Consider the following 67,525-nt stretch of genomic DNA (forward strand, 5'->3'; position numbering starts at 1 on the left):
GGTCACCTTAATCCCCCCTGGCTTTCTCTGGGTAACAGAAACTCACTCTAGAGGAAGCAGAGACCCACCTCCCAGAGGGAGAGACCCTGGGTGGTGTTTAGGGGTGGCTGGTGTATGGTTGGTGCACCTGACAGCAATAACTGAAGAAACAAGAGCTGCCACGTGAAGAATGCTGAGGGAGGGTGCTACGTGAGGATACCGTGTGTGTGTGTGTGTGTGTGTGTGTGTGTGTGTGTGTGTGTGTTTGTTTTGAGACTGAGTCTTGCCCTGCCACCCAGGTTGGAGTACAATGGCGCAATCTTGGCTCACTGCAACCTCCGCCTCCCGGGTTCAAATGATTCTCCTGCCTCAGCCTCCAAAGTAGCTGGGATTACAGGCACCTGCCACCACGCCCAGCAAATTTTGTGTTTTTAGTAGAGATGGGGGTTCACCATGTTAGCCAGGCTGGTCTCGAACTCCTGACCTTGTGATCCACCCACCTTAGCCTCCCAAAATGCTGGGATTACAAGCATGAGCCATCGTGCCTGGCCGAGGATGCTATATAAACTGCCTTTATTTTTGCAAGCAGTTGTGGTTCTCCCATCCAGCTTGCCACCATGGGACCACCCTGTATGTAAGTCTCCTCAAATAAATCCTATGTCTCATTTTGTGGCTTCAGTTCTCTTCTGTAGCCTCTTGAAGCTGGTGTAATCCCAGTGGAGGTCCATTTGGGTCTGGGACAACATTAATTAGAGTTAGACTTGGTCTTAGGCAAGGTGGCATGAGGGGAAAGGTAAGGCAAGGTAGGCTTGGGTTGATTACAATGATCACTTGTGTATCTACCTGTACAGTTTGCCAAGCACTTTTCCACCTTTATCTCATCCAACGAGTCCCATGGTAAGCCTGTGAGGAGGGAATTAGCCTCCTGTGATGCAGTGGCTCAGATCCAGGCTGTTACTCACTAGCTGTGTGGCCTTGGGGCAATCACTTCACCTCTCTGAACCTCATCTGTAAAATCGGGGGAATAGCCATCTGCCCTGGCAGTTTTGTTGTGAGGCTTAAATGAAATTCTGGATCTAAAGAGCTCAGTAGTGCCTGGCACATATTCAACCTCTCCCTTGAATTCCCTATTTTACAGAAGAGGAAAATGAGGCTGGGTGAGCTCCCAAATTATAATCCTCTAAATGTAAAAAAAAAAAAATCATACAAATACACAATAAGCACATGTCTCTGTTGTTAATTTCACTAATTCATGAGGCAGATCTCAGGATGACAGAGCTGGTTCAGAGAACCCAGTGATAGGAGTCGAGGAGGCACAGGGAATGCCAGAACAAGATTGCTAGATTCCAAATTGGGAAATGCTCTATAGTGCTTGAAGTAGAACCTTTAGGGGTGATCTCTGTTGGTCAGAAGTCATTTGTATCACTGTTGGACAAAAATCATTTGTAACTTATCTGTTTTCTATACATTAGCACCATAGTTTTCAGACTTATTAAATGTTAGGGCCAGGCTGGGCACGGTGGCTCATGCCTGAAATCCCAGCACTTTGGGAGGCCGAGGTGGGTGGATCACTTGAGGTCAGGAGTTCGAGACCAGCCTGGCCAATGTGGTGAAACCCCATCTCTACTAAAAATACAAAAATTAGCCGGGCATAATGGTGGGCGCCTGTAATCTCAGCTACTTGGAGGCTGAGGCAGGAGAATTGCTTGAATCTGGGCCGAGATCGCGCCATTGCACTCCAGCCTGGGCGACAAGAACGAAACTCCGTCTAAAACAAAAACAAAATAAAACAAAAAAAGTTTGGGCCCCAATACACAGGGTGTAAAAACTCAAACAAGGCCAGGCACAGTGGGTCATGCCTATAATCCCAACACTTTGGGAGGATGAGGCTTGGGCCTAGGAGTTGGAGACCAGCCTGGGCAACAGAGAGAGAACTCGTCTCTACAAAAATAAAATAAAATAAAATTAGCCAGGTGTGGTGGTGTGGGCTGTAGTCCTGGAGTACTCCTGTACTCAGGAGATTGAGGTGGGAGGTCAAGGCTGCAGTGAGCCATGATCGCACAACTGCACACTCCAGCCTGGGCAACAGAGCGAGATCCTGTCTCCAAAAAAAAAAAAAAAAAGTTAAAGTTACTCCCCTTTAGGGACTCCTACGACACTTGAGGGCTTGTTATGCAATGCCCCAGTGGGAGGATTAAGACCACACAGGCTCCTCATTGCTTCACTTCTAAGCTTTATAAAATTTTTCTTAACAAAGTCATGTTGACAGGATGGGAAAGGGAAGGATTGACCTACCAAACTATGTCAGGATTACTTCTGAGTAAGAATTTCAGATCTTTTTGCTCTGAAAAGCCTAGTTCTGCTACCACTTTAGGTTGATGATAAGAAAACGAAAGCCCGAGGCTGGGCGCAGTGGCTCATGCCTGTAATCCCAGCACTTTGGGAGGCTGAGGCGGGCAGATCACCTGAGGTCAGGGGTTCAAGACCAGCCTGGCCAACATGACAAAACCCCATCTCTTCTAAAAATGCAAAAATTAGCCGGGCCTGGTGGTGGGTGCCTGTAATCCCAGCTACTCGGGAGGCTGAGGTGGGAGAATCATTTGAACCTGGGAGGCGGAGGTTGCAGTGAGTGGAGATCGTGCCACTGCACCCCAGCCTGGGTGACACAGCGAGACTTTGTCTTAAAAAAGAAAAGAAAAACCCAGGACCAGTTCTGGTGGCTCACATCGTAGTCCCGGTGTGTTAAGAGGCCGAGGTGAGAGGATCACTTGAGCCCAGGAGTTTGAGGCTGCCATGAGCTGTGATTGCACCTGTAAGCTCCAGCCTGGGTGACAGAGTAAGACTCTGTTTCTAAAACAAATTTTAAAATAAAAAATAAATTTAAAAAAAATGAAAAAGAAAATGAAGGCCCAGGAAAAGGGTGTGACTTGTCCAAGGTCACACAGCCATGCCTAGAAGAGGAGCAGAGGCTAGAACCTGCTTTTCCCAACCCCCATCCCCAGGTCCCCCAGATGGCTTCCCTGGCCCTGCACCCTGTGGGGTCCAGGAACTGCTCTGCATCCTGGCAGGGGTGGGGGGTCTACAGGGGCAGACTGAAGCATCTGCTGGAGTTGACTGATACTGCAGAGTCTTGGGATTCACCATGGCTTATGGTTATCTGCACTCAAGCAAGTGAGAGCTGTGACCTCAGTGCCTCTGGAAACCTCCAGCCTCCACACTTGCTAATTCTGCAGTGAGACACTCAGGCAGCCCAGAGCTGCAGGAACAAACAGCCATAGACAAGAAGCAGCAGATGGGTTTCCACGGTGATCATTTCCTGGAGTCCAAGTATCTTCTTTCTTCCTGAATGGAGGTGGAGGTGCAGCAAGAGAAACAGGGAGGGGGAAGCCCAAGTCTTGGTCCAGATCCACCCAGATGGATACCTCGGCACCCCTTGGGCAAGTCACCTCACCTTCCTAGGTCTGAGGAGGGACAGAAGGATGCCATTTGCTAGGCACCTGCTCCACACCAGGCATGGTGTGCTGAATGCTACACACTCACTACCTCATTTCTTTAATCTCCTTCCCAGCAAGCCTTCAGGGAAGGAGCTATTATTAGCATCCGCATTTTGCCGATAGGAAACAGAAGCAGAGAGGTGAAGTAACTCCACAGGAACACACGGCTTGTTAAGAGCACTTGAGCTGTGCTCTTAACCACAGCACACACAGTGCTGAGTCCCTTCCTCTGAGGACCAGAGCCATTCCTTCTGGAGATTTCAGGCCCAGCCTGAAGCAGGAGGGAGGGAAGGAAGGCCAAGGAGGGTGCAGAGAGGAAACGCTTCAGGTGAAACATGGTATTGTTAGCCCCCATTTTCTGCCTGGGCGTCCTAGCCAATATGACACCTGGTGCTTCAGGCGGGAAGCACCCCCATGTCCAGGCAGCCCCCAGGCAGCTGTGACACACGCTGCAGTGCTCAGAGCTCTGAGATGCCTCCAGAGGCATCTGTGTCCTCAAATTCACAAAAATGCCTGCTTCAACCCTGTCCTGTAAGAAACAAGTCCTCTACCTCCTCCAGGAAGCCTCTTCCATTGCACCCGAGGCCAGGCCCTCTCCTCCCCTTCAGTGCTATCCTCTCCTTCCTGCTCTGGCTTATTCCCATCGCCCAAAGTGTTCATTTCCGTCCCATTGATCAGAGCCCAGGAATAGGATGGGGGCTCCTGGTGGCTTTTTTGAGCACCGAAAAGCCTGATGGAGGCCCCTGGCAGATCCCTGACCTCAGTCCTGCCTGCCAGGATGCCCCTGCCTTCTCTTCCTCCATCCAAGCCCCAGGGCAACCATGTGAATCGCAGGTTAGACAAGCCCAGGTTCCAGCTGGCCTGAGAGCTTCCTCCACAGGGGTGAAGGTAGGAGAAGGCTTATGTATGTGCACAAATATGGGCACGGGCAGAAGCCAGCCAGGGAGCCCAGGACTGGGGTGGGGGACGCATAGAGCTATTAATAGAACGGGATTAGGTATTATTCCTCCAAACCCCAAACCAGCTGAGCTTGGCTTCCTAGCCATCTCAACTTTGTCCATCCCTCCATTCCTTCACTCATTCAACAAGTATTTGTTGGATATATATATATCTTTAAAAAAATAAAGACAGTCTTGTATGTTGCCTAGGCTGATCTCAAACTCCTGGGCTCAAGAGATCCTCCTGCTGACATTTCAACTTCAGCCTCCTGAGTAGCTGGGACTACAGGTGCATGCCACCATGCCTGGCTTTTTTATTCATTTATATCTGTTTTATACATTTAAAGATGGGGTCTTCCTCTTGTGCCCAGGCTGGAATGCAGTGGCACCCATAGTTCATTGCAGCCTGAAATTCCTGGGGTCAAGTAATCCTCCTACCTCAACCTCCCGAGTAGCTGGGATTACAGGCATGAGCCACCAGCTCCAATTAATTTTTTTTTTGTTTGTTTGTTTTGTGGAGACAAAGACTTTCTATGTTGCCCAGGCTGGTCTCAAACTCCTGGGCTCAAAAGATTGAAGGGGTGGCCCACCTGTGGGCGTTTCTCGTTAGGTGGAATGAGAGACTTGAGAAAAGAAATGAGACACAGAGACAAAGTATAGAGAAAGAAAAGTGGGCCTAGGGGACCGGAGCTCAGCATACAGAGGACCCACACCAGCACCGGTCTCTGAGTTCCCTTAGTATTTATTGATAATTATCTTTACCATCTTAAAGAAAAGGAAGTGGCAGGATAATAGGATCATTGTAGGGAGAAAGTCAGCAGTAAGACATATGAATAAAGTTCTCTGTGACATGAATAAGTTTAAGGAAAAGTGCTGTGCCTTGATATGCATATGTAAACATCTCCATAAACCTTTTTAGTGCATAAAGAGCAGCATTGCACTAGCAAGTCCCGCCTTTCTCCCTAAGGCGGTTTTCTCCTTTCTCAGTAAACAGAACATACAATCGGGTTTTATACCGAGATGTTCCATTGCCCAGGGACGGACAGGAGACGGATGCTTTTCTCTATCTCAACCGCCAACAACCGCCAAGAGGCCTTCTTTCCTCTTATACTAGTCCTCCTCAGCACAGACCCTTCACGGATGTCAGGCTGGGGGACGATCAGGTCTTTTCCCTTCCCATGAGGCCATATTTCAGACCATCACATGGGGAGAAACCTTGGACAATACGTAGCTTTCCTAGGCAGAGGTCCCTGTGACCTTTGGCAGTGTGCGTGTCCCTGGGTACTTGAGATTAAGAGAATGGTGATGACTTTTAACCAGCAAGCTGCCTTCAGGCACTTGTTTAACAAAGCACAGCCTGCACAGCCCAAAATCCTTTAAACCTTGAGTCACCACAGCACATGTCTCTTGCAAGGACAAGGTTGGGGTAGGTCACAGATTAACAGCATCTCAAATACAGAACAAAATGGAGACTCTTATGTCTGCTTATTTCTATATAGACACAGTAACAGTCTGATCTTTCTTTCCCCCACAAGGATCCTCCTGCCTAAGCCTCCCAAAATGCTAGGATCACAGGTGTGAACCACTGTGCCCAGCCTGGACATTTATTCTATTATTGCTGGGGATGAGAAGGAGGTATGAGAACAGACTCCTGAGCTTCTTCCCCAGAATTGTTCCTCTCAGTTTTCCCCACCTCAGTTAATGACAACTCTACCCTGTCTGTGGTGCAGGCCGGACCTCACATCTAATCTATCAGCAATTTGCCCTGGCTTAAAATATACCCAGAATCCAACTACTTCTCATTCATCCCACCCCGCCATCCTGGTCCCAGCCACTGCTGTGGCTCACTTGCAATACAGCCTGGCCCAGCAGGGCTCCCTGCTGCTGTCCCTGATCCTACAGCCAGCCTCTTCCCTGGAGCCTCTCCTGCCTCAGAACCTGTGGCCCGGCTGTTCCTCTTGCCTGGAGCTATTTTCCACTAGAAAATATAATTCTTCACTCACTCCTTCACCTTCTCAGAAATTTACACAAATGCCAGGTGTTTTTTTTTTTTTTTTTTTTTTTTTTTGAGGCAGACTCGCTCTGTCGCCCAGGCTGGAGTGTAGTGGCGTGATCTTGGCTCACTCCAACCTCCGCCTCCCGGGTTCAAGCAATTCTCATGTCTCAGCCTCCCAAGTAGCTGGGATTATAGGCATGCGCCACCACACCGGGCTAATTTTTGTATTTTTAGTAGAGATGGGGGTCTTGCTTTGTTGGCCAGGCTGGTCTCGAACTCCTGGCCTCAAGTGATCTGCACACTTCAGCCTCCCAAAGTGCTGAGATTACAAATGTGAGCTACTGTACCAGGCCACAAATGCCAGCTTTTTGATGAGGCCTCCCGTGTTTCTGTCTGACATTGCAACCCATCCCATCTCCCCAGCAGTTACTGTCAAATAGCATGAGATATTTATTCATTTTGTTTCTTGCCTATTTCCCCTCCCTGGAGGGTAAGTTCCAGGAGGGCAAGATTTTTTCTGCTTTGCTCACTGCCCTTAAGACCTGCCTGGCCCCACAGTAGGGGTTCATTAAATAGCTGTTGAATGAATGAGAGACTTGTGGGGTGACAGACCAGTCAAAAAGCTGTCCCTGCCTCCAATCCTGCCATTTCCTGTCTGTCCCCACACAGAGAGCCACAGCGATTTTTCTACAAACCAGATTGCTCTCTTTCAGGTCTTAGGGTAGGTATCACTTCCTTGGAAGCCTTCTCGGGCCCCCTGGGCTAGGCAGCCCCTCTGTGTACTCTCGGGGTACTCTCCCCTCATTCTGTACTTGCCTGCAATTGCCTAGTTCTGTAATTGTCTTCTCCAGGACAGTGAGCTCTGGAGGGTGGGGACGCGTCTGTCTCCCTCCCTGTTGGGAGCTGGAATGGTACAGTGGTTACAGGAGTGTACTACCTGGCTAAGTCATGGGAATTTAGGCAAATTACTTAAGCTCCTTGGGCCTCAAGCTTTCTCCACTGTAAAATGTGGATCATCACAATTTCTCCCTCCTAGGGTTGGGGCAAGGATGAAATGAGCTAATACAAACGAGAGATGCTTGGCACAGGGTAAGTGCAATGAGTGTCAGCTATGATTACTCTTACTCAGGGTCGTGCCCCCTGGCCTAGCTCAGAACCTGGCCCATATTCAACACTCATAAGTGTTTGTTAGATGAATGGATGACTGTGTATAGGGATAGAGGGATGAAGGAATGGCATGAGGACCTAGAGGGGGGCTCTAACCCAGCCTGAGGATCACTGGAGAAGCCTCCTGTGCGAAGGAAGCTTTCAGCTGACTCCTGCAGGATGAGGTGTTGACTGGGCACGGTGAGAGGGGGGCGTGCGAAGCGGGAGCAGCCAGTGGCCTGTGTGGGTGCCTCTTGGCATGGGAAAACTGAGGTGTGCAGGAGCCGCAGTTCATTGCTGAGTGGCTGAACGGTTAGTGCCAAGAGCTCAGTGTCCTTTGTGGGCCATTTTTAGGACAGTCTCAGGCTGGCTGCTCACCGAGGGCAAAAAGTCCCATGGCGGCTCCCTCGTCTGATCAGCAGCCCTCCAAGATCAAGGGGAGGCACGCAGGGGAAAGGAGGCCACCACTTGTTGAGGGACCCCAGGGGACAGGCCTGGGTCAACCTGGCAACCCATTCCTGGCTGAGATTATGCCCATCCCAGAGATAAGGTGACAGAGGCCCCACACTCCCGAGGCAGTCAGGGGAAAAGGCGGAGCCCACTCAAGCCTGCCGACTCCCTGTGCCTTCCCTCATCAGCCCAGGACTCCTCGTGGCCAGAGGGTGTCTCCACCGTCACCCCAGAGATTCCTCAGTGGCTGACATCACCCACTCCTGACTCCCCTCACAGGGCACTGACCAGGGAAATCCCTGCATGGGGTCTGGACTAATGGAGAGTCAAGTGCAGGAAGAACTTTCCATAAGGACTGGAGCAAAAGGCTGGGAATTGGAGGAGATCGGGGGTGGGGCTGCTGAAGGAAAAGAGACCAATCCTGGGGACAGTTGGGGACACCTTACCCGATTCTGTCACCCCCACCCCTTAATTCCTCACTCGTCTCATCTGTTGACCTTCTTATCTGCTGATTCGGAGATTCCTTACACTCAGGTTCTGACCTCCACTGACTCTGATGGCCCACAGCAGATGCAGGGTCTAGTTTTTGCTCCAGCCACGGAGCCCACAGCTGGGGTGGCCGCCGATCAGGAGCTCAGGATTCAAATCCCCACCCTGCCGCTTCTTAGCTGGGTCACCTTAGAAAGAGTTCACCTCCTCTCTGTGCTTTCCTTATCTGTAAGAAATGACAGGTAAATCTCTGCCTTGGAGGGTGGCTGGAGGACTGAGAGACAGAGGCTGTGATAGCTCATGGACAGCTGTGAGTTGTGGTACTTGATGGTTTGATGAGCAGTTGAGGAAACTGGTTTGAAAGGGGTTAAATGGAGACCCTGCCTCCCAGCCAGGAGCGAATCAGGGCTGGCAGGGGAGGAGCCAGGCTGCTGCTAAGGAAAGAGATCTAGATGGGCCAGATGCCGACTGGAGAGGGACGGGAAAAGACACCGTAGGGTTTGGGGGGCTTGGCACAGCGGCCCTGGCCCCTGCACTATGATAGCTCCAAGCCAGATGGTGCAGGGCAGCTGCTGGGCTGTGGGGAAGAGGGGCTGCACTTCCTGAGCTGGTGCAGTGGCAGAGTTGATGAGGACCAGGACCCTGAACCCGCCTGGCCATCCAAGGCGGGGGACACCGGCTGCACCCAGGCTGTGACCTCAGCTGACTCCGATGATCCACATGGGACACAGGGTCTAATTTTAGCTCCAGCCACAGGGGCCACAGTCCAGGAGTGTCTGCCAGCGGGCACAGGGGCAGCCAGGGCTGCTCAGGCAAGGGGAGGAGCGGGAAGACCAGCCCAGCTCCCTCCAGCCCGTCCCTGGCCAAGCCGCCCCTTGTGGGAGCTCTGACTGGTCCCCATGGCCTGGCAGATAGCCTTCCTCTCAGTTGAGGGCAAGGTCAAGGGTGCAGCCAGGAGGTCAGGGGGACACGGCCCTGCATTCTGGACAGGGGTTGTGTCAGCCAGAGCAGTGCCCAGGGGCAGGGGTCCCTGCTGGGAGGGCAAAGGCTGGCTTGGTTGTCTAAAGGCCAAGAAGGCAGAGTCCTGAGAGCAGGGGGGCCAGGCCAGCAAACTGGGTCCCACCTGGCCTCCTCCTGCCTGGCTGGTGACTCACTGTCTGACCTTAGACAGGCAGCCTGGTCTCAATGGGCCTCAGTCTTCCCATCTGTACAATGAGAGGGCAGGACTAGCAGGTGGGTCCCAGCTCTGGTCGCCCGCCCCAGGCCCTGCTCTTCCTGCTTGCTGGCAGAGGCCTCCCAGCTTCCCCAGCCCTGACTGTGGGTGGCCACATGCAGTCGTGGAGGAGAAGAAAGTCCCTCTGGCTGGCACTGTCAGCCTCCTGGCTCCTGCTTGTCCTGCTGGGAGGCTTCTCCCTTCTCCGTCTGGCATTGCCTCCCAGACCTCGGCCTGGGGCTTCCCAAGGCTGGCCGCGCTGGCTGGACGCAGAGCTCCTGCAGAGCTTCTCCCAGGCTGGAGAGCTCCCAGAAGATGCCGCTTCACCTCCTCAAGCCCCTCATGGTGGTAGCTGCAACTGGGGAGCCTGCTTTGACACCTCGAAGTGCAGGGGCGATGGCCTTAAGGTATTCGTGTACCCAGCTTCTGGACCGATCTCTGAGACTCATCACAGGATCCTGGCTTCCATTGAGGGCTCTCGCTTCCACACATTCAGCCCTGCTGGGGCCTGCCTCCTCTTCCTCCTCAGCCTGGATGCCCAGACTGGAGAGTGCAGCTCAATGCCTCTGCAATGGAACAGGGGCAGGAACCATCTGGTCCTCCGTCTCCACCCAGCTCCCTGCCCCAAGACCTTCCAGCTGGGACAGGCTATGGTAGCTGAGGCCAGCCCTACGGTGGACTCCTTCCGGCCTGGCTTTGATGTGGCCCTCCCTTTTCTCCCTGAAGCCCACCCGTTGCGAGGTGGGGCTCCTGGCCAGCTGCAGCAACACAGCCCCCAGCCCGGGATAGCTCTGCTAGCCCTGGAAGAGGAGAGGGGTGGGTGGCGCACAGCAGACACCGGCTCCTCTGCCTGCCCCTGGGATGCACACTGTGAGCAAGACCCAGGATCTAGGCAGTAAGTGAAACTTTTGCCTTGGGGGCCGGATGGGAGGGGGCTGGAATAGACGCAAGCCCAGAGACGAGGGCAGAAGACAGGACTGAGATGGGAGAACCAGGTAGTCCTGGCAGACTTAGGCCTCAGCTGCAGCAGGTGGGAGCCAAGTTAGATGGCAGAAAGCACTTCCATTAAGATGGGGACTTGACACAAGGGGTGTCTAAGGTAGGTTTTGGAATTTTCCCCTGGGGGTCTTTCAAAACATAAAACATGACTCATTCCAAACCTCCTACCCTAATATTTTTTTTCCCCACATACACTTGTATAGTGCTTTACTCTGTGCTAAGCACTTTTATAAATAATGATTATAATAAAATATGCTAGTTGTTAGCATTTAAGTGTTTGTGTACCAGACATGAAAGCTCAGACAGGTTAAGTAATTTTCCTGAGGCCACCCAGCTGGAAAGAGCCAGTATTCTGATCCAGAATTGCCTATCTCCAAAGCCTTCAGTATGAGAATTCTGAGTTTTAAGCAGAAGTTTATGATCAACCTCATCAAATGCCTCAGAGGGGCCTCACAGTCACAGCTGGAAGCTGCTCCTGTGTCTAATTTTGGGGATTAACCTCTCAAGGAAACAGCCTTTGGTTCTAGCAAATATGACGTAGGTCAGGTCTGAAGAAGAATTTCCTGCCAGTGAGAGGCCCTTGACATATAAGGGGCTGGGGGCCTGTGGGACATGGTGAGCTTGCGCGGAAACTCTTTTCCACCTGGGCTAGTTGGGGGGATGAGCCTCAGGTGATAGTTATCACCTAAGTACTCTAACCCCTCTGTGTCCCCAGCAGGCCAGCAGCCTCCAAAGGCGAGCTGGGCAGGCAAGAATGAGAGTTCTTCTGAGGCTGTCCAGGGCCCCGGTGGCAGAGGGTTCCTTCTGAATCCCGCCCCTCCCGGGGCAGACCTGAGTAGGGAACTGTCGCTCTGGTATCCTCCCTTTGCTCCTCCCTCAGGTCTCTCTCTCTGTTCTCTGCTGGAACAACATCAGCTATTCTGAGCTCCACTCCCTCCCAGGAATTCTTGCCTCTGCTTGGGGCTTCTGGGACTTCTCTCAGCCAAAGGGCTCTTGTGGGAATGGGATCCTTCCACCTCCTGAGGGTACAGGCAGCCCTCACAGCCAGGAGTAAGAATGGACTTGCCCGGTCAGCCCCAGGGTCCTTCTGCCGGGACCCATCCCTAATGGTCTCCAGGGCGGGAACCTGAAAAGTCAGGGATCTCACCCGAGCCCCTGCAGCTCAGAGCTCAGGCAGAAGCTCATTTTGGGCAACAAGGCTCTCCCTTTGCCATGCCCTCCCTCACTTTTCTGATGAGGCACTCAGGTACTCTTGCTTGCAGGAAGTTCTTTTTTCAGCTGACTTTAGTTACCGCTAAGCACAGTTCATTGTTGATGAACCTGAAAGTGATTTCAGCCTGAACTTCTTTGAGAAACTGGAAGTTAGAGAACTGCGCGCAGCAGGTAGGCACTCATTAACTGTTTACTAATGGATCTGAAGTTGGCCAGAGCTGCCCACAGTTTTCTAATTAGCATGGGTCACCCTCTGAGTAGCATTTTTGATAAGTTTTATTTCCCAGGGGTGAAGCTTGGCAGTCTTGTCCTCTGACCTTCAAGTTTTGTCTTTGGCCTCAGCCTCCCTGAAGGTGACAGGACTTGTCATCTCTGGAGTGGCTTGAGCCTCACTTTCTCCGAAGTGCCAGGCAGCTGCCTGGGCCAGACGGTGTAGGGACAGAGTGAGAGAGATAGCTTGAATAAACAAGTGCCGGCCAGAGAAAGAGGCCATTCACAGTCCCTGCCACCGCCCCACATTCACTCAGCCGGGCGAGAGTGGGGAGGGGAGGAGGCTACATTTAAGGAGTGCCTGGCTTGGGCCAGGTGCTGTGCCAGGCACTTTACCTAAGTCACTGCTGATCCTGTCATGCAGCCTTCAAGGGAGGTATTATTATCTCCATTTCAGGGAATGGAAAACAGGCCCAGAGAGTGGAGTAGCCCAGGGTGACAAGGTTCCCTGTTCTCCATGGGCCCCTCACTTTTCTAATCAGGCGCTTGGAAGCAGTGGAGTTGGGATTCAGCCCTGTACTTCTGGCTCCAAAGCCCATGTTTTTCCACCTTGGCTGAACGGTCTCTTGTTGCTTTGGAATATATCTCCACCCATTCAAATTGTTATTTATTCATTTTTATGAATAGGTAATTCATTCACATGGTACAAAATTCCAAAGGCACAAAAGGGCATAGAGTGAAAAGCCTCCCTTCTATCCCTGTCTCCCGGCCACCCAGTTTTCCTGCCTGGAGCCAAACACCGCTTCCAGTTTCTTATGTGTCTTTTCTGAGAAACTCTGCATGTGTACAAGCAATATGTATATTCTCCCCCATTTTTAAACATAAATTTGATGCATGCTTTAAAATCCCCCAGGCTGTATCCATTGGGAACAAGGGGCGCAGTCAGTACCTAGGGCTCATGATACTTTTATAGGCTCATGAAAATATTTTCATTTTTTGAAAATCAGGGCTGGGCACAGTGGCTCACGCCTGTGATCCCAGCACTTTGGGAGGCTGAGGTGTGTGGATTGCCTGAGCTTAGGCAACATGGTGAGACCCTGTCTCTACAAAAATTACAAGCATTAGCTTGGTGTGGTGATGCAAGCCTGTAGTCCCACTACTTGGGAGGCTGAGGTGAGAGGAGCGCTTGAGCCCAGGGGGTCAATGCTGCAGTGAGATAATGCCACTGCACTCCAGCCTGGGCAGCAGAGTGAGAAAGACCCCATAGAATGATGACCTTCTTCTCCTTGAAATCCATATCTTCAATAAAAAAAAAAACAAAAAAAAAAACTCAGAATTAAAAATGAAACTTTCAGGAGAAGAAAAAATTTTTTTTTTTTAGACGAAGTCTTGCTCTGTCACCCAGGCTGGAGTGCAATGGAACAATCTTGGCTCACTGCAGCCTCCACTTCCTGGGTTCAAGCAATTCTCCTGCCTCGGCCTCCTGAGTAGCTGGGATTACAGGCACACGCCACTACGTCCAGCTAATTTTTGTATTTTTAGTAGAGATAGGGTTTCACCATGTTGCTCAGGCTGGTCTCAAACTCCTGACTTCAAATGATCCGCCTGCCTCAGCCTCCCAAAGTACTGAGATTACAGGAATGAGCCACGGTGCCCAGCAGAAAATGTTTTAATATATAATATTGCTTGTTTTTATACCAACACAGTTATCAACTATATTCTTTTTTTATGGCAGGAGGGACTGTGAAGGCCGAAGTGCCTAGGGCACATGGAAGTCACAATGTGGCCTTGCCTATGGCCAGGCCCTAGTAGAGCACTGAGGCCATGGGCACAGCCACACTGACCACCCTTGGGTACTGAGGCCCTGAGTCTATGGCAGGTACCTTATGTGGTCACAGAAGCCTAAGACTTCTTCAGTGGTCACCACATAGATGCACAAGTTTCCTCTGTAACACACTCCCTGTTCCCCGCCAAAGGTGCTCATCCAGACTCTGCTTATTTACCTTTACTGATGGGGAACTCACCACCTCCAAAGACCGCCCACTGGCTGCACTCTCAGCCAACTCCATCACTAGAATTTCTGCTGAAATTGACCTCCCAGATACCTGGTCTCTTGGTCCCACATCTATTCCCTAGTGTCACACTGAGCATTCGGCAGCACCCACTGAGCTCCCATTCTCCACCACTCTGCTAAGCCCTGGGCATACTGAGATGAGGGAGGTACAGCCCCATCCTCAAAGAGCTCAGCCTTGTAGGAGAGACAGGCAAGTCAATTGTTCGACATTGTTAAGCAGAGAGAGGCTGCACCGGCTGCCTACCTGGCTCCTCTACTCAAGAGCTGTGTGACCTCTTTTGGTTTCAGTTTTCTCATCTGTAAAATGAGATAATAACAGTGCATACCTCCCCTCCTATCTCATAGAGGTGCTGTGAGAATGAACTGAGTTAATACATGTAAAGCACTTAAAACAGTGCCTGGAGCAAAGTACATACTCAGTATAGGTTAGCTTGGATCATTACTACTGCAGTCCACCGGGAGGTGGTAGCACAGAGAACCATCTCTGGAGACATCAAGGAGGGCTTCCCAGAGAAGGTGATGTTTCAGCTTACACATTAAGACAGCGTAGGAAAAGGCCAGGTGTGGTGGTTTATATCTGTAATCTCAACACTTTGGGAGACTGAGGCAGGAGGATCACTTGAGGCCAGGAGTTTGAGACAGCCTGGGCAACACAGAGAGACCCCATCCCTACACAACAAAAACAAAAACAGACGCTGTGGCACACGCCTGTAGTCCCAGCTACTCAAGAGGCCGAGGCAGGAGAATTGCTTGATCCCGGGAAGCCGAGGCTGCAGTGAGCTGTGATGGCACCACTGTACTCCAGGCTGGGTGACAGAACAAGAGCTTGTCTGAGAAGAAAAAGATGAGTAGGAGGACTTCCTCAGGCTGACAAGGCAGGGAGGGGCCCTCCAGTGTGAGCGAGAAGAGATCTTAAAGGCACAGAGGATCAAGGGAGGTTAAGGCTCAGTGGTGCAGTTTATTCAGCCTTAACCTAGAGGTTTTCAGTTCCTTAGAGGTTGACTTGGGGGTGAAGGGGGCTGTACCTGGTTGGCTTCTGCTGTGGCAGAATGAGGTGAAGGGTGTCCTGGTGGTTACTTGTGGCTTCTTCCAGGGAGGGCCTAGTGGACACTTAAGCATGGAGGGAGGAGAAAGAAGGCTGGGGTCCCCTGGGAGACCCCTAAAACAGCAGCTCTGGGGTGGTTCAGGTAACTCGGAGTCAGGAGCTGGCACATCTCTGCTCTAGTCCCAGCTCCACCCCAACCCTATCTGTGACCCTGAGCTGGTCCTTGGGTCTCTCTGGGCCTCAGTTTCCCCATCTGTTCAATGGGGCAGGGCCCCGAGGCTGCCTAAGTACTCCCAGGTCTGCTTCTTGGAGGTTCAGGCTCAGAGCCAAGCAGGCTGTAACTGAGGAGGGTCCTAGGACCCCCAGGGCCATAGTCATGAGTCCCACACTGAGCAGGCCTGTGTCCTGGTCCCTCCCTTTATCCCTCCCCCGACTGGGTCACAGGCGATGGTCCCCTGGGTGGACAATTGCAAGGGGTGGCTCTGAGGAGGCTGGGACTCCTGCCCTCCCCCACAGGCACACACAGCCTGAGTGTGGCCCTGGGCTGTGGCGGTGGGGGGGTAGGTGGGAGGAACAGAAGATGCCTGTCCTCTGGGCCGGGGGCCTCTGGGCAGCAGCTTCCTGTGTGGTTCCAGGCTGGGGGCCCAGCCCACCTCATGACAGAGGAGCCTTTCTTGGGCCTGGCTTTCAGCGTGGGGGAGGGCTGGGCTCAGAGGCCACGCAGGCAAGGGGTGCTGAAAGTCTGCCTGTGGCCGAGTGGGGGAGGGCAGACGTGCATGTCTAAGTCAGGCAGGGCCTTGGAAACATCAGCGCCCTCTGCCTCCCATGTTACAGATGAGGAAACTGAGGTCAGAGAAAGGCAAGGGAGGTCTCTAAGGCCACTGAGGGAAGAGGCAGAGCTAGAATGCAGGGCTCCTGCCTCCTAGTCCAACCGCAGACGCGTGGCTGGTGTGAGGCTTGTGTTTGTGTGTGTCAGTGTGCGACTGTGCGTATGCATGAGTGGGTTTGCACATTTGGGAGTGTGGGTGTGGGGTGCAGGGGTGTGGGGTGCTCCCATTGAGGGAGCCCAGTGGGGCGAAGGGCACTGTCTAAGCTCATGTGTACTGGGACCTTCCTGTGTGCCTCTTTAGGACCCAGCGCCGGGAGACTCTGCCCAATGCCACCTTCTGCCTCATCTCTGGCCACCGTCCAGAGGCTGCCTCGCGCTTCCTGCAAGCCCTGCAGGTACAACCCCAATTTGAACATCACCTGTCCTCTGTCCCCCAGCACTCATGAGCTGGCTGGGTCCAGGCCAATGAGAAGGGGCAGTGAGCTGCCTGCCCCTTTACTCCTGGACTCAGGTGTGCCTGTGTCCCCATTCACTGCACACTCTGCAGAACAACCATAACCTCTCTTCCCTGAAACGCCCCCATGTTCCTGTCCTCCTTGCCCCCAACAGCAGCAGCTACTGACTTGGCACTGGGTGGGAGGTGAGTATGTGCAGGGTGGGGCTGGGCTCCCCAGTGACCTCCCCGCCCCCCAGGCCGGCTGCATCCCAGTGCTTCTCAGCCCCCGCTGGGAGCTGCCCTTCTCCGAGGTCATCGACTGGACCAAGGCAGCCATCGTAGCTGATGAGAGGCTCCCACTTCAGGTAGCTCAGAGCCCTGCCCACAGGGTGGGAACTGGACCCAGGACAGGGGAGGGACCCAGAATCCTGAATCGAGGCTGGCCTCAGTCCTCATTCCTGTCTGCCTTGTATGGATACTGATGAATTTCTCCTAGCACCAAGTCTCCCCTCTGGGGCTCCCAGAGGATCCGATGGAGCTAGAGATTCCTAAGGGCTCTGAGAGCAAGTCCTGATCCTCTTGCAGCCTCAGTTTTCCCATCTCTACAACAGGATGAGCTAGACCAGACAATCCCCATGGGCCCAGCTCCAATGGCCTATGACTTTTTAAATACCAATTTAGGGGAAGGGTACAAAAAAATTCAAACTCAGAGTGCCTCCATGGGGACTGGAGTGGGAAAGCAAAACGCATGGAGACTTTTCCATCTGATGAAACGAATTCTGTCCAGCTCTGAAAAATGTATGTGTGACCTGCCTTGAATCCCCTGAGAATGGTAGAGGGGGTTAATAGTAATTACCATTTATTTATGGAGCCTTTACAATGTACTAAGCAATTAATGAGCAAATACTCAGGTTAAACAGCTCGATCACAGTCACATGGTTACCAAGTGGCATTCAGACCCAACTCTGTGTGACCCCTGAACGCTGCTGCTGCTTTTTTTTTTTTTTTTTGGAGATAGGGTCTTGCTCTGTTGCTCAGGCTGGAGTGCAGTGGCATAAATATGGCTCACTGCAGCCTCGACTTCCTGGGCTCAAAATTGCTCTATTATCTGGCACTTTTATCCCTCTCTGCCCCAGGTCCTGGCTGCCCTCCAGGAGATGTCCCCTGCACGGGTCCTCGCCCTGCGTCAGCAGACCCAGTTTCTATGGGATGCCTACTTCTCCTCGGTGGAGAAGGTTATCCATACCACTCTGGAGGTGAGGGGCTCACCTGATGGGGGTCCTGGCCCTTGACTCCTGCTCCATCCCTGTCACCTCTCGATACTTCTCTGTCCCAGTGTTTGGGGACACCCCCACTCCTTGAAGATGGTCCTGGGATGAATCTGAGACTTGGCTGTGAGATTTGGGGCAAGTTTCTTCTCCAATCTTGGCCTCAGTTTCCCCATCTGTAGAGAAGACTGCTGTAGCAAATAGATTTCAAAGCACGTGCCAATGCCAATTGACTACTGATGGCTGCCTGGGGTGCTATGTTTGGAGGGATTCTGAGTCCTGAAAAATGTCATGACCCGTTAGTGTCATGAGTGAGGAAGGAAGGGGAAGCAGTGACCCTGCCACCATCTCCCACCTCTGGAGCAACATCATGGAGTGCCCCCTACTCTAGACCTCAGCTTCTGACCCCAGAGGACTGGTGATGCAGTTGCCACCCTCCCCAGAGCCTGGAAGGGGAGGTGTGGCCATGGACACACAGGCCACTCGCTCTGCTCAGCTCCTCTCTCATTTCAGGTTATTCAGGACCGGATCTTTGGAACATCAGCTCACCCCTCGCTGCTGTGGAATAGCCCCCCAGGGGCACTCCTGGCTCTGTCCACTTTTTCCATAAGCCCCCAGGACTTCCCCTTCTACCACCTGCAACAGGGTATGCCCTGGGATGGGACAACCTGAAGTCCCCTCAGCTCTACCTAGGGCTGCCCCAGCCTCATCTGGAGAGCCCCACCAAGACCCTTCCCAAGCCCTGACATTTCTCCTGGCCCCCGGGATTCCCTACTCAGGCCGCTCTTCATGGGGTTCTGTTCCCTCCCACCCTAATAGCCTGTGTCTCATTCCCCCAGGCTCCCGCCCTGAGGGCAGATTCAGCGCCCTGATCTGGGTGGGGCCCCAGGTCAGCCCCTCTGAAGCTCATCCAGGCGGTGGCAGGCTCCCAGCACTGTGCCCAGGTCTGCCCCCTTCCCGGTTGGAGTCCTGGGATCCAGGGTGGGGGCAAGGACAGGGCAGGGCCCTGAAGACTTCCAGACCCCAAGGATGACCACTCATTTTAAGGGGAGGAATGGGGACGATTTCCAAGTGTTCTTGCTGCCTTCTTCTGTAACTCCCAAGATTCTGTTGCCTTTTCCCCATGGAAATTGATGAAGCCATGTGAAAAGCAGGGTGTCTCTTAGGGAGGCTGGAGAAGGAAACATTCATTCCTTTACTCAGCAGTCATTTTCTGAGCACTAGGTTATGGGCTTCATGCTGAGCAGGGAAAAAGCAGGGAAGGATCCTGCCCAGAGATTCAGACTGGGTTAGCATTTTCTGGCACACAGACTGTCAAATCTTACTTCTAGAGAAGACAGATAGACTCATAAGAGTCCTTGCAGAGGAAGTGAAGCAGTTAGCTCAGCCAGGGTGCACACGGGACGGCTCGAAACAGGCCATTGAGCTGGGCTGGGAGTCATAAAAGAGCCTGAGGAAGAGAATGAAGGCTTCGAGAAAAGATGGGGATGGAGCATGGAGTCAGGGCCCAGGCTAGGGACTACCACAGACAACTCTCTTGAGTTCTAAAGCCATAGGTCACTACCCTCATGTCACCAGAATTCCTGCCTTCTACAAGCCCAGAGGCAAGGAGAGAGCAGTGATGAATGGATCCAACTAAACCCTTCTCCCATGTGCAGCTTATAAAATTGACTTCTCAAACTTCTTCCACCTTGAGAAAGATCACTCCTGCCCCCTGCAACCCACCTTCTGCCCTAGACCCCAGACTTCAGGAACAACCCCCTATCCTCTAGATCTTGGTTCTCTGGAGCAATGAGAGGCCACTCCCATCCAGTTGGCCGGAGACAGCCATGCCCTTGACAGTCATTGATGGGCACAGGAAGGTAAGGGCTGAGGAGAGCCATGAAAGGGGTGGGTCCATGCTGGGAGCTGGGGGAGGGCACCCATGGGTGTTTTATGAATACTTGGACCTGAGCCGCAGTTGAGGCTGAAGAATGACACAGTAGGTTTCAGCTGCAGGGCTAATAGTAATGATTCTCTTTCCTCCCTGGTCCCTGTGAATTGTGCTTCCAGAGCACGGGGGCTTATGTGATGCGGGAAGACAGAGGAGTGCGCTGATATCTCAGATGAGGAACAGAGGAGAAACCTGGGATCTTGAGAAAATATGCACCAAGGGCAGCACACTGGGCCAGGAAGGGGAGGCTTCTGGGAACCGTGGTTGGTGTGAACCACCTGCCTGCCACATGGTTGTGGGCAAGTCCCTTCATCTCTCTAGATCTCTTTCTTTCAAATGAGGGATGTTTGACACTCCTCCCACAGTTGATGCAACAGTATGACAATGGAGGAATCCCAAGATGTCAAAATTGGAAGGGCCCCTAGAGACTAACTGCCCCATTTTACCAAAGGGGAAACTGAAATCCAGAGAGGTCAAATGAGTTGCCCAGGTCCCAAAACGAGCTCTGCACTGGCTTGCCATATTCGAGGCCCAGGCGTCTACACTGTGCCTGAAGGGAGGCTTTATTCATGGCCCAGGCGTCTACACTGTGCCTGATTGGCTCCTACTTATTGGATGGGGGTGGGGGGAAGGTTCCAGTGACTGAGTCCCCCCCGCCCCTTCTCCCTGCAGGTTAGTGATCGCTTCTTCCCATACAGCACCATCAGAACAGATGCCATCCTCAGCCTTGATGCCCACAGCAGTCTTTCCACAAGTGAGGTGAGGGCTGGGCCCAAGAGAAGCCCAGTATGGGTGGACACAGCCAGAGGGCCCCGGCAGCCCCTCAGGTTCCCAGGGTTGAGGGGACCCCAGGTCATGAGGTCCAACCTCTTGCATCTGAAACCACCCCAGCAAGCCAGGCAGCCTCCTCTTTAGGAGTCTCGTTGAGGCTTTCCACGGACTCTTTTGAGAAATTGTTTTTGTGGCCCTTAGAAGCTTTCATGCCATACTTCCAGCCAATTCTAAGCCATGGCTCCCACCTCCTCTCCCCTGAGTCCTGCCCTGGCCCCTCAGCCAGGCTGGCCCTGCCTCCATCTCTCTGGATGTTCTAGGCATTTAGGAGGTCCTTCCTCACAGCTCACTTGAGTCCCTCTCCAGGTGGACTTTGCCTTTGTGGTGTGGCAGAGCTTCCCAGAGCGGATGGTGGGCTTCCTGACGTCAAGCCATTTCTGGGATGAGGCCCATGGTGGCTGGGGCTACACTGCTGAGAGGACCAACGAATTCTCCATGGTTCTCACCACAGCCGCCTTCTACCATAGGTACAGACCCCCACCCTGCCCAGGGATCAGAGGATCAGAGGACTAAAGACCCCCACCCTGAATGGAGTAGGGTGGCCTAGACCCCAGGGATCCAGGTTCAAGGCCCAGATCTGCCACTTCCCAGCTGTGGGATCCTGGGCAAATCTCCTCACTTCTCTAGAGTTTGTTTTCTCATCTGTAAAATGGGATGGATTCACCTCCCAGGGCTGGTGTGAACATTAAATGAAGTCCCTGGCACAGAGGTTCCACAAATGGTAGCTATTGTTATTTTAAGTAGAGCCATGCAGTGAGTAAGGGCAGTGTGTGGGTTTGCTGGGGGTAGGGTGACAAGAGAATAGTACTGATGCTTTATAAATGTGGATGTGATGAGTTGGGGAACATCCCAGGCCTTCCAGAAGCTGCCTGAAGTGCTCTGGTCTTGGGACAGGGACTGAATTCTGTAAGACCTCTTTAGAGGTGTTCCTTAAACATGTTTAAATCAAATATGCATAACCTGGAACCTCTTGTAAATTACTCAGGAGCTCTGCAGGGAATTCTCAGTAGAGTAGTGAATAACCTAATGTCTGCGAGGTGAAGTTGGCCTGTCTGAGGGCCGTGTGAAGTGAGACTTACCCGAAGCAGTATCAGCCTGGTTCATCCACAACTGTTCTTTGGGCTTCCATGTTTGATGGCTTTGAAACCAACTGATCCCAACCCATCTAATTCTGGCTCTGGGTTCAGAGCTCAGAGCCCAAGGATGGGTGCCTCAAGGAGCTGTGAGGGAGAGGGCAGGGAACACATCACTGACTGCAGATGAGCCACGGGGCACACAGCACAGTGGAGAGCTGTTCACGCCAGGGATGGGAGCTCTCTGAGGCAGCCAGGCTCAGAGGCTTGGGGATGGGGGTCAAAGAGAGAGGTGAGGTCAGGAGGGTGGAGAATGAGGCCTGGGGATGAATTTGGCTGCAGCCTCTCCCTGTCTTTTCCCCTTGCCCAGGTATTACCACACTCTCTTCACCCACTCCCTGCCCAAGGTTCTGAGGACCCTGGCAGATGAGGCACCCACCTGTGTGGACGTCCTGATGAATTTCCTAGTAGCGGCAGTCACCAAGCTGCCCCCTATCAAGGTGCCCTATAGCAAGCAGCGCCAGGAGGCTGCTCCACTGGTGAGGGCTGAGGCTGACTGGTCGGAAATGGCAGGGATTGGGCAGGGGTGGTGGGGAGGATTCCCTCTCACTGTCTAATACCAGTCTTTCTTGCTGCACGGGCGTGGGGAGTTCGGAAGGGCAGAGAAGCCTGTTAACCCATTGCTTCTTTCCCTCTTAGGCCTCCGGGGGCCCGGGGCCCAGGCCAAAGCCGCAGGCCCCAGCCCCCGACTGCGTCAACCAGATAGCGGCAGCGTTCGGCCACATGCCGTTGCTGTCCTCTCGTCTGCGTCTGGACCCGGTGCTGTTTAAGGACCCGGTGTCTGTGCAGCGCAAGAAGTACCGCAGCCTGGAGAAGCCCTAGGGGGCGACCCGCGGAGACCCGAGCGGAGGTCCTAGCCCAGCTCCCAGGGCAAGCGACACCTGCCTGCGGCCTCCGCCCTTGGGACACAGAACCTATCATGGCAGCCAGCGGGCCCACACGTCGGATCCCGGTTGGCCAGTCACAACCGGGGGGCGTGGCCTTACCTTCTCCCGCCCGCCCGCCCGCCCTCGGCTGCGGAGCCTCGGTGCAGGCTCAGCCGGGCGCCTGGAGCGCCGCTCTCCGCTTCTCCACCCAGCTAACTTCTGTTTGTCTTGCAGAGCATTGCCGCCTCCAGGGACATTGCCTGGCCTTCCTCCCCGCCCCCGCTGGGTTCGGTCTCCTTAGCGCTTTCGCAGCCCAGTGTTTGCCGCAGTTCCCGCATGGTCAGGCCCCAGGACTGGCTTGCGAGCCCCGGGGGTCTGGTCGTTTCATGTCCTTTTCTCTCTGGCTAGGCAGATGTGCCGCAAATATTTGACGAATAGGTGGATGGCAGACATTAACTGCGTGCCTGGCCCTATGCGGGCGGACGCGGGACAGGGTGAGCGGAGAAACAGAACTGCCTCCCCACCCCATTCCTAGGATTCCTAGTCCCGGGAAGGTAGCTGCCCAAAGACGCCTAGGTTGTCAGGTTCACTCCTTGAGCCTCAGCCAAGGAGCAGAGGGGTGCGGGTAAACGAGGAGTGGGCGAGGAAAGCAGGACGGGAACAAGTGGCCGGCCCCTCCCTGTACGGCGCGCGCCGGCGGCTCAGCCGCTGCCGTCTGCCCTGCACTATCGATGCTGACCACTAGAGGTCAGCACCGCGCCGCACTCGTCACCCCCATGGTCAGAGGGCGGCCGGGGTGTGGAGGGTGAGCGCTGTGGGCAGCTCGGGGGCTGAAAGCTGGGAAGAGGAATCTGAAGAACAGCCCCATCTTTTTGGCCTGCACACTTGGAACTCAGAAGGGACTGTTTCTAGGTGGACTGGGCGCGAGCGGGTACTGTCCCCAGAGGTATAGGTGAGGATGGAGTGAGGAAGGGGACACTAGGTCCTCCGGGGTTCACCCACCTGGAACTGGAATTATCACTTCCGAAATAAAGCGCGTGTCCTTGCCCCCTCATGCTCCAGGCTATAAATACCCTTACAGCAGCTGCTCGAGGGAGGGGCTAGGGCTCAGGGCTCGCCTGGGAGCGCGTGCGACTCCAGAGGGTGAGGGTGGTGGGTCCAGCTCAGGTCCAGGGTGTCAGGTGTTTTCCTGCTTTGATGGCCTCGCAGCTCTGGAAACTCCCGTGACTGTCTCACTGGCAGGAACATGCTGTCCCCTTAGGCCTCTCCAAGGCCTTCCACCCCCACCCCCCAGCTTGACCTCGGCGGGCCCCTGGATGACTCAGGTCCTCCCTAGAGCCAGTCACAGCTGAGTGGCAGAGTGGGTTACCCTCGGGAGGCGTGGTGCTGTGAGATGCTGGAGGTACAGGGCGAGTGGAAATTAAAGAGGTGGGGGAGAGGCAGTCTGGCCTGCAGTCAAGAACTGAGGGTGGGTGGGAAAGCATACAGCTGCGGCCCAGGCAGCATTCCCAGGGTGGGGAGGGCGCTGGGTGCCAGGCCCAGCCAGGGGAAAGAGGCACCTTTCCAGTCACAGCTGTGACACCCAGGACACTGAACTGCCTTGGCATGGCCTTGCCCATGGGCCAGGCACTGCTAGTCCCAGCGGTTCGTATTGTACCAACAGGCAGCCCAGACCAGGTCCCCAGACCCTGCTGTAGAAAAAGGTCTGTGGGAATGAGGCAGAAATCCCAGACCTGCCCGCACTGGCTGTGTGACTTCCGGAAAACGACTCCACCTCTGAGCCTCCGTTTTTTCATCCATAAGAATGTGGCACAGCAATGATGGTCTCTCTCTCTCTCTCTCTTTTTTTTTTTTTTTTTAAGCTGGAGTCTCGCTCTGTTGCCCAGGCTGGAGTACAGTGGTGCGATCTCAGCTCACTGCAACCTCTGCCTCTGCCTCCCCGGTTCAAGTGATTCTCCTGCCTCAGCCTCCTGAGTAGCTGGGATTACAGGCACAAGCCACCACGCCTGGCTAGTTTTTGTATTTTTAGTAAAAATGAGGTATCGCCATGTTGGCCAGGTTGGTCTCAAACTCCTGGCCTCAAGTCATCCACCTGCCTTGGCCTCCCAAGGTGCTGGGATTGGAGGTGTGAGCCACCATGCCCAGCCAATGACTGTCTCTTGAGAGGGGTGTAAGGACTTGGTACACAGCAAAGCCCATGATCAAGCTCCTGGGGCCTGCCATGGCTTGGGTAGGGGGGTAGGAGTGGGGTAGGGGAGGTTGAGTCCCCTGAGATTGTAGTGGAATGGAGCACCCACCGACAACCCCCCACCCCTCTCCAGGCCAGTGCTTTCCACAGACTTTTCACAGACCTGGAGGGGCTGAAGGACCCACCTACCTAGAACACAGGCAATCAGGATGACAGTGCTGGGAAGGCACAAAGAGGTCGTTTCACAGATAGAAAGATAGAGATTTAAAGTGAGGCAAGTGACCAAACCCCCCCCCCCACCTTAGGCCAGAACAGTCAAGACAAACTCAGTGTGCTGCCCCTGAGGAGGCCGGGAAGCCCACCTAGCTCCTCAGTGAGGCAGCCTCGGGCTGCAGAATTCCCTGTCTCAAGGATGATAAAAGTAACCAGTCTTCAGCAACCACAGGTACTTGGCCAACTGGCTCTTGTTCTCAACCCTGTGAGGGAGGCATCAACCCGGTCGGTCTACAGATGAGACTAGGGCAGAGGCCAACTCGCCCAAGGCACTTGCTTACAATGGCAGAGACAGACCTTGTGACACAGGACTCTCTGATAACTGGGCATGTTGTCTCCATGAGTCGGGGACAGATCTCCCCTCTTGCATCTTGTAAACATAAGCCACCCGTAAGTCAGGAATCTTCACACACAAGCCCCAGGAAGCCACGGTCTCCCTCCTGGCTGGCCTCTGGGCCGAGTGCAGCCCCACTTCTCTCCCTCTCCCTCCACCATGCCAGGCTCCGACTGGGTCAGGCCAGGTAGGCAGCAGAGCTGGCCCAGCCCTATCTTGCTGGAGACTCTGAATCCCCTGGGACACTCTCAGGGCGACAGAAGTGCCAAGGGGCTTGGAGGCTGTTAGCGCAGAACCCAAACTGAAATCTCTCTACCCTCCACCCACCGCCTGTGCCAAGGTTGTGTTTTGTGTTGGCACAGCTGAGGGAATAAGAAAGAGGAAACCTGTCCCTTACCTAGTAAGAGGCCTCTTCCCTCCAGGAAAGGGAACATTTGGCTCACAGCTGAAGTGAATGAGGCACAGACAGGCCTCAGGTGCCTCCTGGCTCCCTGCCTCAAGGAGGCTCAAATGAGAGTGTGAGGGTCCTCACCCCCGTGCCTATTGCTATAGGCAGAGGGAAGGGCTCAGATTCATAGAGGCAAAGGCCAGCCAGGCTGAGAATGGGGGATGAGGCAGGCAGTACAGGTGTGCTGGGGCCAGCCTCCCTTTGGACATCCCATGGCTCACTGCCTTTGCCCCTGCGAGTGGTAGAACGACATTTGCTTAGGATTAGGCCCAAATACAGCCCTTCCAGAGCTGGCCCAGGAGTTGGAAGAGCAGGGTCACACTAGCTTTATACCCGCTGAGTCCCCACCCTGGCGCTGGCTGTAGTCAGATGGGGAGGCCGAGAAGAGCTACATTCCTGGAGTGGGACAAGGCTCCGCACTGAACATGGAGCAGAGGTCAGGAGGGGGACCCGGTTTATAACACAGCTGGGGTAGGCAAAGTCCTGGCTGGGCCTGGGGGACACTCAGTCCAGCCACCTGCAGTTCCTGTCCATGCCCCAGTTGGTGCCTGGCTGGGCAATCAGTCCGAGGGGCCCTGGCATGCCTGACAGTCCTTCATGTCCTCCGAGTAGTCCTCGATCTGGATGGTCACGGTGTGGAAGTGGAACTTCCCTTGGAGGCGGCTGCTGGCTGTCTTCAGCACAGCCTGGGCGTCTGTATTCTGAGCTGGGGACCGAGAGGACACAGCTGGGGAAACCATTTACTCTGGCCCTTTGAAACCATCAGGAGCCTGAATCTCATACCCCATCCCCAGCAGAACAGGATGGGGGACCATGAACATGGAGAAGCCCCTAGATTCTACTCTGCCAGGTAGCCTCCCAGCCCAGACCTGGCTCATGCCTGAAAGAGCTGGTAAAGCACTGGCCTTAAGGCCAGGAATCTGCCACCTACTGCCATATACTAGCTGTAAAAGCCTGGGCCAGTAACTTTACCACCCAACCCCAGCCTCAGTTTCTTCATGGATAAATGAGATTGTGATGATCAGATGGAATAATGCATATCAAGTACTCAGCATGAGGCTGGGCTCCATGCATGGGCGCTGTGAGCATCTGGGTCACCTGGACCCTGTGGAGATGGCACCAGGCCTTTGGCTGCCTGTCTCCCACCCCACCCTGAGTGTCCCGAGCACTCACCAATGGCAATGTGGACAGAGAGAACAGGCTGGGCCATGGTCAGTGCCCAGATATGCAGGCTGTGCAGGGCTTCTACCCCCTCCACCGACAGCAGCAGATCCTGCACAGCTGTGAAGTCCACGCCCTTCGGGGTCCCTGAGGATGGCAAGCACAGGGGCTAAAGGAAACTGCCCCTCACACGCCTGCCCATTGGTGCAGGGCTAGCTCCCGCTCCTCAGGCGTCATCCCCTCAAAGAAGACCTCCTTGGCCTGCAGGTCTGAGGCTGCTTTCACCTCCCAAGCTCTCCGCCCTATCATTCTGTTATATTTCCTCTCCACTCTTAACATTGAAATTATTTATGAATTTACTTATTGTCAGTCTCTCCCTCTAAAATGGACACTCCATGAGGACAGGACAGTCTCCTTTGTTTACCACAGTATCCTTGGTGCCTAAAACAGCGCCTACTCCATGGTAGGTGCTCAATAAATATATTTTTTGGTCTGTTTTTAGACAGAGCCTTGCTGTGTCACTCAGGCTGGAGTGCTGTGTCTCGATCTCGCCTCACTGCAACCTCCCTCTCCCAGGTTCAAGCAATTCTCCTGCCTCAGCCTCCTGAGTAGCTGGGATTACAGGTGCGTGCTGCCACGCCCGGCTAATTTTTGTATTTTTAGTAGAGACAGGGTTTCACTGTGTTAACCAGGCTTGTCTCGAACTCCTGACCTCAGGTAATCTGCCTGCCTCAGCCTCCCAAAGTGCTGGGATTACAGATGTGAGCCATCGCGCCTGGCCAATGAATATATTTTTGAATGGAAAGAAGGAAAGAACAGATCCTGAGAATCCCTGGACCCACCCAGGGCACAATCATCATCTTCATCATTATCGCTTTTATCTGGGTTAGCATATTCTTGGAGAAAAAGCTCTGATCTGCAGCCAAATACTGCTAAGCCCAGGCCAGCATCCTACTCCATTCCAGACTGACCCTGACCACGCGGAGGCCTATGACCCTGGCCCAAGACCCCAGGCCTAGAGCATAAGAAAGCCAAGGTGCAGGGCCAGGTGTGGTGGCTCACATCTGTAACCCCAGCACTTTGGGAGGCCGAAGTGAGACGATTGCTTGAGCCCAAAAGTTTGAGACCAGCCAGGGAAACATGGTGAGATCCCCATCTCTACAACACATTTAAAAGTTAGCCAGACATGGTGGCATGCGCCTATGGTCCCAGCTACTTGGGAGGCTGAGGCAGGAGGATTACTTGAGCCAGGAGGTCGAGGCTGCAGTGAGCCATGGTGACGCCACTGCACTCTAGCTTGGATGACAGGGCAAGATCCTATTTCAAAAAAAAAGTAATTCAGGGCAGACCAGATCATTCTCCACCACTGACCATTCTCCAGCCCCACAAATTACAGCCATGTCCCCCCAGGGTATGGCATTGTTTGGTCCCTGAGATGCAGGAAAGGCCTGAGCTGCAGTGGATTAAGTAACTTTGTCCAAGGCTGACCGTCCTTCTCTGAGCCTCAGTCTGCCCCTCTGTGCAATGGGAAGCATAATCCTCACTCCCTCTCCCTGGGAAATGTACAGGGGAGAGCTGGAGAGCTCCAGATGCTACAGATGTCCCCCAGAAGCCACCTGACTAGGCAGAGGAGGTACCCTTGGGGTAGGGGGCAGGGAAGACCGGGGCTGGGGTACGGTTCCAGGAACTGCCACACCTAAAAACCCAGGCTCTACGTGAAGATCAGCCTGGGGGCCCCAGGAGGTTTTCCAGCCAATGCCGGGGCTCCAGATTCCGGCTCCCTGCCATGTGCTGGGATGCCGCACACACACACATACCTTATTTGAGCTGATCTAGAGCTTGAAAGCCAAGAGCAAAAAAGGAGCCACAAAGCCCAGGTTACCTTCCATCAACACCAGGATCACATCTCTCAGGATGGTCAAGGTTGTCCCCAGGACCAGGATGGAGAAGAAGAAGGTGCAGATGGGGTCTACATACTTGTATTCCGGCTGCAGGAAGAGAGGAAGATAGACCTTGGTTCACCATCTAACACCTCAGCTTCCCTTCTCCCCTCCCACCCAGCACTGTTGGGGAGAGGGGCTCCCTCTACTGGGTGGGCATGAGCCTCACCCCGGCCCTGCCTCCCAGTTTTCTGCTCTTTATTTCACATCTGCAAGAGCAGAAAGGACAGACCACAGTTCAGGATAAGGCAGTCCCTTCCCACCCCTCATTCTCAAGAAGCTGAGACATGGACAGAGCAAAAAGGCATCTTAGATACCATCTGATCCACCATCCATCCCCATTTGACAGATGGGGAAACTGAGGCTCCATTAGAGCAAGCACCTCACCCAATATCACATGGCTAGCAAGGAGAGCCAAGCTTCAGAGCAAATGCCTGCGACTTTCCACTACAGCTCCCTGCCTCTATGTGATGGGCATTGCCCGGGGTTTGACAACACACAGTCGTAGGTTTGAATCTGCCTCTACGCCTTACCAGCTATATGACACTGTGCAAGTCACTGAACCTTTCTGAGCTACAGAAAACACTACCACCTCTCCCTTCAGGTTGTGAGGATGAGAAGTGCTGACACTCGGTAAGTATTGGATAAATGTTTCTTTCCTCTCCCCACCCTTTTCCCCAGAACTGGGAGGGAGTCCTGTAAAGGACCCCCTGTAGAGAGGATATTCAGGTGGTCTACACTCCCCTGACACCCCCACTGCTCTGTGTCCCAGCTCTGACCTTGAAGTATAAAATATAGGCTGCCACTAGGACGCCCATGCTCTGCAGAAAGTCCCCGATCACATGGATGAAGGCAGCTCGGACGCTGGGGTTCTCCTCCTGCTGGTTGGTGGTGCCATGACTGTGCCCATGGCCAGACTGGTGAAGGGTCAACCCCATTCTATGAAGTGGAGACAAAGCCAAGGGCTCATTGAGGTCGCAGATGGAAGTCACCTATTAGGACTAGCCAATTCGTAGGGCAAAATCTCAAGCCCCAAACCTTGTGATCTCTTTGGTCATGTGAGAAGTCCAACCCACGTGGCCTTGGTTCAGAGAGCCATGGGAGATAGGGCTCAGTGCCAATACCAGGCTGAGTCTGGGCACAACAATGCCACGATGCTAAATCTCAGAGCAGGAGGGCATTATGGAGGTCACTGTAAGTTCACTCCATCATGTCATGGATGGGGAAACTGAGGCTTCTGAACAAAGGAGAGAAACAGCCCAAAAGAGACACCCATTGTCTCTGAGACCAATTTCAGACTTGGGTTCTGCCCCTAGGGACAGCTACTCCTGCAACAACTGGCCTCTTCCCACCCCACTTGAGGTATGAAGCCACCAAGGTTAGTCCCTGACATGTATTAGGGAGTGGGTAGAGTGGATGAAGACTCAGATTTATAGTTCTCAGTGTTCTTGGCCTAGGCCTAAGGTAGGACCCAGGTGTTCCAGGTGCCAGAGCTCAGACCATTAGGGAAGTTCTGTCCCTGTGGCCGATGCTGGAAAGTGGCATGGTCTCCTTCTGCAAAGCAGACACAGGTGTGGGTGTGAGAGGCGGGAGGAGGAGGGGAGACGAGGAGAACCGGGGCCCCACTCACATGACGTTCACAGCCACAGCACAGCCCGACGTGATCAGCATGGTCCCCCCTTCGATCTCATAGTCCCCAGAGATCAGCCGCTCCACAGCCAGGTACACCAGTACCCCAGTCACGACCCAGATGGACAGTACAGAGACCAGGGCTCCCAAGATCTCTGAGGAAGAACCCAACCCCAACACCCACCTTAGCATGGGCCTGAGGCTAAGGAGGCGTCCCCCTTCCTTCAGGATCCTCCCCACCCACCCCCCACACAAAGTCAGGGCCTGGGTCCCACTGGGCTCTGCTGAAGCTATGGCCGGCATGGCTGCCCCTTACCCCACCCCTCATATATCTGGGAATGTCAGAGCTAGAAGGAACTAATAAGTCATTATCTGGGTCCACCTTTTTTGTTGTACATGTAAAGAAGCTGACTTATTAAAATGTATGCCTTTTGTTCAGCTAGTAAACTGAGGCTTCTGGGGAAGAGAGGCTGGGCCATCTCCCACAAAGAGGAAGGTGACGATGCAACCCGGGGTGAACGGAAGAGAGGTTAAAGCCTATACCTTCCAGCAGCCTTTGCTGGCCTTCCCCTCCCCCCAGAGCTGATCCACAGAGTTATGTGCAGTGTTAATGCCATTGTCATTTGTTCTTTTTTTTTTTTTTTTTTTGAGGCGGAGTCTCGCTCTGTCGCCCGGACTGGAGTGCAGTGGCTGGATCTCAGCTCACTGCAAGCTCCGCCTGCCGGGTTTACGCCATTCTCCTGCCTCAGCCTCCCGAGTAGCTGGGACTACAGGCGCCCGCCACCTCGCCCGGCTAGTTTTTTTGTATTTTAGTAGAGACGGGGTTTCACCGTGTTAGCCAGGATGGTCTCAATCTCCTGACCTCGTGATCCGCCCGTCTCGGCCTCCCAAAGTGCTGGGATTACAGGCTTGAGCCACCGCGCCCGGCGTCATTTGTTCTTGAAGCTTGGCTATTGCACTTCTTAGGAAGGTGAACTTTGCTTCCCCGCAGACTGAGAGCTCCTGGATGACTGGGGCTAGGGCTTCCCCATCAGACTAGGATTTCCCAGAGGACAGAGGCCATGGTTGACATCCTCTTCCCCCAACCAGATCACCCTCCTGGCCTCACTCAGGGGAGGAATGGGGGATCCACCCATTACAGCCACCTAAGAACCCTTGTTCTAACCCACCCTCTTTCTCAACCCCATCTACTGCCGAGCTGCGACCCTCACCAGCTCTCTGCCAGCCGAAGTTCATGGTCTTGGTGGCTGGCCGGGAGGACATCCAGAGGGAGAAGAGGCTGATGAGCATGCTGGCAAAGTCAGTGAGCAAGTGCGCTGCGTCAGTCATGACAGCCAAGCTGTGTGCCAGGTACCCACCTACAGGGTACAGGGTCTTTATTAGCTCCCCAGAGAGCTGGCTCCCAAGACTGTGTGCAGCAGGGAGACCACAGGCTCTGGAAGAAGACATTCTGGGCTCAAGATCTCTCCACCCATGAGCTGTACAACCGTGACAAGTGACCTACTCTCTCTGAGCCTCAACTTCCACTCTCTATGAAATGGGCCACCAATATCTACTTAGAGGGTGAATGTGCACATCAAGTTCAAATAGGGACTGGAAAGCATGGTAGATACTCAGTAAATGCTCTTTCCTTCTAGGAATTCAGGCTTTCCCTTAGCTACTAGTTGTGCGTGATCTTTGGCAAGTCACTTAACCTGAACATGCCTCAGTTTCATCATTTGTAAAACAAGGAGAATAACGTCACCTTTCAGGTTGTGAGACCTGAATCAGATAATGTGTATATAAAGGCTTAGCGCAGTGTGTGTTCAGTAAATGGGGCTTTTAGTGTCAGTATTGCTGGGAAGTCTATCCATGCGCTAACTTCATTTAATTAGCCCAAAAGTGCTTACCAACGACTTCTCCGATCATGAAAAACAGGCAGATGGCAGAGGCTACATAGAGCTGGCGCCGGGCCTGCCCCTTCTTGGGGTCACAGTGACTGTCGGGACCCTTCTGAGGATGACAGTAATGGTTGCTCTGGGCAGCCAGCTCAATGGCCTGCAAGTCCAGGCCAGGTCGGGGCAGAGGGATCCAGCCAGCCCCGTCCTGCCACAGAGATCCCATGTATGACCTGACCAGAGAGAAAGAGAGGGAACGCTCAACTCTGAGATGGGGCAAGGAGGGCCGACTCTAGTCCCATTTCTCTGTGAGGCCTTGTGTCCACTGGGAAAAATAGCTAAGGACTCTCCCAGTGTCCAGTGGAGCGCGGGGAAGGAACAGAGCGCCGGCTCTGGGAGAAGAGCAGGCCCCCTCCAGCGCACTTGGGACACAGGGCCTCCCTAGGGCGGGGCTGCCTGGGGCAAAGTACTGGGCAGGGCAGGACTCCAGGCGGGAACCGCCACTCCCCCGACCCCAGGCCCCCCGCGGGCAGGAGTCAAGCTCTGTGCGGGGACCGAGGGAGAGACGGTCCTTGGGCCACATCTCATTATCTTCTTTCCCTTACCTCCTTCCCCCGCTCCTGCGTGGTACCAGCTCAAGCCGCCGCCAAAACCAACCACTGCTGCGGTGGCAAACGCGGAGGTGCATCGGCTGCCGCCCAAATTCCCGCCTCTCCCCAGGCTCTCGCCTTACCGGACTGCGGGCCTGGCGTCCAACAGGTGCTGCTTCTCCGTGGCGTCCATGCAGGCCCGCGCCAGGTCCCGGCAGCCGCGCGGCCGCCGCGCCGAGTGCTCTCTGGAAGTTGCGCGCGGGACTCCGGGTGGCTCTCACCCGCCTGTCTGGAGGGCCTCGCGAGCTGCGCTCACTCCGGCCCGGCTCCTGCGGCCCCTGAGGTCCCCCGGCTCCCGCTGCTGTTGCAGCTCCGGCTCTGGCTCCGCACGCCAAACGCTCCAGCGTCTCGGGTCCGCCGCTGTGCCCCGCGGCCGCCGGCTTTATCCAGCCCTCGCCAACCCGTGTGAAGCGGCTCTGGGCGCGTCGTGTGCAAAAGCCCGCGGGGAAGAGGGGGCGGTGGCTGGCTGCAAAGGGCGCCCGGCTGTGGCCCCGCGCACCTGTGCCTGCGCCCACCGGGCCCGCGGAGGCCACTTGCCGGCCGCGAGAAGCCTGCCAGCCTTAGCCCGGCGCGGCGCCCGGTGTTGCTGAGTGAGGACGGGGTGACAGCTGCGCCCCCTCTCCCGCGCCAGGTAGGCCGCGTCCCCAACGAAAAGTTCTCGACTTTGGTTTGTAGAAATCCGCTTTGGTGGTCCCGATGGCAGGAATGTGGCTCCTTGCTTCGGAAGAGGGTCTCCAGAGGCTACTGGGGCCGCGCCTGCCCCCTCTGACTGGCGGCTGTCCTGGGCTTGATCATGTTCCCTCTTAGGCTGGAGACGCCGCCCCCCACCCCGCGCCCGAGGTCGGCTTCCGTTCCTGCCCTCCTGCTAGGAGGGTCCTGGGGTGGGCTGTGCGGCCCTCAGGCTGGGGCAGTGTCTCTCCCTGGGACCGGCTGGGACTGATGAACCCATCCTCGCCACTGAAGCAGCGCCAGCTCCTCCTCTCCTGCGCGCAGGAGAATCTGGAGTGGCCGGCTTTGTCTCCACCCGCACAGAGAACAGTGTCATCGGCAGTCACCATCGGGGCAGAGCCGACCACCGCCACTGCTGCCACCCCTTCCCCGCAGCGGCTCCTGGGAGCCCCAGGAAGCCCGACAAGCAAGCCTGGGAGATGCAGGCAGAAGGTGCCACCGTGTTGGTACCGCTGGGAGAAACCCTGTCCTTCCTGGCCAGCTTGGTGCCCTACCCACTTGAAGCAGCCTCCTTCCCTGGCAGTTCTTGGGGATTAGGGAGCCTGTGGCCCCCACACTGGCCTCTGACAGGTCCCTCTGTGTAGAAAGAAGCTGCTGGAGACCTCCCTGTCTGTTCGTCATCCCCAGCACCCTTGTCGCCAGGACCATAGGCTTGGTGGGTATGGTCTTTCACAGAGACAAGAGTCAGAGGCACAGGCCTCTTGCCCACACCACTGGGGACAGGAAGGGGCTCTTTCAGTCTCTCCTCTTGTAGGAGATAGGGTGCCAGGAGGGAGGTGCACCTGTTCTGCTTGGTTCCTCACTGAGTGCCTCTCTGCCTTCTCTGGACTCTGGTTTTCCTCTGGAAAGCCTCAGACACGCTGGTTTTCTTCAGGTTTACTCTGAGCACCTGCAGGCTCAGCATTACCTGGAGAAGGTGTTACAATGCAGGTTACGGGTCCCCGCATCAGACCAACCGAACCAGAATCTCTGGGTGTGGAGCCTCAATATTTCCAAGATTCAGTAGGTCTGGGGCAGGGCCTGGGAATCTGTATTTTTAAAATTCTCATTTGGTGCTATTATGGCATTATTGTTCATTTTTATGTATAGTGTTTATGTTTTTTTTTGTTTTGTTTTGTTTTGTTTTTGAGATAGAGTTTCGTTTCTGTGGCCCAGGCTCAACTGCAATCTCAGCTCACTGCAATCTCTGCTTCCCCGATTCAAGTGCTTCTCCTGCCTCAGCTTCCTGAGTAGCTGGGATTACAGGTGCCCACCACCATGCCCAGCTAATTTTTGTATTTTTAGTACAGACAGGGTTTCACCATGTTGGCCAGGCTGGTCCTGAGGTTACGATTTTTTAAAAGGAAAACCTTTATCTAAAGTATTCAGGGATAAAATGTCTCTGGGATTTGCCTTAAAATAATCCCAGTGGGGAGAGTACGGGTGATGGTAGAGAAGAAACAAACAGGTCACCAGCTGCTGAAACTGAGTGATGAGTAAATGGGGTACACTATAACTATTCCCTCTACTTTTCAGTATTTAAAAAATGTTGACTGGGTGCAGTGGCTTATGCCTATCATCCCAGCACTTTGGGAGGCTGAGGCGGGCGGATCACCTGAGGTCAAGAGTTCGAGACCAGCCTGGTCAACATGGCAAAACCTCGTCTCTACTAAAAATAAAATATTACCGGGCGCGGTGGCTCAAGCCTGTAATCCCAGCACTTTGGGAGGCCGAGACGGGCGGATCATGAGGTCAGGAGATCGAGACCATCCTGGCGAACACAGTGAAACCCCGTCTCTATTTAAAAATACAAAAAAAACTAGCCAGGCGAGGTGGCGGGCGCCTGTAGTCCCAGCTACTTGGGAGGCTGAGGCAGGAGAATGGCGTAAACCCGGGAGGTGGAGCTTGCAGTGAGCTGAGATCCGGCCACTGCACTCCAGCCTGGGCGACAGAGCGAGACTCCGTCTCAAAAAAAAAAAAAAAAAAAATTGAAAAAAAAAATTAGCTGGGCATGGTGGCAGGCACCTGTAATCCCAGCTACTCAGAAGTCTGGGCCAGAAGAATCACTTGAACCCGGAAGGCAGAGGTTACAGTGAGCTGAGATCATGCTGTTGCACTCCAGCCTAGGCAACCGAGAGTGAAACGCTGTCTAAAAAAAAAGAAAAATAAAAATAAAAAAAAAAAGTTTCAGAATTAAAGACTTGGGGAAAAATAAACCTTTCCTGGCGATTCTGATGTAGCAGCCCATGGAACTGTATTCAAGATTCATTGGAAGAACCCCCTTGAAGCCAGCTTTCCTGTCTTGCAGCATGATTTTAAAGGAAGCATGTTGATCAAGAACCCTTCATACCATCTTAAGGGCTCTAGTTTGCAAGTACAGGAAGAGCCCTTCCTATGGCAAAGGAAAGATCCCCTTAGTTGCAATTAACAGGTAACTTCCTGGAATTTAATCTTTAACTGATTACCCAAAGTCTCAACTGCTCTCTCTTCTCTTCCATAAGTGACAAGATATGGGACTGAAATGCTTGTTGCTTACATGATCAGTAGCCTAGAGAAGTCACAGAATGTTCACACATTATAATACTGATTATTGTGATTTCAAGGTGATGAAAGCTTCTGTCTTTCTGGCCTCAAATTTCTCCTTCTGGACTCAAATCCCTTCAGTTTTCTATGGGAGGATACTTTAGGAGACCAAACCATAAAGAAAAACAAGTATGTGGCCGGGCGCGGTGGCTCAAGCCTGTAATCCCAGCACTTTGGGAGGCCGAGGCGGGCGGATCACGAGGTCAGGAGATCGAGACCCCCCTGGCTAACACGGTGAAACCCTGTCTCTACTAAAATACAAAAAACTAGCCGGGCGCGGTGGCGGGCGCCTGTAGTCCCAGCTACTCGGAGGCTGAGGCGGGAGAATGGCGTGAACCCGGGAGGCGGAGCTTGCAGTGAGCTGAGATCCGGCCACCGCACTCCAGCCTGGGCGACACAGCGAGACTCTGTCTCAAAAAAAAAAAAAAGAAAACAAGTATGTGATTGAAAAAAAAAAAAAAAAAATTTGACAGCTCCTCTTTCTGCTACCCCAATCAGAAAGAGGGGCTGTGATGTGTAGAGGGGCACATGGAGGGCTTCTGAAGGCTGGCAATGTTCTTTTTTCTTTTTTCTTTTTTTTTTTCACCTGAGTGGTAGTAACACAGGGTTTCATTTTACAATAGGTTATTAAACTCTATGAGTAGTTTGGTGCACTTGTAAGGGTGTATGTGTGTATTAAGCTGTGTTTTGAAAACTAAAACAAAATGCTTCAGAACTTGAGAAAGGACTGGAAATGAGAGCAAAATCTGATTCCTTGAAATTCAAAGTTAGGAACCAAGTTAGCTTTAGAAAAACTCCCAGACGTGAAAATGGGCAGAGGTTGTGAGGGTTTTTGAGCACTGTCCTACAGCAAGTTCCACATAACTCTAGTTCCGGAGGCTGTCATATGAATAAGTTGGGAAATTCAGTCCACACACACAAAATGAGAGACTTAGGGTCAGGCAGCATTCCAAGCACCATGAACTTGATGGTCCTCGTCTAAAGTTAATTCGCTCAGACCCCCTAACTTACTACTGCGATCTGAATGTCTAAAGGGGGAACAGGCTCTGCAATGCTCCTCAGTTATAAATCCCTGGTATATGAGCCCCAGTGAATGCGCTGCCTCAGATTTGCTCAGCCTTGCCTCTCTCCAGGCCCTCGGCTTCTTGCTCATGGAGATCCTGGATGCTACTGGGCCATGGTCATGAATTCATCCTCTACTGCCGGTGACTGACTTGGCCTTTCCTGGCATGAGTCTGGGCACCAGCCTGGCCCCCATTGTGTTCACTGAGGTGGAGACAGCAGCAGCTCCCCCACCCTTGTCCAACCCAACTGACCATGGAGGCCCTGGCACCTCCCACCACTTCCAGACTCAACTGAAGTACCATCGAGTGTGGCAGGTGACCTTGCTCCCCCTGCAGCTGCACCACCTGAAGTCAAGGTAGAATGAACAGTATGGAAGGCGGGAGACAGGAAGGAGCCAGCAGACACATTTCTTTCTTTTCTTCTCTCAAATGAAGGACTTTGAATCATGTTCTGTTCTTTATGGCCTGTGGAAACATCTCACATGACTAAGCAGCCAGCCCAGTCTTTGGTGAAGCTGTGGCCAGCTCAGTCACGCAACGCCTTGTACTTGCTTCCCTCCTTGCCTGCCTCGCTTCCATTTTCCTTCTCTCTGTTGGCCTCGGGAGTGTACCTTGTAGGGTCTCAGAAAACAATACCCCAAAATGAAGGCCTCCCTCGGAAGCAAACATTTCTCTCTGACCTTCTCCTGCCCTCCTGTCTCTGGTTCCTTATTCTCCCCAAGGCTAGCCGTAAAACTACAATCCCTCTTCCCCAAAACCTGCCGTAAAACCTAAAATATTATTCTAATTTTCCCCTTTCTTTCTGTGTAAAACTGGCCATAGGAAATTATTTGACCTTTGTCTGACTGCAGGTCAGAAGACCCCCATCCAGAGAGAGTCCTGCCCCATATGAGGAAGGAAGGAATGCTGCACAGAGAGACTGAAAAGAATCTCGACAGACAGGCCTCGCTGGGTTCCCCACTCAGTCTATCAGCATTAGATCAGGCTCTTTTTTCCAATCGTATTTTTACATGGCCGTCCATACTTTGTTGAACTGAAGCCTAAAAATGGACAGTTTCTCCTGCATCTTTGGGTCCTCATTCTGAAGGCTCCTGTATCTCATACAACCACGGTCAAATAACTTTGTGTATTTCTGTGCCTTTTCTCCTATTAATCTGCCTCTTTTTTTTTTTATTTTTTTATTTTTTGAGACGGAGTTTCACTCTTGTTGCCCAGGCTGGAGTGCAGTGGTGCAATCTTGGCTCACTGCAACCTCCGCCTCCTGAGTTCAAGTGATTCTCATGCCTCAGCCTCCCAAGTAGCTGGGATTACAGGCATGCGCCACCATGCCCAACTAATTTTGTATTTTTAGTAGAGATGGGGCTTTACCATGTTGGTCAGGGTGGTCTGGAACTCCTGACCTCAGGTGATCCACCTGCCTCGGCCGCCCAAAGTGCTGGGATTACAGGCATGAGCCACTGCACCTGCCCAGCCTTATTCTGCCTCTTGTTGATGATTCTCAGTGAACCTTCAGTGGGCACGGGGAAGTCCCTATAACCTGCAACTAAAGCATTTAAACTTTGCCTCAGGCTCTGTTTTCTGGAGAACCAGAGGAACAACATGTTGAACCTGTTCTTGAAGGACCAGCTCAGGGCTGGCTTTCCATGGAGTCCACATTGGGAAATGGTGGTGTCAAGAACTCCTTTACTGGGACCTAAGCCTAGCCCTGCCATTGCCTCCTACCGGGGGTCCTTTTCATTCACACCCAACCCTCATCTCCAGGAAAAAAAGCTGAATGAAACCCCGGCTCCTTTGAAGAACAGGAAGAGAACATTGTGCATTTATTAAAACAACATATAACACAAACTCAGTTACCACCCCATATGTCTGGGCTAGGCACTGAAATACAGCACATCGTCCCTGTGAGTGCTACCCCGTCCTCCTGCTCAGGAAAGGAAGTGGGCAGCTATATTACCCTGGCTTCCTTCCCCTCTTTCTGACAATCGCAGGTCACCCAACGACCAGGCATTATTATACAAAAGTTCCTTTACAAAAAGCACCAAATTGGCATACATATACAAGTATATACAAAAATCACATTTTAAAAATGTACAAAATATTCCATTTTGCACCAATGTAGAAAAGTGTCCTGTGTGATTGTTTCAAGCACATTTTCAATTCTGGTTCAGTGTCTGCTGGATGCAGCAGTGAGGGTCCTACCCTAGTCCCTGCTCTCTGAGCAGAGAGAAGACATTACCTCCCCATTGCCCCTCCAGGGGCCCCAACCCCTCCCACCTGGGCCTGTCACCAAGGCCGCTGGGCCCCTCTCCACCCTCTCCAGTCTCTCTGCACCGGGGGGTCTCTCATTCATCCAGCTCCTTACTGGTGTCCTGAAATGCCTGAAATGAAGAAAACGACACAGAGGCACGTGGTGAGACAGAGACTCAGGAGGATCCAAGGCTTACCAAGCTATTGTTTATTCAAACAGGAGTTTGAATAAAACATCAAATTCCAATTCCTCCTGGTCTCTTCCTTTTAAAACCAAAATAGAACTTAGCTGCCCAAACATTATGGATTGTACATCAGTACAGAACTCCAAAAGACTACCCTATAGTTTTCAACTGGATTGGAGTTTAGTTTCAGTACCTGTGGTTTGAAAAATAACATTTGCAAGCATGTGCTTATTAGCAAATGTCCTTCCTATGCACCAGATACTGTGCTAAATGATTATCTTATTTACTCCCAACTACAACCTTTTGATGTCAGTACTGTTATGCCCCTGTACACAGATGAGTAGCCCAAGACTCAGAGAAATTGTGAGCTGCTGCAATTCAGAACCCAGGCTTCTAATCAAACTCTGCCAGGCTGGCAAACTCAGATACCTACAAGGGGCTAGCAGAAAACATGAATGAGTGAAGCAAGCAGAATTGATGGTGGTGGGGCTGAGCAAACTGGCAAGGGCATGTCCCATTTTCTTTTCTCTTTTTTTTTTTTTTTTTGAGACAGAGTTTCACGGTTTCACCCAGGCTGGAGTGAAGTGGTGTGATCTCGGCTCACTGCAAGCTCCGCCCCCCGGGGTTCAAGTGATTCTCCTGCCTCAGGCTCCCAAGTAGCTGGGATTACAGGTGCCCATCACCATGCCTGGCTAGTTTTTGTATTTTTAGTAGTGACGGGGTTTCACCATGTTGGCCAGGCTGGTGTCAAACTCCTGACCTCAGGTGATCTGCCCGGCTCGGCCTCCCAAAGTGCTAGGATTACAGGCATGAGCCACCGCACCAGCATGTCCCCTTTAAAGGGGAGAGCCACTGCCCAGAGCCAGCACTCTGGAACTACAGGGAAGTTCAAGTCCAGCATTGTTTGCTTTTTCTAAACTTTCACAAGAAGGTGAAAATGCAGATTCTTAGTTGAAATCTCCTTTTTCTTAAAAAAAAAAACCTAATTTAAAAAATGTTAGCAATTGGCCGGGCGCGGTGGCTCAAGCCTGTAATCCCAGCACTTTGGGAGGCCGAGACGGGCGGATCACAAGGTCAGGAGATCGAGACCATCCTGGCTAACACGGTGAAACCCCGTCTCTACTAAAAAATACAAAAAACTAGCCGGGCGAGGTGGCGGGCGCCTGTAGTCCCAGCTACTCGGGAGGCTGAGGCAGGAGAATGGCGTGAACCCGGGAGGCGGAGCTTGCAGTGAGCTGAGATCCGGCCACTGCACTCCAGCCCCGGCGACAGAGTGAGACTCCGTCTCAAAAAAAAAAAAAAAAAAAAATGTTAGCAATTAATTTTTTCTTTTTAAGAGACAGCGTAGTGTCCTTCTCTGGTGCCCAGGCAGGAGTGCAGTGGTGCAATCATAGCTCACTGCAGCCTCTACCTCCTGGGCTCAAGTGATCCTCCAGTCTCAGCCTTCTGAGTAGCTAGGACTACACATATGTACCACCACGCCTGGCTAATTTTTAATTTTTTTTTTGTAAAGATGAGGACTTGCTGTGTTGACCAGGCTGGTCCCAAACTCCAGGTCTCAAGCAATCCTCCCGCCTCAGCCTCCCAAAGTGCTGGGATTATAGGCATGTGCCACCACATATAGCCAGCAAGTGATTTTTTTTTTTTTTTTGAGATGGAGTCTCATTCTTGTCACCCAGGCTGGAGCGCAGTAACACGATCTCGGCTCACTGCCACCTCCACCTCCCAGGTTCAAGTGATTCTCCTGCCTCAGCCTCCTGAGTAGCTGGGACTACAGGCACCTGCCACCAAATTCGGCTAATTTTTTGTATTTTTAGTAGAGACAGGGTTTCATCATGTTGGCCAGGCTGGCCTTGGCCTCCCAAAGTGGTGGGATTACAGGCATGAGCCCCTGTGCCTGGCAAACAAGTAATTTTTTTTTTTTTAATTTAAACACAGTGCTGGCCAAACAAAGCATCTCAATGGGCCCAGCCTAGCTCATGAGCCCCCATCTTTTCCCTCTGCTGTGCCATAATGCTTTCCATTTAAGCAGATCGTTTAGATGTGAAATGGGAGCATTTTATTATGAATAGTTTGGGGAATTTTTTCTTCTCTAAGGGTAAAGAGAACAGGACTTTACCCTCAATAGGTTTAAAGCACATGCTGGGAACAGGTCTCAGCGTCATTCCCAGTGTCTAACACAGTGCTTTGTATATAGTAGGTACCTCAGGTTGTTGTGGAATGAGTGAAGGAATGAAGGAATGGAGGTAGATGAATTTCTTACCTTCCTCCTTCCCTTCTGTGGAGTCCTCCTCTTCCTGATCTTCTTCTTCAATGAATTCTTCCTCTTCCTCATCTGTGACAAAAAACACTTGTATTAGGATGGGGCCAGTTCCTTGAGGAGTTACTTGAAGAAGAACCAGGGAAGAGAAAGCACCATCTAAATCCCTTCCTGTGCCCAGTTGGGTCAAACGGCCACACACAGATGGCAGTGGTCTGGCAGGTGATGGGCTTGCCAGACCCACGCTGCACAGAGGCTCTGCTCCTGCAATCCCCCGCACTCTGTCCCAGGGAGCCGGGCTCAAGACACTTCCTTGTTCCAGGCACAGCAGCTTCTATCACCCACTCTGCCTGTGACCAGAGAGGGGCTCTGAGGAAGCACACTCTGTGCTTCTGCACATCTCTCAGGTAGGCAGATAAACATCGCCTGGGGAGAAAAAATCCTCCTCGATCCTCAGGGATCAGAGTCCTTGTCTTGAAGGAAGCTACGCAGCCTATGAGATCTGCTTGTTCAGCAGCCTCTGTCCCATTTTCCTCATTCCTTAGCCTGTGGAGGGGAGGGTGGACATGACAGGGAAGCACTTCTGGAGCCACCTCTGCTCCCTGAAGCTAAGCACCAGAGGGACAGTGACTGAGCTGCAACTCATGTCCCCACTTTTTCATCCTGAGATGTCACCGTCAAGCTTTAACAGGGAACATCTCCCTTCCCCGCTCCTCTCCCAAGCCACCTCCTTAATCTTTTGGGGCCCTGAAGGGGCCACCACAGAGTCAGAACATTTGTCAAGTGTATCTCCAGGCCAGGCTTGGTCGCTCGCGCTTGTAATCCTAGCACTTTGGGAGGCTGAGGCAGTAGGATCATCTGAGGTCAGGAGTTCAAGACCAGACTGGCCAACATGGTAAAACCCTGTCTCTACTAAAATATGAAAAGTTAGCCGAGCGTGATGGTGTGCACCTGTAATCCTAGCTACTTGGGAGACTGAGGCAGGAGAATCACTTGAACCCAGCAGGCGGAGGTTGTAGTGAGCCAAGATCACGCCATTGTACTCCAGCCTGGGCTACAAGAGCAAAACTCCCTCTCAAAAAAAAAAAAAAAAAAAAACGGGCCCGGACCNCTGAGCTGCAACTCATGTCCCCACTTTTTCATCCTGAGATGTCACCGTCAAGCTTTAACAGGGAACATCTCCCTTCCCCGCTCCTCTCCCAAGCCACCTCCTTAATCTTTTGGGGCCCTGAAGGGGCCACCACAGAGTCAGAACATTTGTCAAGTGTATCTCCAGGCCAGGCTTGGTCGCTCGCGCTTGTAATCCTAGCACTTTGGGAGGCTGAGGCAGTAGGATCATCTGAGGTCAGGAGTTCAAGACCAGACTGGCCAACATGGTAAAACCCTGTCTCTACTAAAAATATGAAAAGTTAGCCGAGCGTGATGGTGTGCACCTGTAATCCTAGCTACTTGGGAGACTGAGGCAGGAGAATCACTTGAACCCAGCAGGCGGAGGTTGTAGTGAGCCAAGATCACGCCATTGTACTCCAGCCTGGGCTACAAGAGCAAAACTCCCTCTCAAAAAAAAAAAAAAAAAAAAAAAAAGGGCCAGGCACAGTAGCTCATGCCTATAATCCCAGCACTTTGGGAGGCCGAGGTGGGCGGATCATGAGGTCAGGAGATCAAGACCATCCTGGCTAACATGGTGAAACTCCATCTCTACTAAAAATATAGAAAATCAGCCGGGCGTGGTGGCGGGCGCCTGTAGTCCCAGCTACTAGGGAGGCTGAGGCAGGAGAATGGCATCAACCTGGGAGGTGGAGCTTGCAGTGAGCCAAGATCATACCACTGCACTCCAGCGTGGGTGACAGAGTGAGACTCCATCTCAAAAAAAAAAAAAAAAAGAAAAAATCTCCACAATGACAACCACAATTCCAGCCAAGTAACTGGGATCAGAATATAACCCAGGGAGTTCTGCTGTTTAATCATTATCACAATGACAACTCTTAATAGCAGTTGCTGAGTACTTACTATGTGCCAAGTAGTGTGCTAAGTGTTGAATCTGTACCATCTTATAAAATCCTCACAAGAGTTTTGCAAGCCAAATGGCCCTCTAGAATCTGCATGGGCTACTTGCCAGCTGTGTGGCCTTGAACAAGTGGCTTACCCTCTCTGAGCTTTAAGTTCCCTCAACTACAAAATAGAAATGGTAACAGAATCTATCCCATAAAGTTGTGTTAAATGATAAAACTTATGTTAAGAGCTTAGTGCCTAGGACATACAGAATATTCAGTAACTGGTGACTGTTGGTACTCTCTTCATTTTACTTGTGGAGAAACTGAGGCTCAGGGAGACTATGAAGTGGAGGACTTCACAATGTTATGTTCACAACGTATGACCCACTCTTGAATATCTTTTTTTTTTTTTTTATTGGAGACAGAGTTTCACTCGTGTTGCCCAGGCTGGAGTACAATAGCATGATCTCAGCTCACTGCAATCTCCATCTTCCAGGTTCAAGCGATTCTCCTGCCTCAGCCTCCCGAGTAGCTGGGATTACAGGCATGCGCCACCATGCCCAGATAATTTTGTACTTTTAGCAGAGACGAGGTTTCTCTGTGTTGGTCAGGCTGGTCTGGAACTCCCGACCTCAGGTGATCCACCTGCCTCAGGCTCCAAAGTGCTGGGATTACAGGTGTGAGCCACTGTGCCCGGCATACCCACTCTTGAATGTCTTAGCTTAGGGAAGCTGACAGTGGAGCAGCTCATCTGCAGCAGTGGATGTCCCCAAGTCCATTGGTATCTCTGTTTTGGGATGTATTTTGTCCTTACCTATGGGGTATATTTGGAGCTCTGAAAACAGACTTAGCACCAGATACTGAAGGTTTGCAAGAGAGCGACACAGGAGGTGTCAGGAAGCTCTTCTCTTTCCCATGCCAGTCCATTTGTAGTTCTTCCTCGTTCCTTCACCCTCCCCCTGTCTCCCAGCCTCAGCTGTTCATTGGAGCACAATCTCTCAGACCAAGGCAACAGTCGGCAATGTAGGATCTGCCCTCTCCTTCTCTGTTGCGTTTTAGCTGTGTTTCCCTTTTAGCTGTGCGACCTTCAGCAGATTAACATTTTTGCTTCCATTCAGTTTCTTCATTTCTCTTATTATTTTCACCCCTATTATTGTTATGATTGCATTGTTACAATTATTATAGGCACTTTATGGAAGGTAATTATAAACAGAAATGAAAACATGATGTTGATAAATTAAGGTGCCTGAGTATCATAGGTGATAGCATTAAGAAGCTGAAGCTGAGCCGGGCGCGGTGGCTCAAGCCTGTAATCCCAGCACTTTGGGAGGCCGAGACGGGCGGATCACGAGGTCAGGAGATCAAGACCATCCTGGCTAACATGGTGAAACCCCGTCTCTACTAAAAAATACAAAAAACTAGCCAGGTGAGGTGGCGGGCGCCTGTAGTCCCAGCTACTCAGGAGGCTGAGGGAGGAGAGTGGCGTGAACCCGGAAGGCGGAGCTTGCAGTGAGCTGAGATCGCGCCACTGCACTCTAGTCTGGGCGACAGAGCAAGACTCCATCTCAAAAAAAGAAGAAGCTGAAGCTGGCCGGGCGCGGTGGCTCACGCCTGTAATCCCAGCACTTTCGGAGGCCGAGGCTGGTGAATCACGAGGTCAGGAGATCAAGACCATCCTGGCTATGGTGAAACCCTGTCTCTACTAAAAATACAAAAAAAAATTAGCCGGGTGTGGTGGCGGGCGCCTGTAGTCCCAGCTATTTGGGAGGCTGAGGCGGGAGAATGGCGTAAACTCGGGAGGTGGAGCTTGCAGTGAGCCGAGATTGTGCCACTGTACTCCAGCCTGGGTGACAGAGCAAGACTCTGTCTTAAAAAAAAAAAAAGAAGAAGAAGCTGAAGCTAAGACTACCTTTAGGCAATGACTAGTATATCTTTAGGACTCTACAGGACCTTTCTGCATCAATATCTGATTTTTTGCAACAACACCATGAGTTGGTCATTATTAGAGGGCTCACTTCTAACTTGATTTTTTAAATTAGAAAATAAAACTCAGGCAGAAGGGGGGCTTACCAAAGGTCACACAGATAATAAACAAATGGCAGGCCCAGGATTTAAACTCAGGACTGTCTGATTCCAGAGGCCATATTATTTCTACTGCCCCAAGAGGCCTCCCTGCCATGGATCCATTATGTAATTTATGAAGCAGGAATTCTGCACCAAGCACTGTGCTAGGCTCTGGGCTCATCTAGAAGGTGACTATATGATTTTTTTTTTTTTGAGACGGAGTCTGGCTGGCTCTGTTGCCCAGGCTGGAGTGCAGTGGCACGATCTTGGCTCGCTGCAACCACTACCTCCTGGATTCAACCGATTCTCCTTCCTCAGCTTCCCAAGTAGCTGGAATTTACAGGCATGTGCCACCACGTCCGGCTAATTTTTGTATTTTTAGTAGAGACGAGGTTTCACTGTGTTGGTCAGGCTTGTCTCAAACTCCTGACCTCAAATGATCCACCCACCTTGGCCTCCCAAAGTGCTGGGATTACAGGCATGAGCCACCACAGCCGGCTAGAAGTTGGCTGTATGAATTTGATTGATACCTGGGGATCTTTATGAGTGTATCTGCCTACCCATGGGGCTCAGTGGGAGGGATGCTGGTTTCCAGGGATCAGGCAGGCAAATAGACAAGTGGCACCACCACCTCCTTTACCTGTTCCAAAGTCGATGGCTCTCAGGGCATCTGCTATGTGCTCTAAATTCAAAGTAAAGAAGTCCATGTTCTCAAAGCCCTGCTCTGTCTTTCCCAGCTGGCAGCCCTTGGAAGCTTCCACAATGCTGTGGGGGAGACAGAGAGAGAGGCAGGATGAGATCTCTGGGGCTCAGTGCAGGAAGGAGAGGGCACATGCCTTGCCCACGCCCAGGGCTTCTACCCAGAGGCTCCCCTGGAGGGATGGAATATTTTCTCTCCAATCTTAAGCACAATGAGTGGCCCAAAAAGTCAGGGATGCAAAGGGTCAGGGAAGTCAGCCTAGAGTTAGACCCTGCCAGCAGACCTAATGCCCAGGAGGAGGCTTCCTGGACAGAGGTCCTGGTGGGAACTAGGGGCCTGGATCATAGCCTCTGGGGAGACACTGACCTTTTGATGAGCTGCTTGGCAGTCTGCAAGGGAAGAGAGAACAAAGGATTAGGACCGCAGAAGAGGTAACCCGAGGAAGTCAGCAAAACCAGTGACGGGACATTTGGTGCCATTCCCTAGCACAGTTGTGACCTGCTCCCCACCCCAAACGAAGCAGAATTTGGAACTTTTCCCTCTGTCTGTGGTCTGTACAGGTCTTAGTCATCACCCTAGGACCCATTCTCTTGACAGTAAGCTTGGATTCTAGGGGTATCAATCCAAAAACTCCTAAACCCTGAACTCCCCAGTGCTAACCACCTTTTCATACCCAATGTCTAGCACAAAGCCTGGCCCACAGTAGAAGCCCAGAACATTTTTATTGAACTAAACTATGAAGTCTTATAACTGAGCCTTTTCTGTCCTCCCCAACAAGCTCTTTGAGGGCAGGGCTGTGTCTGGTTTATCTCCTTGTCTTCCACCTCAGTGCCTGGCCTACAGTAGGGGCTCAATTAATAGTCCGTAGATGGGACACTGTATTTTGCAGCTTACAAAGTCATTTCATAAACATCCTCCTATTTGATCATCATAAAATCAGTAAGAGGAAGGTGGGGGTGTTACATGCCCATTTGACAGATGAGGAAACTGAGGCTCACAGAGGTTTAAATGGCTTTTCCAAGGGCCCATGGGTGGTCAGTGGAGAAGTATAACTGGAACCTTAGAGCTGTCAAGTTGAACTGACCCCACCCAGACCCTTCTAGTCCTGCTCACCAAGAGGAAGGTGGCTCCCCCAGGCTCATCCAGGGACTGGATGGCTGTCTCCACCAGCTTTGTGGACTTGTCCAGCTGCTCCTGGTACTGCTGGATGAGGGCCTCGATGAAGCTGAGCTTTTCCTCCTGCTCCTGCGTGATCCGCTGCAGCAACTCACTTTTCTTCTCATCCAGGATTGCATACAGCGTGTCAAACTTCTGGCTCAGCTCTTCCTTTACCTGGTGACTGTTCTCCTGAGGACGGAAGTCTTGCAGTCACATTCTGTAGGGTCCTTACTCCCTGTCTGCTAAACTCCCTTCCTGGTACAGTAGCAAGGAATCTAAAGCTAGAACAGATCTCACTACATACATCCCCACACTACAGAAGATGACACAAAGGCTTAACAAGAAGAAAACACTCATCTGGCCTCACAGCTACTTAGTACACCAGTGATATTTGGAGGCTGATGCCTTGAAAAACAGCTAGCCCCTTCTTCCAAAATAGAGGCTCTAGGGCCACATGACACAACAAATTCTTCCTTGTTCCTGCACCCTCCCCCTGTCCCCCAGCCTTAGCTGGTCATTGGAGCATCGCTTCTCAGACCAATGCAACAGTCACCAACGTGGGATCTGCCCTCTCTTTCACCTTTTTTTTTTTTTTGAGACGGAGTCTCGCTCTGTCACCCAGGCTGGAGTGCAGTGGTGCAATCTCGGCTCACCGCAACCTCTATCTCCCAGGTTCAAGCGATTCTCCTGCCTCAGGCTCCTGAGTAGCTGGGATTACAGGCGCGCCACCAAGCCTGGCTAATTTTTGTATATTTTAGTAGAGATGGGGTTTCACCATGTTGGCCAGGATGGTCTCGATCTCCTGACCTCATGGTCCGCCCACCTTGGCCTCCCAAAGTGCTGGGATTACAGGCATCAGCCACTGCGCCCAGCTCTCCGTTGCCTTTTAGCTGTGTTTCCCTTTTAGCTTTGTGACCTTCAGCAAATTAATGTATTTGCTTCCATTCAGTTTCCTGGGCCTCCCGTATGTCTCAGATCACACTCTTCCCTCCCTTTCAAGACCAAGACTGGATTCAGGAAGCTCTGCATCATTTGGTCCTAGGAGAGGTGGAAAAACAGCTCGTTTCCTAGCACCCTCCTCAACTGATGCTCCCTTCTATGTTCTTTTCTGTAAAATGGGTGTGACAATAGCATCTATGGGGTCTGACTATGACAATAGTCAGACCCGGGAGCCTCTCATGGGTGATCAGAATGTTCCCCTCCTTCCTACCCTTCACCCAACTCTTCGTCCACTAGCAATTATGACGAACCCTTCCCCTCATCTCATCTCCAGGTCCCTACCCCAAGTGAACATGGAAAATCGTGGAAGCTTTCTTCAGGGATAGAAAAGTTCCATTCTGCTCTCAACAGTCTCACTACTCAAAATGTGGTCCGTGGACCCAGCAGCTTGGGCAAATCCTGGGAACTGGCTAGAAATGCAGCTCTTATGCCTCATTCCAAACTGACTGAATCAGAACCTGAATTTCAACATGATCCCAGGGTGATTTTCATGCACTTTAAAGTTTGGGAAGTGTTGGTCTATAGGAAAGAATTGTGCTCTGAAAACGATTTGTGCTGAATAAATACTGAGAACTATTGATGGGACACTCCCTGAGTTCAGGGACCATGTCTGTCTGGTTCATTCCTCCGTCCCCCACATCTCGGGTGGGGCCGGACACACAGCTGTGCTTAAGAAGCATTTGTTGAGAGAGTGAGTGAATGGATTAGTCCCTCCCTTGCCATTCCTGCTTGACTCCCCAGGCTCCAGGCCCCAACCTTTAGCCACAACCCATGGGTGAGCCTTCCCCAGAGACCAGGCTGCCCCGGAAAGCTCCAAACCCCCAGGCAGAATTATTCTGTCCCCTCACCTTGGTCACTCGACAGGAGTCCTCCAGCTGAGTGATGATGGTCTGCACACGGTCATTCCCCGCCACCAGCATGGAGATACAGTTATTCAGTTCAGTCTAGATGGGGTTGTGGGGATCAGGAGAGGAGAGATACAAATAGCCTCAAGGCCTACCCACCGGGGCATGGCAGCAACGTGGCTCCCTCCCTCCCCTCTGTGCTAGAAAGAGCCTCCAGTAGGGATCTGGCCCCTCTTTCGGGTACTGCTCAACTTCAGAGCAGAGGATATTAGAAAGATACTGCACCCCTTATTTTACAGATGAGGCCAACAGCAGGCAAGTGAGCTGCCCAAAACACACAGCAAGGAACTGACAGAGGAGGGGCTTGTTTCTAAGAAAGAAGGGGGAAAAAAAGAAATAGAGTCGGAGACGTCTAGAAGACAGAGACCTAGAGAAGAGTACGGAGTGGGGAAGAGAGAGTATGGAAAGGGGGTGGCTACTGGTTACTGCACGGACAGGGTGGCAGGCCTCCACAGGCCCAGGGCCCCAGGGAGAAGGCTCTGAGCTGCCTCCTGCTGCTGGGGAATGTGAAGTCTAGGAGAAGAGGTGAGAGGCATAGGAAGAGGTGTCTGGGGGATGGAGAAGCCGTGGCCCGAGAGGACCCCAGTGGCCTGGCTGGGGCATCTGACCGCTCCCCTCTGGCCACAGCCAGGTGCTCTCGAGTGGCTCTAAGTATAACCATGAGCTCAGCTTCCTCCCCCAAGGAAGGCCAGGGCTGCTGTCCCTGTGGCCTGGGAAGTCCCTCCAGAGGGACTATTCCTGAAAGGCTGGATCAGCAGATCTACAGGGATCAAATCTGCCTCCTGAATCATCAGGCCGTGCCCAGCAGCCCAGGCTGGGGATAAAAGTGGCTGGAGCCAGTACCTTTTGTCCCTGGAAGACACTCTGCAATGGGGCCACCTCGCAGGCCTTGTGGACCCCAAACACCTTGCACATGGAGCAGGTGGGCACCTCACACGTGAGACAGTAGATGTTGATTTTCTCATCTTCGTGCTCCTTGCACATGGGGTGACTGCCCTTCTGCAGCGGCCGACTGCAGTGGAGAACAGTCACAAGTCATGGGGGTCCTGTGTCCTGCACCCCCCTCCCCAGCTCCAACGCACCAGTCGCAGTTACTGGGGAGGTTGAGGCGGGCGGATTGCTCAGCCCAGGAGTTCAAGGCTGCAGTGTGTCTGTGAATCTCCAGATTTATGCCCTGGGTTCTCAGTGTTGCCCTAAAATCTTTTCATCCTCTGGGGATCAAGGACTTGGGAAGCCAATGACACCAAATCTGTCCCCACATCCTAAGATGGAGTTAGCCTGAGGCTCTGCCACTGTAAAGGACACAGAAAGGGCCATAGAATTCCAGAAAAACATCCTGGAGATGTTTTAGAGAAGAGGAAACTGGGCTCCAGAAAAGTGAATTGACTTGTGCAAGGTCATACAGCAAGTAAGGGCAGAGGAGGCTAGAGTTCAATTGCTCTAATTATAGTCACTTTAGCTTTGGTTACTGCAGACTGGGCTCTGAGCTAAGAAATTTATACTGATTGCCTCATTTAATTCTATATTTAATCCACCAGACTGTAACCTCCATCAAGGTAGGGAAACTTACTTGTTTTCTTCACCCCGAGCCTACACTGTACAGTGCCTGGCATAGAGGAGATGGTAATTAAACAAAGGTAGAAAGAATAAATCAATAACGCTGGGCGTAGTGGTTCACGTCTGTAATCCCAGTACTTTGGGAGGCCGAGGTGGGAGGATCACCTGAGGTCAGGAGTTTGAGACCAGCCTGACCAATATGATGAACCGTGTCTCTACTAAAAATACAAAAAATTAACTGGGCATGGTGGCATGCACCTGTAATACCAGCTACTCGGGAGGCTGAGGCAGGAGAATCACTTGAACCCAGGAGGCAGAAGTTGCGGTGAGCCGAGATTGCACCATTGCACTCCAGCCTGGGCAACAAGAGTAAAACTCCGTCTCAAAGAAAAAAAAAAGAAAGAATAAATCAATAACTAGCATAGAAGTCAATAATATTCACCGTCTTGAATTTCTTAAGATTCTCCATAAAAAAATATTTTTTTAAAAAAAAGAATATTTCCACAGAGTCAGTCATACCCTCTCTTTCTCTTAGCTTCATCACTTTCTAGCTGTGTGGCCTTGGATAAACCTCTGACACTCTCTGAGTCATGAGGTCGCCCCTGAGGCTCAGAGAAGGAGCAGTGTGTATGCCCCATGTCATGGTGACTGGTGAGTGGGTAGCCCAGGGCTGTCCAACAGCCCAGCACAAGCCTGACTTCTAGTCCAGAGATGCTTCCAAAGGCCCAAGTGTCTTCCTTTATTTTCTCCTATAACATATATGCTTAGAACTACCTTTCTTCCTTGAGACCTCCAACCTGTTATTTGTGCTTCTCTTGGGACATCAGTCATTTCCTAACCTAGATTCACTGGGGCTTGGGGGGGATTTTTTTGTTGTTGTTTTCTTTTGATTTTTTGCCCAGGCTGGAGTGCAGTGGTATGATCTCAGCTCACTGAAACCTCCGCCTCCCGGATTCAAGCAATTCTCATACCTCAGCCTCCTGAGTAGCTGAGATTACAGACGTGCACCACCATGCCCAACTAATTTTTGTATTTTTAGTAAAGATGGGGTTTTACCATGTTGGCCAGGCTAGTCTTGAACTCCTGGCCTCACGTGATCCTTCCACCTTAGCCTCCCAAAGTGCTGGGATTACAGGCGTGATCCCCTGCACCCAGCTTTTTTTTTTCTTTTCTTTTCTTTCCTTTTTTTTTTTTTTTTTGAGACAGGGTCTCACCATATTGTCCAGGCTGGAGTGCAGCAGCAATTCACAGACACACTGCAGCCTTGAACTCCTGGGCTGAGCAATCCTCCTGCCTCCGCCTCCCCAGTAGCTGCAACTGGTGCATACCACCATGCCTGGTGTAGATTCGATTTTTTTAGTCTTCTGTCTTCAGCTAGACTATACACTCATTGAGAGCCAACACCACCTTCGATTCCCAGCCCTGAACAGAACAGGCATCTTGCAAATGTCAAATGGTGACTGTCCCCATCAGTGTCAATGCCTCACCTCCAAACAGCCTTACATGACTGATTGCACACTGGGCTCTATTGTCCTCTTAAGTTCTTAAATAAACCCCTTTCCAGGCTTGTCTTTTTGCATCTTTTACCCCAGGGTCCTTATGCTGGCAGGGGTCTGCCATTGCCACCTGCCTCCATCCCCTTATAAAGGGATGGCAGGGAATGCAGAGGTGAAGCAAGAGCCTGAGGGTCTAGTTCCTCCCAGATGCCCACCCTCTCAAGCTTAGACTTTGGCGTCGGGGTTCATATCCAGATTGTTCTTCCACATTCATTTTTGTGATCCTGGACAAGTGATTTCACTCTCTTGCCTGGGATTCCTCCCAGAGCTACTGCAATCATGGTAGAAATTGTCTGTAATGAATGTGGAGTGCCCGGCGCAGAGCAGACCCTCAATAGAGGGCAGCTGTCGTTGCCATTCAACTATGCGGAAAGGCCTCAAAGGTTCACACACAACACGCTCTTCATAGGTTGGCACTGGGTGGGCTAACATTGGTGTGGAATTGATTTTATTATTCCTTATGATCAACAATATGTTTGCATTTTGTAGTGTCGCGCTCCAGCAACATGAGAGGCAATCTAGCGCAGCAATTAAGAATATTCACTGGCCGGCCGGGCACGGTGGCCCACGACTGTAATGCCAGCACTTTGGGAGGCCAAGGCGGGTGGATCACCTGAGGTCAGAAGTTCAAGACCAGCCTGGCCAACGTGGTGAAATCCTGTCTACACAAAAAATACAAAAATTAGCTGGGTATGGTGGTGCATGTCTGTAATCCCAGTACTTTGGGAGGCCAAGGCGGGCAGATCACCTGAGGTCAGAAGTTTGAGACCAGCCTGGCCAACATGGTGAAACCCTGTCTCTACTAAAAAACAAAACTTAGCTGGGCACGTTGTCACGTGCCTGTAGTCCCTGCTACACGGGAAGCTGAGACAGGGGAATCGCTTGACCCCAGGAGGCAGAGATTGCAGTGAGCCAAGATCGCACCACTGCTCTCTAGCCTAGGCGACACAGCAAGACTCTGCCTCAAAGAAAAAAAAAAGAAAGAAAAGAAAATTCTCACACCCTCTCTTTCTTAGCTCTACCACTTGCTAGCTGTGTGGTCTTGGACAAATCTCTTGTCCTCTCTGAGCTTCAGTTTCCTCATGGTAAAATGGAGACGGGAATGCCTTCCCGGGTTACTATAAGAAATAGATAGGGAAAATGCCTGAAAGTACTTCGTACAGCGCCTGCACACAGTAGGTACCCAATAAATAGTTGATACATTAACCATTTTCCATTAATATCTTATTTGACAGCCACAATAACAGATCTTACTGTTTCTGTTTGCAGACAGAGGAAATGAAACTCTAAAGGCTTACCCAAGATGATACAGTACATCAGTTACAGAGGCTGACTAGCAAGCACAGTTCCACAGGCCAGGGTTTTTTCACCTGAGATCTGGTCTGTCATCTTCCTTTGGGCTGGGCAGTGCCTGCAGGCAGATGCTTGGTGAAGGTTTTAGACCTTAAAGGCTGTGGGGTCAGCACTCCTGGAGTCTTACCAGGATGTCCTGGTTTGTAAAGATCTTTCCTGTAGCTGTGTCTCTCCCAAATTTTTGTGGGGTGTGTGTGTGTGTATGTGTGTTTAAATGGAGTCTCACTCTGTCACGCAGGCTGGAGTACAGTGGCAAGATCTCTGCTCACTGCAACCTCTATCTCCCTGGTTCAGGCAATTCTCCTGCCTCAGCCTCCTAAGAGCTGGGATGACAGGCATGTGCCACCACGCCCGGCTAATTTTTGTATTTTTAGTAGAGATGGGGTTTCACCAGGTTGGCCAGGCTGGTCTCCAACTCCTGACCTCAAGTGATCCACCCACCTTGGCCTCCCAAAGTGCTGGGGTTACAGGCATGAACCACCGCGCCTGGCCTCCCAGTTTTTTTGTCTGTTTGTTTGAGGCATAGTCTCACTCTGTCACCCAGGTTGGAGTGCAGTAGCACGATCATGGCTGTGCAACCTTGACCTCCCTGGCTCAACAATTCTCCTGAAGAGCTGGGACTGCAGGCATGCTCCACCACGCCCAGCTAGTTTTTAACCTTTGTAGAAACAGGGTCTCACTATGTTGCCCTGACTGGTCTTGAACTCCTGGCCTCAAACAATCATCCCACCTTGGCCTCCCAGAGTGTTGGGATTATGAGTGTGAGCCACCACGCCCGGCCCTCTCTCCCCAGTTTAAGGCCAACCCTGCACAACCTCCACCACTCACACATTCTGCTTCTGAATGAGCTGCTATTTTATTAGCAGGGAGACTCAGAGCTAGATTGACTGGGCCAGCTCCCAGCTCTTTCACTTTCCAGCTGGAAAACCTTAACTAATTGACTTCACCTCTTGGGCCTCAGTTTCCTCACCTGTGAAATGAGGATAATAAAGTCATGCCTGATTCACAGAGTTATTGGAAGGTACTAAGATGAAGCATTCCCAGTGACTGACAGTTCCTCGTGGCACACAGGAAGGTAGCTGTTGCTATCCTTATAGACAACCTAGCTGTTTCTCACTGGGCGTTTTCTCTGCTGACTGGAGCCACTTAGCTGGCCCCAGGGCCTTCCTCTCCCTCTCACATCTCATCTTTCCCCCAGTCTCTGTCTTGGTATCGCCTGGAAGGGCAGCCTAATGTCTGGACCCCTTCCCATCCGCTGAGTGATTCTGAGAGCCGAATTGGGGTGTATAGGTCTCCAATCCTGTCTCTGAACTGGCTCGTGTAGCTAGTCCAGCTAGAGGCCTGGATCCTGAGCAGATGAAGGAGGGGGAAGGAGCTTGGGGGAGCTGGGCACAGCATGGCTGAGAAGGAGGATGGGCCCCCAGCAGGCATGAGAACCGACCTGGAGCACTCCTGTTTGTAGATGTCAATGATATTCTCCACCAGCAGGTTCCTCTGCAGACCGTACACTCCGTGACGATCCATGATCACCTCGTGGCGGCAGGTGGGGCAGCGGAAACGGCCTCCAGACATGGATACCGAGCTGCCCCGGCCGGTCCAGTAGGGATTTGCAGCCTGCACGTGGCAAAGGTCAAGGTGAGGCCTGGGCTCCCTCCTCAGCCCTTCCCTTTTCTAATCTCCTGTTATCCTTTCCTCTGCCTGTCCCAACCACCCCAGTCAAACCTAATGACCTGGAGCTCCGCAGGCTGCGATGAGAACCAGTCCTCACACACAGAGCACCTGAGACGCAGCTAAGCAGTCATCAGGATGGGGAGGCAGGAGACCTGGGTTCAAGTCATGTTAATTCTCTGAGTGATTTTGGGCAAGCAACCTTATCTCTCTAAGCCTCAGTTTGCCCACTTATGAAATGGGTATTACAATGAGAGCAAGCTCCTAAGACTGCTACTTTAAAGATAATATCGTGAAAGAACATATCGTAAAGTGTCCCAGGGGAACCTCGCATCCTGCCTCCCAGCCAGGACACCTACCCGCTTCCTTTCTTGGGGATTTGGAGCCCCTTCTGTCCCCATATTGTAGGGAACAGCCTCGAAAGGGAAAATGCCTCTACTGCCCACTGCCTCCCCGACACCCTCCTCCCAAAGCTCTGGGCCTCTTGCCACCAGGACCTGGCTCCAGCCCCAGGGGTCTGGTTTCTCTCTCCTGTCCCTGCCTTCCCCGCTTATCACTTGAGGCATTTGACTCTTGATTGGAGAGTCAACAGCAGTGCTCAGGGCAGGGGTGGGGGAGCTGTGGGCAGGGTGGGGAGGGGAAACATGCGTCATGGAGAAGAACTGCAACAGCCAGAGCTGCCTCCCATCCCCTCTCAGCCCTGTCTAGAGGCCTCTGCAGGGGTTCACTTCAAAGGGGAAAGAGCCTGTCCCAGTTGGAAGGCTAAGGGAGAAGAAGGGCTTCATTAGGGAAGCCGAGTAGCCACCTGGGACCCCTGGATGAGGCTGTACCCGGCACTGACCTGGAAGATGTCACTGGCACACTTCCGGCACAGGTTGTGCTGGCACGGCAAGATGACCACTGGCTTGGTAAACATCTCCAGGCAGATAGGGCAGATCAGCTGCTTCTCCAGGTTCTCCATGGGGTTCCCATCCTGGATCAGGCTCGACTTATAATCCATTCTGTGGGCAGGAGTGAGAGCCGCGCCTAGCTGCCTCCTCTACTGACTTTGCTCTAAGTAGACCTGGGGCGTCTTGCCTTTGTCACGAAACACCAGGTCGGATCCTGTTGGCTTTCTTCTCCTGGTGCCCGAATTCTGTCTTGGTCTGAGGCCCCTCTGATATTTATAGCTAGATCTTGGTCACATGAGCCCCAGGAGGGGACCAGCTGAGCATTCCGATGCCAAGCGGCTGGTGGGGCTTGAGTTTCCTCCAGGCCTGAAAGACTGGCCCTCTCAAATCACATGCAGGGATGAGCAATCGCTGTTCTTCTGGGATGGGGGTCATAAACAAGAACAGCCTGTTCAGAGGCAGGCTTAGGGGAAGACTGGGTACCCAGAGCTTCCTCCAGAAATTGGTCTCCCCCCGGCACCAGGCTAGCGGGTCAGGGATAGGACCCAGCAAGTGAGCCACTGGGATTCAAAGGGTTAATAGCCAATGCTATGATGAAAATGTCGAACATTTTTCTAAGTACTAGTGTACATCAGGTAACTAATACACATCACAACGTGACAGATGGATGAGTGATTTGTTTCCCTGCCCTGAGAAACTCACAGCCCAAGAAGGGAGATAGAAAGGATCGTGCAGTAGTGCGATCTCTGCTCACTGCAACCTCTGCCTCCCAGGTTGAAGCCTCCTGACCCCAACCCCCTCTCAGCCCTGCTCAACCCCTCACTAACCTAAATCAATTCCATCCCCTCTTCTGGAGTCCTGGGCAGCTCCTAGACGGAAGGGTCAGGCAGACCCTCTCTCTGAGCTCATCCCTCTGCCTCAGACCTCAGCATAGCATTTTACTGGAGACAGTGGAGACCCCCACCCCAGCCTGCCCATCCTCCATCCCTTGGCCACTTATTTCACTCAGTGCTGAAAGGCCTCCCTTGAAACGCAGTCCAGTCCCCTCATCTTATAGATTTTGAAATAGGACTAGAGAAGAAAAGGATTATATTCAAAGTCAGTTAGAAAGTAAGTGACAGCCAGGTGTGGCATCTCACACCTGTAATCCCAGCACTTTGGGAGGCTGAGGCAGGTGGATCACGAGGTCAGCAGTTCGAGACTAGCCTGGCCAACATGGTGAAACACCATCTCTACTAAAAATACAAAACTTAACTGGGTGTGGTGGTGCGAGCCTGTAATCCCAGCTACTCGGGAGGCTGAAGCAGGAGAATCACTTGAACCCAAGAGGCAGAGATTGCAGTGAGCTGAGATTGCGCCACTGCACTCCAGCCCGGGCGACAAGAGTGAAACTCCATCTCAAAACAAAACAAAACCAAACCAAAAAAAAAAAAAAAGAAGAAAGTAAGTGGCAAAGCCAGACATTTTATTCATTCATCAGACATTTTTCTGAGTAGAAGTATACATCAGGCAACTAATATACATCACAACATGACAAATGGATAAGTGATCTGTTTCCCTGCCGCAAGAAACTCACAGCCCAGGAAGGCAGATAGAAAAGAAAAACCTGCCGGGTGCGGTGGCTCATGCCTATAATCCCAGCACTTTGGGAGGCCGAAGTGGGCGGATCATGAGGTCAGGATTTTGAGACCAGCCTGGCCAACATGGTAAAACCCTGTCTCTACTAAAAATTCAAAAATTAGCTGGGTGTGATGGCACACGCCTGTAATCCCAGCTACTCGGGAGGCTGAGGCAGGAGAATTGTTTGAACCCAGGAAGTGGAGGTTACAGTGAGCTGAGATTGCGCCACTGCACTCTAGCCTGGTGACAGAGTGAGACTCTCTCTCAAAAAAAAGAAAAGAAAGGAAAACCCGGCCGGGCGCGGTGGCTCAAGCCTGTAATCCCAGCACTTTGGGAGGCCGAGACGGGCGCTTCACGAGGTCAGGAGATCGAGACCATCCTGGCTAACACAGCGAAACCCCGTCTCTACTAAAAATACAAAAAACTAGCCAGGCGAGGTGGTGGGCGCCTGTAGTCCCAGCTACTCTGGAGGCTGAGGCAGGAGAATAGCGTGAACCCAGGAGGCAGAGCTTGCAGTGAGCTGAGATCCAGCCATTGCACTCTAGCCTGGGGCGACAGAGCGAGACTCCGTCTCAAAAAAAAAAAAAAAAAGAAAGGAAAACCCCTCATGCGGTGCCACAAAGCCCTGCCTGGACACTTAGAAGGCTTCCCTCAGCTCTCTGCACGCATTTTAACTTTTCTTCATATTTCTTAGGACATCTTCCACGTTGGCAGGTAGAAGTCATTAGAGCAGTTCCAGTGGCTGTTTTTTTTGTTTTGTTTTGTTTTTTCGAGACGGAGTTTCACTCTGTTGCCCATGCTGGAGTGCAGTGTTGCCATCTCAGCTCACTGCAACCTCCGCCTCCCAGGTTGAAGCGAGTCTCCTGACTCAGCCTCCTAAGTAGCTGGGAGTACAGGCGTGTGTCACCACACCCGACTAATTTTGTATTTTAATAGAGACGGATTTTCACCATGTTAGCCAGGCTGGTCTCCAACTCCAGACCTCAGGCAATCCGACTGCCTCGACCTCCCAAAGTGCTGGGATTACAGGTGTGAGCCACTGTGCCTGGCCTTCAGTAGCTGTTTTTAAGGTAGCATCTAATGAAAGGACTGTGGGGTCATCTGGTTCAAGGTGATGAGGCAGAGATATGGAGCAATGGTATCAAGTCCCAAAATAAGGCTAAGAGGCCGTGGAATACTCAGGAGAGGTATGAAGGATTTCAAGAAAGAGGAATGACGGGAACAATGAGACAAGACATAGAGCAGAGAAGCAAACCTTGGAAGAGAGGAAATGGGAGAAGAAAAAGAGGAACAAGGTACAGAAAAAGGAGGAGGCCTTAAAACAAAGGGCTGGAGGATTTTGAGGAGAGAGCTGCCCCCCAAAATTTTGCTGAGCACTTAGGTTTTGCTGAGCACTTACTATGTGCTATGCATTGTGTTAAATGCTTTGTATGCTTTATTTCATTTCACCATCTCAATAGCCAATAACAAAAGACCTATAATATCCCCACTCCACAAGTGAGGAAACTCAGGCACACAGGTAAAATAACTTGTATGAGGTCACACAGAGAGCACGAGGTGGCTCTAGGATATGAACCCAGATCTGCTTGACTTAGGAACCCAAGCTCTTAATGTAGACTCTCCTGAACTGTGTTTGGGTCAAGTCAACACTGTCAGGTTAGCCAAGGTTTGGAAGAGGATGAGGACTGAAAAAAGGCCACCTCTTCTTCCTTGCTCATGGGACCTCAGTTTATTTAAGGCATTGGGTAGCATTGTGCTCTAGGAAGATGGACCTCTCCACTGCCACAGGAGATGAGTCACAAACGGTTTAAGCCTATCATACAACCCCATTCTCTTTTGCCTAATGATGCAGTTATGGCCAATGAGACCCAAGGATATGTCTGTTGGCTAAATATAAAGGATCTCCTCCATGATAAAAATGAATGTGCAAGAAGAAAGCTTCATCTTTACCTTTAAATGGGGTTGTGAGAGGGTAGAGCAGCTATCTTGCAACCACTAGGGGACAAGGCTGAGCATGATGTCAACACCCTGAGGATGGCATAGAGGAACCACAGGAGGTACCTGGGTTAGAGATGCCATCATTGTGTTGCCAATTTATCCAACCCTAGAGCTGCCCGTCTCTTGACTACTTAAGACATGAGATATCAAATGCCATTATTGTGTAATTACTCTGTTACTTGAAGCAGTAAGCACCTCATAAACATGCATGATTCCAGCTCCCATATGCTGATGATTCTCCACTCTCTAATTCCAGTTCAGACTTCTCTCTCCCCTAAGCTAAAGATTTGTTGGAGATTTCTACTGGGATGTTCTAATAGTATCTCAAATTCATCATACTCCAGCCAGAACACACCATCTTCCCCGATACCTAGCTCCTCCTTCCATTTTTCTTGTCTCACGTCTTAGTGAACAGCATTACCATCCACCCATTTGCACCAACCAGGAAGTTGAGAGTCACCTTAGGGTTCCCTCTTCTTCTCATCACATGCCTAGTTAATCTCTGTGTCAGGCATGGTCCATCTTTGCATCTCACTTGCCATATTACCATCATCTGCTTGTGAGTCCGACTCTCCCTCTGGACTTTGAAGATGTTGAGGGCAAAGATGGTCTCTATTTATCTCTGTACCCCCAATGCCTACCACATAGTAGGCATCAACAAATGTTTCTTGACTGGGTGCGGTAGCTCACACCCATAATCCCAGCACTTTGGGAGGCCAAGGTGGAAGGATCATTTGAGCCCAGGAGTTAGTGTGAGACCAGCTTGGGCAACATAGTGAGATCCTATCTCTACAAGAAATAAAAAAATTAGCTAGGCATAGTGTTGCCCATCTGTAGTCCCAACTACTCAGGAGACTGAGATGGGAGGATTTCTTGAGCCTGGGAGGTTGAGGCTGCAGCAAGCTGTGATCATACCACTCCACTCCAGCCTGGGTGACAGAGTGAGACCCTCTCTCAAAAAAAAAAGTTTATTAAATGAGTGGACAAGTGAATGCGTGGCTTAAATATAAAGAAGCAGCTGCATCACTGTCAGACTTGGAGAAGGTTCAGATACTTGAGCAAGTTTTTTTTGTTTTGTTTTGTTTTTTTGAGACAGAGTCTTAACTCTTGTCACCAGACTGGAGCTCAGTGGCACAATCTTGGCTCACTGCAACCTCCGCCTCCCAGGTTCAAGCCATTCTCCTGCCTCAGCTTCCCCAATAGCTGGGATTACAGTCGCCCACCAGCACGCCCAGCTAATTTTTGTATTTTTGGTAGAGATGGGGTTTCACCATGTTGGCCAGGATGGTCTCGATCTCCTGACCTTGTGATCCGCCCCCTTCGGCCTCCCAAAGTGTTGGGATTACAGGTGTGAGCCACTGCGCCCAGCAATTATTTTTTTGGTTGAGATGGTGCAGCCAATGGAAAAAAAGTACTGGAAATGGGGTTTTGGGGAGATGGAGTAAATTCTAAAGCCTTGGGAAGGAGAGGGACACTCCAACCTTTGAGTTGGAAGGATGGAAAGAGGAATGGATGGAGGTGTTGGGAGGTGGAGAGAAAGGTGTTCATATTTGATGACCTTGATCAAGAGAGCATTGAGGTCAACTTCTGAGGCTAAGGCATCAGTGGTGGAAAAGATTTGGACCGGCCAGTGTGGAACACGAGAGGAAGTGCCCTAAGAGAGATGGAAGGACTGTCTAAGAGCAGAAGAGCCTCGCTGATGTTTTCCAGTACTGATATGTCATTTGCGAGGAGCCATTCACATGGCCCTGTTGACTTTCTCCAGCCGCACTTGGCAGTCCAGGTGCAGATGCCAAACAAATGGACAGTGGGATCAACTCCAGCCAGGAAGCTGGCAAGGCCAGTGCTGCTGAAAGTCAAGGGGTGAGGAAAGGAAATTCCCACGTGGGCTGTGCTGGGCATCAAAACATGTCATTTAATCCTCACCACAGTCCTGCAGGGGAGGTTTTATGATCTTCGGGTTTTTTCCCAGGAGGAAATGAGGCTCAGAGAGTTAATTGGCTTGGCCGGAGTCACACAGCCACAAGTGGCAGAGCCGAGCTGGGGTTCATATCCACGGTAGCCTGATTCTTCAACCTGTGCTCCCCTCACTGGAGGATTTACTGAGCGCTTATTATGTTCAGGCATTGTGCTAAGTCCTTTCCATCCTCCCGTTCAGTCCTCCAAATGACTTGGTACCTCAGGGATCATAATTTTCCCTGTTTTGCAGGTGAGCTTCAGAGGCTCAGTGAGTATAACTCACACAGCCCAAGTCCCCCAGCAGTGAGTAGCAGAGCCACCATCAGAATCAGGAAGTTATAAACCAGCATCATTACAGTTATGAGAACATACCATGAGACTATAGTACCAGCAGTTGAAGAGACAATTATGGAACATCAGTGGTGTGTCCAGACCTAGAGCTCTTAACCACTACATTTACTGCCTCTCTCTCTGCAAGTCACTTCATTTTTTTTTTTTTACTCCTTATGAATGACAGTTTCAAACACACAAACTAGAGAGAATAATATAATGAGCTCATGTAATCAAACCCAGCTTAACTTGTTCATCATTGCCCCAATATTCCCACACACTTCTTTTATCTTTTCTCTATTTCTTGAGACAGAGTTTCACTCTTGTTGCCCAAGCTGGAGTGCAATGGTGCGATCTCGGCTCACTGCAACCTCTGCCTCCCAGGTCCAAGCAATTATCCTGCCTCAGCTTCCTGAGTAGCTGGGATTACAGGCACATGCCACAATACCCGGCTAATTTTTGTATTTTTAGTAGAGATGGGGTTCCACCATGTTGGCCAGGCTGGTCTCGAATTCCTGACCTCAAGTGATCAGCCCACCTCAGCCTCCCAAAGTACTAGGATTACAGGCGTGAGCTACTGCGCCTGGCCCACACTTCTTTTTTCTAAATTTTTCTTTTTTTTTTTTTTGGGACAGAATCTCACTCTGTTGTCCAGCCTGGAGTACAGTGGCGTGATCTTGGCTCACTGCAACCTCTGCCTCCCAGGTTCAGGCGATTCTCCTGCCTCAGCCTCCTGAGTAGCTGGGATTACAGGCACTCGCCACCATGCCCAGCTAATTTTGTTTTTACTTTTAGTAGAGATGAGGTTTCACCATGTTGGCCAGGCTTGTCTGGAACTCTTGACCTCAGGTGATCCGCCCACCTCGGCCTCCCAAAGTGCTGGGATTACAGGCGTGAACCACCACACCCAGCCTTTTCTTTTCTTTTTGAGAAGGAGTCTCACTCTGTTGCACAGGCTGGCTGGAGTGCAGTGGTGCAATCTTGGCTCACTCCAATCTCCCCTCCTGGGTTCAAGCGATTCTCATGCCTCAGCCTCCCAAGTAGATGGGATTACAGGTGCCCGCCACCATGCCTGGCGTCCTGGCTAATCTCTGATTGTATCTTTTGAGTAGCAAGATGGGTTTTTCACCAATGTTGGCAAAGGCTGGTCTCAAAACTCCTGACCGTCAGGTGATCTGCCTGCCTCAGCTCGCACGCACCGCCCCCAAGAGTGCTAGAATTACACGGCTCGCAGCACTCGTTACCAGGCCTATGCTTTTTTTTTTTTTTTCTTTTTTGTCTCTAAGAAAGGGACTTGTCGGAGATCCTGAAATCCTCCTGCTCACTGTAAGCTCACCCATCCCGGGTTCATGCCATTCTCGCTGCCTCACGCCCTCCTCGAGTAGCTGGCGACTATGGTGCCACTCGCCACCCCACGGTCCAGCTAATATGTTGTATTTTTAGTAGAGATCGGGGTTTCACCATGTTAGCTAGGATGGTCTCGATCTCCTGACCTCATGATCCACCCACCTTGGCCTCCCAAAGTGCTGGGATTACAGGCGTGAGCCACCACACCTGGTGAGAGATCTAAGATTTTTTTAACGCATCTTGATTCAGAGGAGAAAACCCCGGCCTAGGGCCCAGACACCTGGGCTCCATCTCCATCTCCGTTGGAGAACTGAAATGTGATGCCCAGCAAACCACACCCACCCTCAGTTTCTTCATCTGCCAAATGGAGCATCCACAGATGATCCTGGACGGTCCTTCCACGTCCCCAGTGGCCAGGTTCTCAGAGGAGTGCTCCGGTGATGACACAGGCCCAAGGGGTGGTGATGCTGGAGAGGAAACCACCGTCCGTCTCCCCTTTCATGTCCACATAGTTCAGGCTTGTGGAAATGCTTCCCTGTACATCATGGAGCAGATCTTTTTCTCATGTGTGTACCTGTTCTCCCTCATGTCCTCCCTAGGAGCATGAGGTCTGCCCTGCCTTGCTCTGGACTTCCCCTCAAGCCTCTGCTTAGAGCACCCTCGGGAAGTGGAGCAGGTGTGGCACAGGCACTGTTTTTTTCTTATGGTTTAAGATCCCCATCACATGCTTTGATGTCATCCTCATTGAAGAATCATCCCAAATCACAGGATCAAACCGATGGGTCATTTGATCTAGTGGCTAAAGCTGGAGCAGTTGGCAGAGGCAGGTCCATGGGGTCTGGGACATGAAGCAGTGTCCTCAGTGCCAGGGCAAAGTCCACTGGGCCTGGCCTGCATGCCACAGAAGGGGAGCAGAGTGTCCCAGGACCTCCTCACTTATGGCCCGGGCTGGAAGCCACACAGGCCTCCTCCTACTGTCCCCAGGGCCAGATAATGCTTGTGGACAGCTACAAGGGCTCTGGGGAGTGGATGGTCTTTAGAGAAAGGGACTGTCCCAGGGCAAATGGAGGCAAGTAGGGTCAGGAGGGGGCTCTGCATTAATTATCCTGAAATGAAGTATTAAAAGTGCTTTATAAACTGTGCAACATATAAACTGTGAAATATAATAAATCCTTACTATAAGACCCTAAGAGTGCAGAGCAACAAAGAGGCTGCCCCAGGACAAATGGATCTAAGTTCAAGTTTTGACCTCTTCACATATCAGCTCTTTTATCTTGGGCAGGTTACGTGACCTGTGTGTGTGAGTTTCCTCATCTATGAAACAACAAATGGCTAGAGTAATGTCTGTGGGCATTTCTAGTCCTGAGAGTCAAGGGTTCCTGTTGACTATCCTCCCCCAGCATTCTATCCCTTGCTGAAAACCAATAGCACAGAAGTGGGAGTCCATTTGCACAGGCACATAGCACACGTCTGACACATGGCAGACACTTAACAAACGTTGTTAACATTATCACAGCTGGGAGTAACACAAGTTAACATTTACTGAACAGTGAGTATAGGTAACCCCATGGCTTGCATACCATCTGTTGTTGCATAACAAATTATCCCAAAATGTAGCAGCTCAATAATTTATTATTATTAAGATAATAAATAAACATTTATTATCTCATACAGTTTCTATGGGTCAGGAATTCAAGAGCAGCTAAGTTGGGTGGTTCTGGATCTGGTCTCTAAGGAGGTTGTAGTCAAGAAGTTGGCTTGGGCTGGGCACGGTGGCGCAAGCCTGTAACCTCAACACTTTGGGAGACTGAGGCAGGAAGCTTGATCCAGGAGTTTGAGACTAGTGTGGGCAACAAAGGAAGACCTTGTCTCTACAAAAAAAAAAAAATTTAGCTGGGCATGGTGATGCATGCCTGCAGTCCTAGCTACTCAGGAGGCTAAGGAAGGAGGATCACTTGAGCCCAGGAGGTCAAGACTGCAGCGAGCTGTGATAGTGCCACTGTACTCCAGCCCGGGCAGCACAGTGAGACTCTCACTGTATTTTTTTTTTTTTTTTGAGTCTCACTGAGTCTAGATATAGATCTAGATCTAGATCTAGATATAGATATAGACATAGGCTGGGGCTGCAGTTGAGTTTAGCAGAATGCTTGACTGGAGCTGAAGGATCCACTAACAAGATGGCACACTCATGGTTGGCAACTTGGTGAGAGGCCTCAGTTCCTCAGTATACAATATCTCTCCATAGGGCTGCTTGAGCATCCTTATAACATGGCACTGGCTTCCCCCAGGGCCAGTGATCCAAAAGAGCAAGACAAAAGTGGTGCTATATTTTATGACCTAGCCCCAGAAGTCACACACTATCATTTCCACTGTATTCTATTGGACACACAGACCAACCCTGATACAGTATGGGAGGCAACTGTACAAGGACCTGATTACCAGGAGGCAAGAATTATTGAGCTCTATCTTGGAGGCTATCACAGTCTGTTCTAAGTGTTTAATAGGTATTAATTCATTTGTTAATTCATGACATTGATACCACTATCATCCCCATTTTACAGATGAGAAAACTGAGTCACACAGAGATTAGGTAACTTGCTTAAGGTTACACTTCTAGGAAATGGACTGGGGTGTTGTCATGGACTGAATGCTTGTATTCCCCCAAAATTCACATATGGAAGCCCTAACCCCAAATGTGAAGGTATTTGAAGATGGGGCCTTTGGGAGGTAATTAGGGTTAGATGAGTTCATGAAAGTAGGTCCAATGGCATTAGTGCCCTTATAAGAAGAGACACAAGGCTGGGCAGCTGGGCAGAATGGGCATGGTGGCTCACGCCTGTAATCCCAGCACTTTGGGAGGTCAAGGTGGAAGGATCACTTGAGCCCAGGAGTTCGAGACCAGCCTGGGCAATAGAACAGACCTTGTCTCTACCAAAAAAAAAAAAAAAAAAATTAGCTGGGTGTAATGCCACGTACTGTAGTCCCAGCTACTTGAGAGGCAGGGGTGGGAGAATTTCTTGAGCTCAGGAGCTGGAGGCTGCTGCAGTGAGCTATGATTACGCCACTGCTCTCCAGCCTGGGCCACAGAGAGAGACCCGTCTTTAAAAAAAAAAACAGGCCGGGCGCGGTGGCTCAAGCCTGTAATCCCAGCGCTTTGGGAGGCCGAGACGGGCGGATCACGAGGTCAGGAGATCGAGACCATCCTGGCTAACATGGTGAAACCCCGTCTCTACTAAAAAATACAAAAAACTAGCCGGGTGAGGTGGCGGGCGCCTGTAGTCCCAGCTACTCGGGAGGCTGAGGCAGGAGAATGGCGTAAACCCGGGAGGCGGAGCTTGC

General features: G+C 51.7%; 3 protein-coding genes across 6 annotated transcripts; 1 reads left to right on the forward strand and 2 right to left on the reverse strand.

The window, feature by feature from the left end:
- The first annotated feature begins 8,910 nt into the window (after positions 1-8,910).
- Positions 8,911-23,595, forward strand: EXTL1 (exostosin like glycosyltransferase 1). The gene is given in 12 exon segments (XM_017856178.1): positions 8,911-10,600; positions 16,376-16,469; positions 16,768-16,875; positions 17,647-17,766; positions 18,292-18,424; positions 18,618-18,666; positions 18,668-18,722; positions 19,551-19,640; positions 20,384-20,470; positions 20,849-21,009; positions 21,986-22,154; positions 22,315-23,595. Coding segments are annotated over 12 exon segments (2,028 nt in total). The 5' UTR covers positions 8,911-9,821; the 3' UTR covers positions 22,498-23,595.
- A 1,353-nt stretch (positions 23,596-24,948) lies between these two features.
- On the reverse strand, positions 24,949-34,255 carry SLC30A2 (solute carrier family 30 member 2). 4 transcript variants are annotated; one of them, XM_017856180.1, is made up of 8 exons: positions 33,125-34,255; positions 32,404-32,624; positions 31,726-31,872; positions 30,516-30,669; positions 29,665-29,824; positions 28,828-28,933; positions 26,958-27,092; positions 24,949-26,490 (listed from the first exon to the last, which is right to left on the reverse strand). In XM_017856180.1, the coding sequence occupies exons 1-8, from the start codon at positions 33,172-33,174 to the stop codon at positions 26,345-26,347; spliced, it is 1,119 nt and encodes a 372-aa protein (XP_017711669.1). In that variant the 5' UTR covers positions 33,175-34,255; the 3' UTR covers positions 24,949-26,344. The 4 variants fall into 4 exon arrangements, with proteins under 4 accessions (XP_017711669.1, XP_017711668.1, XP_017711671.1 ...); XM_017856179.1 differs by lacking the exon at positions 33,125-34,255 and adding an exon at positions 32,997-33,115; XM_017856182.1 differs by lacking the exon at positions 31,726-31,872.
- Positions 34,256-39,193: 4,938 nt separating this feature from the next.
- Positions 39,194-57,195, reverse strand: TRIM63 (tripartite motif containing 63). The gene is made up of 9 exons (XM_017856183.1): positions 56,884-57,195; positions 55,816-55,988; positions 50,752-50,920; positions 49,852-49,947; positions 47,960-48,193; positions 47,213-47,235; positions 46,787-46,911; positions 42,092-42,163; positions 39,194-39,774 (listed from the first exon to the last, which is right to left on the reverse strand). Exons 1-9 carry the CDS (start codon positions 57,040-57,042, stop codon positions 39,755-39,757), a joined length of 1,071 nt encoding a protein of 356 aa, XP_017711672.1. The 5' UTR covers positions 57,043-57,195; the 3' UTR covers positions 39,194-39,754.
- Between the last annotated feature and the right edge of the window lie 10,330 nt (positions 57,196-67,525).

Source organism: Rhinopithecus bieti, unplaced genomic scaffold, assembly GCF_001698545.2.
Source record: "Rhinopithecus bieti isolate Rb0 unplaced genomic scaffold, ASM169854v2 scaffold_41644, whole genome shotgun sequence".
Lineage (NCBI taxonomy): Eukaryota > Metazoa > Chordata > Mammalia > Primates > Cercopithecidae > Rhinopithecus > Rhinopithecus bieti.

Coding starts and splice junctions, on each gene's coding strand:
- SLC30A2 (XM_017856179.1), bottom strand. CDS start 33,079: ATGCACCTCCGCGTTTGCCACCGCAGCAGTGGTTGGTTTTGGCGGCGG. Junction 28,934..29,664: donor CCTATATTTTATACTTCAAG/GTCAGAGCTGGG, acceptor CTCTTCCTGCAG/CCGGAATACAAGTATGTAGA. Junction 26,491..26,957: donor CTCTGTCCACATTGCCATTG/GTGAGTGCTCGG, acceptor CTCGGTCCCCAG/CTCAGAATACAGACGCCCAG.
- TRIM63 (XM_017856183.1), bottom strand. CDS start 57,042: ATGGATTATAAGTCGAGCCTGATCCAGGATGGGAACCCCATGGAGAAC. Junction 47,236..47,959: donor GGGGAGCCACCTTCCTCTTG/GTGAGCAGGACT, acceptor CTTCCCTTGCAG/ACTGCCAAGCAGCTCATCAA. Junction 46,912..47,212: donor GCCAAGCAGCTCATCAAAAG/GTCAGTGTCTCC, acceptor TCTCCCCCACAG/CATTGTGGAAGCTTCCAAGG.